The sequence below is a fragment of the Malania oleifera genome, chromosome 6 (assembly GCF_029873635.1).
Source record: "Malania oleifera isolate guangnan ecotype guangnan chromosome 6, ASM2987363v1, whole genome shotgun sequence".
In the NCBI taxonomy this organism is placed as follows: Eukaryota; Viridiplantae; Streptophyta; class Magnoliopsida; order Santalales; family Ximeniaceae; genus Malania; species Malania oleifera.
This window is the reverse complement of record NC_080422.1, coordinates 25,460,149-25,521,096: the sequence shown is the minus strand read 5'-3', so window position 1 is coordinate 25,521,096 and position 60,948 is coordinate 25,460,149. Positions and strand designations below refer to the sequence as shown.

The following is a 60,948-nucleotide window of genomic DNA, read 5'->3' as shown; positions in this document are numbered from 1 at the left end:
TTATCCTAAAAAAAATTGATAAATAATCCTCAAAGATAATATAAAAACTTATAATAATTTGAAAGTCCACACAAATGCACAAGATCTACACTTGGTATAAAAATATGAAGGGCAAAAGCATTTAGGAGGAAATGAAATATAATCCAATAGAGTAGAGTTAACCCAATATATAATATGGAATAAAATAAAAATAGAATGAGTAAATTTGTAAAAAACTAATTTTATTTTATTTCATTTGTCTTCAAGTTACAAATCAAACACTACATTGTTTCACAAGACTGGTTTGCTCAAACGGGTTAGTGTGTTTTCGGATCGGAGCTGACAGGATCCGACCCAGTAAAGTTGCACCGCCATTGGGCCAAAAACGAAGTACCAAAAGGCCTCCAATCCTTACCTACACTCTCATTTCTTTCTCTCTCCCACGTATGGACTGAGACAGAACTGGCTCTGCTCCTGAGCCAGAACCCTAGAAGCTGCCATTTGAATTTCTCCATCTCTCCCGTTCTCTCTGTTCTAATCTCTTCTGCTCTGCAATTGCTGAGTGAACTTTATCTTTTGGTCAGAGTTTTAGGGTTTTGTAGCAACTACAAAATATGTGGAACAACGGGCAGATTGCCCCGCCGGGCACGTCATCCATACCTCCTCCGCCGGCTGCCCAGCCGTCCTACACGGTGCTGCCTTCGCCTGCGGAGGCTGAGGCGATGCTCGAAGAGAAGGCCCGGAAATGGATGCAGCTCAATTCCAAGAGGTATGGTGACAAGAGGAAGTTTGGATTCGTGGAGACTCAGAAGGAGGACATGCCCCCCGAGCACGTGAGGAAGATTATTCGGTGAGTTCTTTGCATTGGTTTCAGCTTAATGGATTCATTTGTTTGGGTTTTTAGTGTTTGTGTACGTGCTACGCCTTCGTGAGATTGGTAAAAGTTTAGTTCCTTTTAAAGGTGAAGCATGAAACATATATAACTAGGATTATGTAGTTGATTGTTATCTTATATAACTCTTCGGGCAATGGATTTTTTTTTTCCCTTAGTATTCTGTGGAATATTAAAGGTGAACTTTTGAGAGGTGGTCGTTTTAGGATTTTGTAGAATACCCCAAAAAACATTGCCTGAATTGCAGATTAATTGATGAAATCCCTGTTCCGGATTATGTTCGTGTGGATATGTTGTTTTTATGCCATTAGATTGTTCTATTGGCATTTAAATTTGTTTGTTTTGCTAAATTTGGTGTTTATTTGGCCTAGGTTGTTTGGAAGTGCAAACTTGAGTGTTGGTGTTTTGGTTGTTTATGTGAGCTAAGATTGTTCAAAGAATGGTGTTACATGAATTTAAGATCTGTTGGTTTATTAGTGTTTTAAGTTCTGGTGGTGCGGAGAATCATTTAAGTTAGTTCCATGTTGCATGGATGGAGATGCATTCAGAGAGAGATTATGCAAGACATCAAAGCCGCTCCATCTTTCTTTACTAACATTAACCTTTGAAGTTGCATTTTTTTTCTTAGTTCTACAAATTTTCAACGCTGTAAGTAATAATGAGGTGGATAATTCTAGAGAAGGCAGGTCCGGATACTGTGACAGATCATGGAAAAATGAAAGGTTGTGGCTTTTATATTTGTGCTGTCTGATACATTTGTTAATTTTTGTTCCCTCTGTTACAGAGACCATGGTGACATGTCCTCAAAAAAATATCGGCATGATAAACGAGTGTATCTCGGTGCTCTTAAATTCATTCCGCATGCTGTTTACAAACTCTTAGAAAATATGCCAATGCCCTGGGAACAGGTTCTCTTCCTCTCTCTCTCACACATGCATGTGTTCAATTCTTGTTTATGTCTAATGTAGACTGCTTCACATCATTTTCTTTATGACACATTGCGACTGCAGGTCCGTGATGTGAAGATTTTATACCATATTACTGGAGCAATCACATTTGTGAATGAAATACCATGGGTGGTTGAACCAATTTATTTAGCTCAGGTATGGCAGTTTATTCTTCCTTCGTCCACCTCAACTCATCTCTTTCTTCATCTATCTTCTGCCTTTGTTTCGCTTGTGTTTCTTAGGGACCTCATATGGCTGGTCAATGATTTGGAAATTAAACTTTTTGTTGGCTTTTACCTTATTTGGTTTATCTGCTACCGTTTCTGTTACTTGTTACATGATGTATGGTAATGATTTAGTTTTTTATTTTTAATTTTTTGAAATTTTACAGTGGGGTACAATGTGGATCATGATGCGAAGAGAGAAGAGGGACCGTCGCCATTTCAAGAGAATGCGATTTCCACCATTTGATGATGAGGAACCTCCATTGGACTATGCTGATAATCTGCTGGATGTGGATCCTCTAGAGCCGATTCAACTAGAGTTGGATGAGGAAGAAGATTCTGCTGTATATACTTGGTTTTATGACCATAAACCTCTTGTGAAGACAAAGCTTATTAATGGACCAAGCTACCGGAAATGGCACCTCTCCCTTCCAATCATGGCAACACTTCATCGGCTTGCAGGACAGCTGCTTTCTGATTTAATAGATCGCAATTATTTCTACCTGTTTGACATGGAATCATTCTTCACAGCTAAAGCATTAAACATGTGCATACCTGGTTTGCCTGCTTCTCCTTCTTCATCTTCTTCTCTTATAATTTCTTAACGTCGTTGCATTATTATTCTACTGCTGTACTGAAGCTTATTTATGTTCTAGGAATTTTATGACATAGGGTTACATTTTTGTTATAAAAAAATAATTTTTTTGAGAAAGAAGGTTGCAGGGTGCGTTGCCAAAAATTTTACTTATCCGCCCGTCCATGTTGGGCATTAGCTGATGAAGCCAAGAAAGATCTTATTGTCAGACTTGTTTAAGTACATACTCTTTGCATACAAATTCGTTATGAGCTTTAATAACTTCCATCTACATCTTATCAAATTTTGGCACAGAATTAAAATCTAATTAGGCGCAACGGTAAGGTTGTCGCCGTGTGACCTGGAGGTCATGGGTTCGAGGTGTGGAAACAGCCTCTTGCGAAAATGCAAGGTAAGGCTGCGTACTATAGACCCCATTGTGGTCCACCCCTTCCCCGGACCCCGCATACACAGGAGCTTTATGCACGGGGCCACCCTTTTTTTATTATAAGGGTTTGTGCTGTACTAGTATGTGAACAATACCAGGTGTTAAAACTGGCTAGACTGGTTTACTAATATCCTAGATTATGGGAGAAATGTCATGCAAGTGGCAATAATGCAAGGTGTTGGAATCTTCTAAACTGTAGATGTCACAATGTGTTAGGTTCTTTTGCCATTATCCATATTTTCTCAAGGTTTGTAAAGCTGAATTTTCTTGATGGCCTTATACTTTTAACGGACTGAAATTATTTATATGTATAATAATATGCATGTGTATATGCAAATTACCTTGTTTGAGCTGTGACTCCGCCCACTTGGGTGTGGGTCTGTTACAGTGACCAAGTTCTGTTAGTTTTACCAGTTCAATAAAGTTGGACCCTAACTTGTGGCTGCACGCGGATTGCCCATGGAGGTGGAAGGAAATTGTAGAAGTCTGAAGTTTGATATTAATGCCTCTACCTGTAATGTGGGATGATGTAGCTTATTGATGAATCTTGGTTATTGTGGAATGCTAATTGACTTGATTTGAGTTCTGAACATGGTTTTGCCACCACAGTTTGTCATGAGTTGATAAAATGTTACGTAGATATAGTATGCTGTATGATATGGATATTTTCTCAATTATTTGTATTTCTTGCAGGTGGTCCTAAGTTTGAGCCTTTGTATCGCGACATGGAAAAAGGAGATGAGGACTGGAATGAATTCAATGACATCAACAAACTAATTATCCGTTCACCTCTTCGGACAGAATACAGGATTGCATTCCCTCACCTTTACAACAATAGGCCTAGAAAAGTAAAGCTTTGTGTATACCATACACCAATGATTATGTATATAAAAACTGAGGATCCAGATTTACCTGCATTCTATTATGATCCTTTAATACACCCCATAACTACCACTAACAAGGAACGTCGCGAGAAGAAAATTCATGAAGATGAAGATGAGGATGATTTTTATTTGCCAGAAGGGGTGGAACCGTTACTATTGGAAACTTCACTTTATACTGACACCACAGCTGCAGGGATTTCTTTACTGTTTGCCCCTCGTCCTTTTAACATGAGATCTGGTCTGATGCGGCGAGCAGAGGATATACCCCTCGTGTCAGAGTGGTACAAGGAGCATTGGTAATATGTTATTTCCTATGCTTTTGCTTTTCATAAGCAACTTTTATCTGGTACTTGTTGAACAATTGATTTAATTTCTGTTGGAATTATGTTGTTGCAGCCCTCCATCATATCCAGTTAAAGTGCGAGTTAGCTACCAGAAATTGTTGAAATGTTTTGTGTTGAATGAGCTGCATCATAGGCCACCCAAGGCACAGAAGAAGAAACACTTGTTCCGGTCTCTACAAGCTACCAAGTTTTTCCAGACTACAGAGCTTGATTGGGCTGAAGCAGGTCTACAAGTTTGCAGGCAGGGGTACAACATGTTAAATCTGTTGATACATAGAAAAAATTTGAATTACCTTCACCTTGATTATAACTTCAATCTGAAGCCTGTGAAAACTCTTACTACAAAGGAGCGGAAGAAATCACGGTTTGGTAATGCTTTCCATCTGTGCCGTGAAATTCTGCGGCTAACAAAGCTTGTAGTTGATGCTAACATCCAGTTCCGCTTGGGGAATGTGGATGCCTTCCAGTTGGCTGATGGCTTGCAATATACATTCTCACATGTTGGCCAATTGACTGGTATGTACCGGTACAAGTACAGACTAATGCGGCAGATCAGAATGTGCAAAGATTTGAAGCATTTGACATATTACCGCTTTAATACTGGGCCAGTGGGGAAAGGACCTGGGTGTGGCTTCTGGGCACCAATGTGGAGGGTATGGTTGTTTTTTCTTCGTGGTATAGTGCCTTTGCTTGAACGGTGGTTGGGAAATTTACTTGCACGTCAGTTTGAAGGGCGTCATTCAAAAGGAGTGGCCAAGACTGTTACTAAACAACGCGTAGAAAGCCACTTTGATTTGGAGCTTCGGGCTGCTGTTATGCATGATGTTCTTGATGCCATGCCAGGTGACCATCTAACCTTAGTTATTTCCTGTTGCAGGCCATTTTTCAATCTATTATGCACCATTAATAATGGATAATATTGCAGAGGGCATTAAGCAGAACAAGGCAAGAACTATTTTGCAGCATCTCAGTGAAGCATGGCGCTGTTGGAAGGCAAATATTCCTTGGAAGGTACCTTATTATCTACTTCCTCTTCCCTGAATCTTGTTTCTTGTGATATTTATCTCACTAATGGAATTTATAGGTGCCTGGTTTGCCTGTTCCAATTGAGAACATGATACTTCGCTATGTCAAGTCCAAGGCAGATTGGTGGACGAATGTTGCTCATTATAATCGTGAACGTATAAGAAGGGGTGCAACAGTTGATAAGACGGTTTGTCGCAAGAATCTAGGAAGATTGACTAGGCTATGGCTTAAGGCAGAACAGGTGTAATTTTAAGCTTTGTTTCATTGGTTATTTATGTCTGCTTATTTAAATAACGGTGTTAATATCTATTCGTAAATATTTGCTGATGCCATTACTTAAGCAGTGTGTCTGATTTGTTCCTTATATACCTACTCTTAAATTTCTTGCTCCATTTTTTTTTCCCCTGCAGGAACGACAACACAATTATTTGAAAGACGGCCCATATGTAACACCAGAAGAAGCAGTGGCTATCTACACGACAACTGTGCATTGGCTGGAGTCAAGAAAGTTCTCACCCATTCCATTCCCTCCGTTGTCATACAAGCATGATACAAAGCTTCTTATACTTGCTCTGGAGAGGTTAAAAGAATCTTATAGTGTGGCTGTGAGATTAAACCAGCTTCAGAGAGAAGAGTTGGGTCTTATTGAACAAGCATATGATAATCCCCATGAGGCTTTGTCACGCATTAAGCGTCACCTGCTTACCCAGCGTGCCTTTAAAGAAGTAAGCTTATATATATATATATATATATATATGTATGTATGTATGTATTTTGTATGTGTGTATACATATTTATAAATGTATAATGAGTGTTGATTTTTGGACTTCACCTCTTTATGGTTGGACTTGACCTGAACATGATTCTTTGCAGGTTGGCATTGAATTCATGGATTTGTATAGCTATCTGATTCCAGTTTATGAGATTGAACCTCTTGAGAAGATTACTGATGCATATCTGGACCAGTATTTGTGGTATGAAGGCGATAAGCGCCATCTTTTTCCGAACTGGATTAAGCCAGCAGATTCTGAGCCACCCCCTCTTCTAGTTTATAAATGGTGCCAAGGTATAAATAATTTACAAGGTATATGGGACACCAGTGAAGGGCAGTGTGTAGTGATGCTTCAGACGAAGTTTGAGAAATTTTTTGAGAAGATTGACTTGACGATGTTAAACAGGTACTCCTAGCTTAGGCCTTAAATCCTTCATAGGTTGAAATATATATTAACATGCGGTTATAACATTTGACATTTCATGTTGTTCTTCTGCAGACTGTTAAGATTGGTTCTTGACCACAACATTGCTGATTATGTCACTGCCAAGAACAATGTTGTGTTGTCGTACAAGGATATGAGTCACACAAACTCATATGGGCTTATACGAGGTCTTCAGTTTGCTTCATTTGTCGTACAGTATTATGGACTGGTGCTGGATCTCTTGCTTCTTGGATTGACTCGAGCCAGTGAAATTGCCGGTCCCCCACAAATGCCCAATGAGTTCATTACATACTGGGACACTAAAGTCGAAACACGGCATCCGATTCGATTGTATTCTCGGTACATTGACAGGGTGCATATATTGTTTCGCTTTACTCATGAAGAGGCGAGGGACCTCATCCAGCGATATCTGACCGAGCATCCTGATCCCAACAATGAAAATATGGTTGGGTATAACAACAAGAAATGTTGGCCTAGAGATGCAAGAATGAGGCTGATGAAACATGATGGTATGCAACTTCTTTATGGATGATACTTCTTGGAGATCTTTACAGGTGCTTTAAGGTACTAGTAATTTGTTGCTGTGCTTTTCAGTCAATCTTGGGAGGAGCGTTTTTTGGGATATGAAGAATCGTCTTCCTCGAAGCATCACAACATTGGAATGGGAAAACAGCTTTGTCTCTGTTTACAGCAAGGACAACCCAAACTTACTTTTCAGCATGTATGTGCATTTTATACAGTCTATACCTCACTGTAATGTCCATATGTATATTTGAGTAGATAGCCAATGCCTTATTATAACTGCCTATAATCTTATATCCTGGTCTGAGTTAGCTTATCTTTGCAATTGAGTTGCTGACCTGGGATATTTGTTAGAAAATTAGCACGGGTATCTTTTCCTTAAATTTATATCATCATTCTTCGCTCTAGTGCTTGATTTTAACTTGTGCAGCTTTGACCTAATACCCATGTAAGTTGGATCCAAGTGAGCCTAATTGGCCTAAAACTGCTTCAAAACCAGTGTTTGTAGATTATTGGAAATTTCAGTGCGGATTTTTTCATGGTATACAGAAAGACATTTAAAGCCCTAATTTTAAATTTGATACAAATACTAGAACTTCCATAGTGTACCACTTGTCCCATGTGGGAAGACCACTGATTCTTGAGTTTAAATACTGTATTTTAATTTTCTATTACATTAAACAAGGTTCATAGAATCTTGTCTACATGCATGCTAGTAAAATTATTCTTGCAAGCTGAATCAATGATGTTACAGGCTTTAATATTGCAAGAAGAAAGATTACTAAGAAGGGCAACATCTTCCAAGTCTCTGCTTTTGGCCTTGTCTTCTACCTTATATTCCTGAAACTTAAATTTAGTGTGACTGATTTGTCTCTCTTCTCATAATTCTCTTAGATGGCTGTTGGGCACAGTTTTGGATTCATTGTTCAAGATTTGAGCTCAATTTTTTGATGTTCTTCCATGCAAGCAGATCAAATTTCCATTGTTCATTAACTTGTAGATATTTGTTGCAGGACAGACTAGGCGTAGTCTGTTCATGTAGGTTTGAGGTGGGTTGAGCTAACATAAATCAGGATTTTAATGATTTATAATTTGAGAATATGAGATGGGGTCAAGGGTGAAACAGGGTTTGATTTGAATGGTAATTAAAAACAAAATAGGCTGCAAGCAATGACACATGTTGCCGGGATCTTTTAGTAGAAAGAAGATTAGGATTACTCTAGGGTTTAACTGTTTAAGGGCTTCTAATTGGGTAATGGGTGGAGTAATCACTAGGATTGCAATGATTTATGGGATTTTTTCATGAACAGCTTTCCGTTTTGAATTCATGATTCTCTTAAAAAAGTTAGAAAAAATCAATGTCGACCCTCCCTTGGCAGATCTTGTGTAGTCAAAGATCAAACCACCTCTTCTGAAAGATAATTATTTTCTACAGCAACCATCACCATATTTTCAAACTATTTAATTCTTGTTATTGTATGTACAATCCTAAACTTGATCGCTGTTGGAAACTCGATGCTACTAGAAACTAATCAGCAGCCCAGAGTTCTAGCCTAAAGATCAGAACTTGATTTGATGCTTTTCCGTTGTGACCTGCAAAAGTTACAAATAAATATTGGTGCAAAGAATTAGAGAATAGGAGTACTTTATATTTATCTGTTTTTCGTTTTTGTGTTTATTTATATATATTTTTGGCTGGAGGGGGGATGTAATTTGGAGGGAGAAAGAAAGAGAACAGTGATAACACTTAATTATAGTGTTTAGAAGGGAGAGAAGAGGTGATGGAAAAGGGAAGACAATAGGAAATAGGTAGAGGACTTTCAATAATTGTGAGTCATTCAAATTGCAACATCGCACATTTAACTGTTCTTTGAGCCTTTAGAGGGGTTATATGCTAATCTTACAATCCTTAGCATAGTGTTTTTTTTAGATAAAAGAAAAAAATATTGAAGATCGAAACAAGTAAAATAATAGGAGGTGTCCTCCAAAAAACAAAGAGCCGCCACCATAGAGATTACAAAAGAGCTGCCGTTCAATCCCTTTTGAGGGTTGGACAGTGATAACCCCCCAAAAGGTCAGAACAAAGGGACCCAAAAGGAAGCCAATAATATAACTCTGTCCATAATAAACTAGGAGAAGTTGCATGATCCTCGAAGGCTCTTGCATTCCTCAATCCAAAAGGTCAACAAGATAATGAAGGCAGCCCCACAGGATGAAGCACAACTTTTTTTACTTGAGCTAAAATCCCATGTCTCATGAGCAATTGGAGGCACTTCCTAAGCTTCACGGAAAAAAGAGAAGATAGCATTCCCAAAGGTGGGTTGTCACTGGACAATGGAGGAAAAGGTGAGCATTTGTTGGACTCGCGGCACATCAAGGACATATCAGGACTAAGGGACTCATAAGGTCTTCTTTCCGTAACAAATCATGCACTCTAATTCTTGTTTTTTTTTTTTTGTAGCAAAAGAAGAGATTTCATTAGAAAGAGAAGAATTTACAAAAAGGAGAATAAGACATCTCCCATCAAAATTCTGGAAACAACCATAAAAAGCAAAAAATCTAAAAACACAAAAAAAATACTGAAGAAAAAATTTTTTTCCTTAAGAAACAACAAGAGCCAATTGACCATAGGGAAGTCAAATAATGAATCTTTTCCTGAACCATCTGCCTGCTCAATTTTATCCCTGAAAAGATCTGTGCATGTTGCTCTAACCTTAAACCCCACAGCACTGCAAATATTCCACACTTCCATAGAGCAGTTATATCCTTTTTCTTTCTGAAACCCTCAAAAGAGATGGTCAACATTCCATCCACCGTTGCTGGACAAACCCAAGCTTCTCCCATCATGCCAAGTAAATTATTCCAGATGCTCCTAGCAAAATCACAGTGTAAGAACAAATGAGAAGCCGACCCGGAATTCAAATAACAAAGCACACAAAATCTGGAGATAATACCTTCAAAGGTATCCTAATTTGCGGTAGATTATTAGTATTGATTCTATTAATTACATTCAGCCAAATGACAGCCTTAAAAATATGTGGGGGAGCTTTGGCCTTCCAAATACATCAAATTGTATTAAGATAGTTCAGATGAAGGTCTGAATCTTCAAAGGAATCTTTGCCTTCCAAATGATGCGGCTCCAAGGGAAAAAATTGGAGAAGGGGTTCTTTAAAGAGGTGTCAGAAAAAAGATGTTGAAGAAAAGATATCGGAAGAATCATCCTCCTAGATGCTCACATTATCCCTATTGAATGGAGCAACGTGATCCAATGTGGTAAGCAAACTTGCAGGAGCTTGCATGAGAAACACTGCTACTTCATCTACTCTAGCTCCCATTTCAATGAAACCCATATTTACTTGTCACCTTGTGCTATGGGGAATTAACTTCTAATAGGAACCTCCACAACCATTTAACATTTAGGGAGATACTTTTTGGAAATCGCATTGCCCAGCCCCAGCCTCCCCTTTAGAAATAAATTCATAGATTTTATGCTCTCTTTTACTGTAATCAAGCTAAAAAAGTTTCTAAAATGTTTTTGGGAAATTTTATATGTGAATTTTCATATAAAAAATTGCAAAATTGAAGAAATTAAAATATGTTTGCTGTTTAGAACAAAAGATAGAGAATCCTGAATTTCTAAAAAGAAAACCCAAAGAAGGCTTCAAAATATCTTAGAGATCCTCTATAGTCCTAGTTATAAATTTTCCCCTAATTAATGTTCCATGTTACATCTCACCTGCTCCCCATTTTTCAAAAACATTGAAGTTAGCTATTGTATTGTTCAATTTTGCTAGAATTTACTCATCTAAAATGGTTGATTGTGTCAACCTGAATTTTATCGAAGTATCTTGCTCTAGCAGGGAGAAACAATATCATCCTTGTGAGGTTTGTCTTTATTCTTGTGTATATAATTGATTTTGTTCCTTTCAGTATTATTATTACCACTTTCTGTATTTTCTGATTGCTCCTGCCAATCTAGTTTCCTCTTGCTTGTGATATGATATCTGCCATGGAACAAATGTGGCATCTGGCATCTGCTTGTAATGCATCTTTTTTCTATGCATAGGTGTGGATTTGAAGTCCGGATATTGCCTAAGATAAGAATGAGTCAGGAGGCATTCAGCAATACTAGAGATGGAGTTTGGAATCTGCAGAATGAACAAACAAAAGAACGCACAGCAGTTGCTTTCTTACGGGTTGATGATGAACACATGAAAGTGTTTGAGAATCGTGTGAGGCAGATTCTTATGTCATCAGGGTCAACAACATTTACAAAAATTGTTAACAAATGGAACACAGCTCTCATAGGTACTGCACTTCCTTTTTTATATACGTGTTACACTTGTACAGGCCCCTGATCAGTACTTGTTCCTGTTGGCTAAATACTTCTGTTTCTTTCTGATAGGCCTTATGACATACTTTCGGGAAGCAACCGTTCATACGCAAGAATTGTTAGATTTGCTGGTCAAATGTGAGAATAAAATTCAAACACGTATCAAGATTGGATTAAATTCAAAAATGCCTAGCAGGTAAGTCTTCATCTCGTGGACTATTATGTTTAATACCTCTTTTGTTTGTGGCATTCTTCTGATTCATGCTTCACTTTTCAGATTTCCTCCTGTCATTTTTTACACACCAAAGGAAATTGGAGGACTTGGCATGTTATCAATGGGTCACATATTGATTCCTCAAAGTGATCTCCGATATAGTCAACAGACGGATGTTGGTGTAACTCATTTTAGAAGTGGAATGAGCCATGAAGAGGATCAGCTGATTCCAAATCTTTACCGCTACATACAGGCACGTTTAATTGATTTTTCTCTCCTATATTATGTTTGTTGAATATATAGCTCAGCATTTTTAATCATTATGCCCTTTTTTGTCCCCCTCTACAGCCATGGGAGAGTGAATTCATAGACTCACAGCGGGTTTGGGCAGAATATGCATTAAAGAGACAGGAAGCGCAGTCACAAAATAGGCGTCTAACACTCGAAGATTTGGAAGTGAGTTTGCTAGTTATAAGTTATTGCATTTCTCAGATTGCAACTGTGTACCAGATGGTGTCATTGAGAAATTTGCTTTGATTTGCAGCCTGAAATATTGAGAATGAATAAGTTTGTATAGGCTATTGCTGGTTGGTTAGACTGACCAAACTGGGGCCTCTGGTGTGTTATGTCTTTGTACATATCACAAAGGGGTTAGCCCCACATCCATTTTTCTTTTATTTAAAAAAAATCCATGAGTTTTAGCTTGTTCCTCTATATTAGCTTATCACCCCTTCCCTTCTCATATTTTTCCAAGAACTAATAAGGAATTTTCATGACACAATTTGTGGATTGGACATTTGCCCCCTTGAGATTTGCATGGTCTCTTATCAATTTTGAGCTTGCACTGTAAACAAATTTATTTTTGATCCATTACTGCATTTCTAACTGTCGTGAAGCTTAACAAACTTTGTGTTTTCACCTGTTGGTCTGGTGTTATTTGAGTTACTTTTCTAGTATCAACATTTGGAATGTTGGAAGTTCAAGCCAACATTTACTAATTTTAGTTTGCTGCGTATGCAATGATTTGTTCTTTTGTTATTTGAAGTATGAACATTTGGGATGCTGGAAGTTTGAGCTACCATTTGCTCATCTTGGCATATGCAAGTTCTGTTGGAATATGTTGATCCTTTATATTATCTACGAATTGATTTTGAGAACTTAAATTTTATGGATTGATTATGTTGGTGCAGTTCAATAAGACTTCTTCATTCTAATGCTTTCTTCATTTCCTTTCACAGGACTCATGGGATAGGGGAATACCTCGAATTAATACATTGTTTCAGAAGGACCGACATACCCTGGCCTATGATAAAGGATGGAGAGTGCGCACTGATTTTAAACAGTATCAAGTTTTGAAACAGAACCCTTTCTGGTGGACACACCAGAGGCATGATGGGAAACTGTGGAACTTGAATAACTATCGAACTGATGTCATCCAAGCACTGGGGGGTGTTGAGGGAATTCTTGAGCATACCCTATTCAAGGGAACATAGTAAGGCTATTAAAATCATTTTCCTTGGTTGTAAAAGCATCATCATTATCTTCTTTTTTTTCGTCGTTATTATTATTGTAGTAGTAGCAGCAGAATCAGCAGCAGCAGTAGTTGTGGTAGTAGCAACTATCATGTGTCGCACTTTGTATCAGCCATCATTTATTGCACTTTGTATATCATTTTCCAATGGTTAATTAATTTTTTGCAACTATCATGTGTTGCACTTTGTATATCATTTTGTATTGGTTAACTCATTTTTCCAGTAATGTGGGGCTTAGGTTAGCACTTCTCTGCAGTTAACTCATGATTTGATTTTTCAGTTTCCCCACTTGGGAAGGTCTCTTCTGGGAAAAGGCATCTGGCTTTGAGGAGTCCATGAAATACAAGAAGTTGACCAATGCACAAAGATCAGGGCTCAACCAAATCCCCAATCGTAGGTTTACCCTTTGGTGGTCACCTACAATAAATCGGGCTAATGTCTATGTTGGTTTCCAAGTTCAGTTGGATTTAACTGGAATATTCATGCATGGGAAAATTCCAACCTTGAAGATCTCGCTGATCCAGATATTCCGTGCTCATTTATGGCAGAAGGTTCATGAGAGTGTTGTCATGGACCTTTGTCAGGTTTTGGATCAAGAACTAGATGCATTGGAAATTGAGACGGTGCAAAAGGAAACTATCCATCCGAGGAAGAGCTACAAAATGAACAGCTCTTGTGCCGACGTTCTTCTCTTTGCTGCCCATAGATGGCCCATGTCAAAGCCTAGTCTAGTAGCCGAGTCAAAGGATGTTTTCGATCAGAAAGCAAGCAATAAATACTGGATAGATGTGCAGCTTCGTTGGGGAGATTATGATTCGCATGATATTGAGCGTTACACTCGGGCCAAATTCATGGATTATACAACGGACAATATGTCTATCTATCCATCTCCAACTGGTATGTCTGTGTATATATATATATTTTCATTTTTTTCCTATAGTTCTTTTGAGTAAACTACTCCACAAGGTCCTGAACTTTTTCTGAATTGCACTTCAATCCTGAGATTTTAATTGTATTAGTTTGTTCCTTGAAGGTTCATATTCAAGCTAGCTAAATGTCCCTGTTTTGGGATCTCATCAAAGCTGAAAGTGGAACTTGAAGGACATAACTGTTACAATTAAAATTTCAAGGATTGAAGTGTAATTTAGAAATTTTATGGATGTCGCTTAATCCTTTTAGATTCTTTTACGTTAAGCTTGAATAATTCATTCATTTCATTGCAGGTGTGATGATTGGGATTGATCTGGCATATAACTTGCATTCTGCATTTGGTAACTGGTTTCCCGGATCAAAGCCACTGCTTGCCCAGGCAATGAATAAGATCATGAAGGTGCTTAAATTTAACTGTTATATTGGGTGTCAAATACCTATGGATTTATTGATAAATTGGTGTTATTTAATATGGACTGACTATTGGTGCCTTTTGCATATGCAGTCAAACCCTGCCTTGTATGTTCTGAGGGAGCGGATAAGAAAAGGTTTGCAGCTTTATTCTTCTGAGCCCACGGAACCATATTTGTCATCTCAAAATTATGGGGAGATATTTAGCAACCAGATAATATGGTTTGTTGATGACACAAATGTTTATCGTGTGACAATTCATAAGACATTTGAAGGAAATCTTACAACAAAGCCCATCAATGGTGCCATCTTTATATTCAATCCCAGGACTGGGCAGCTGTTTTTGAAGGTTTTCCTCTCTTTAATTTCTTGGGATTAGTTTTTTTTAGTAGTGGTTTTGAAGTTTGTTCTATAGAAGGTTTTTGAAGGTTTTTTGCCTTTTCATGTCAAGGAGTTGGTTTTCTTTTAGTTGCCTTTCTAAAGTTAGCGTGATGGGATGCTTTCTTGTAGGTTATCCACACTAGTGTGTGGGCTGGACAGAAGCGTCTTGGTCAGCTGGCCAAGTGGAAAACAGCTGAAGAAGTGGCTGCTCTTGTGAGGTCCTTGCCCGTTGAAGAACAGCCAAAACAAATCATAGTGACTCGTAAAGGAATGCTGGATCCCTTGGAGGTTCACTTACTGGACTTCCCAAACATAGTTATTAAAGGAAGTGAGCTGCAGCTTCCGTTCCAGGCGTGCTTGAAGATTGAGAAATTTGGTGATTTGATTTTGAAGGCTACAGAGCCACAAATGGTTTTGTTCAACATTTATGATGATTGGCTAAAGAGCATATCCTCATATACTGCATTCTCCAGACTCATTCTGATTCTCCGGGCACTTCATGTGAACAATGAGAAGGCAAAAATGTTATTAAAACCTGACAAGACAATTGTCACTGAGCCACATCACATTTGGCCTTCCCTTACTGATGATCAGTGGATGAAGGTAATAATATCGATGTCTTGACATAGCATGTTTGTTCAGTTTTGGCTGTGTATGGCATAGGGCAATTAAATTCTTTTACTCCACAATAGAGAACTGGATCCTTCGAACTCACTTTTGGGGATTAGTCACCTATAACTTATCAATGAACAAACTTGATGCTTTTCTAAGTTAATTAGTAACTCTAAAGTTAAGTCTATCAAGTTTTGTGATAACAATCATAAAATAAAAAGTAAACTGAAATTACCAGTCAATGTTTCCCAAGCTGTTCATGGTTTCTTCTGAAAAAACCAGTGGCTGTAATTATTGTTGGCACCTGAAGATTTATTTGGAATTGTGCAATTTTTCTTCAGCACCTATACAGTGCTCATTTCCTTTCTGGATCTTGTGCCAAATATATTTTTCGTTCAATTCTTTTTATTACTGGTATTACATTGCTGTTCTGGTGGGGATGCTAATTTCTTGATTGGTGCAGGTTGAGGTTGCTTTGAGAGATCTTATCCTCTCTGATTATGCCAAGAAGAACAATGTGAACACATCTGCTCTGACACAATCTGAGATCCGTGATATCATTCTTGGAGCTGAAATAACTCCTCCCTCACAACAAAGACAGCAGATAGCCGAGATTGAGAAACAGGTGTTGTTCTCCACGTTCTTGAGTGCCTGCAAATACTACTCCATCTATCCTCTTGGGGGATTTCTCTTCTTTCTGTTTTATTTTGTTTATGATTCTTGGGGCACTTGACTAATGCTTGGTGGCTGCTGCTTTTCTCCCCTCAGGCCAAAGAAGCAAGTCAGCTGACAGCTGTCACCACAAGAACAACGAACGTGCATGGTGATCCACTCATTGTTACCACCACAAGTCCATACGAGCAAGCTGCGTTCTCATCTAAGACAGATTGGCGTGTGAGAGCAATCTCAGCTACAAATCTTTATCTTCGAGTTAATCATATTTATGTGAACTCAGAGGACATTAAGGTATTGACCCATGTCCATCTTATCCTTGCTTTTGATAACTGAATCAAATCTATAATAATTGTTGACATTAATTAATGATAACAGGAAACGGGCTATACATACATCATGCCCAAGAACATTTTGAAGAAGTTTATTTGTATAGCAGATCTGCGGACACAAATTTCTGGGTACCTCTATGGTATAAGCCCCCCGGATAATCCTCAGGTCAAGGAAATTCGCTGTATTGTCATGCCACCACAGTGGGGGACCCATCAGCAAGTGCATCTCCCATCTGCTCTTCCTGAGCATGATTTCTTAAATGATTTGGAGCCTTTAGGGTGGATGCACACACAACCAAATGAGCTTCCTCAATTGTCACCACAGGTTTGCTTCTTTCATATTGGATACTAAACCAGTGGGGTCACCAATCCTTTTAGCTTGTTGGCAGGATGATTATGATTTACCTTGTCTTCTATTGAACATGGTTTTTCTCTTGCCTTTGCAATTATTATCTTGCAGGATCTCACTGCTCATGCTCGAGTACTAGAGAACAACAAGCAATGGGATGGGGAGAAATGCATTATACTGACTTGCAGTTTTACTCCTGGTTCCTGTTCTTTAACTGCATATAAGCTAACCCCAACTGGTTACGAATGGGGACGAGTCAACAAGGACACTGGAAGTAATCCTCATGGTTACTTGCCAACTCACTATGAGAAGGTCCAGATGCTTCTCAGTGATCGCTTCTTCGGTTTCTACATGGTAAGAATGAGTGGATTTGTTCCCCAGGAAGCTTTTTACCCGCAGTATATGTGCTAAAAGACACCATTTTTATATCTACTAGTTTTGAGCTAACTAATTTATTTTTGTGGTTTCTGTTTTTAAGATTCCGGATAATGGTCCATGGAATTACAACTTTATGGGGGTGAAGCACACTGTAGGCATGAAGTATGGCATCAAACTCGGGACACCTCGCGAATACTATCACGAGGATCATAGACCAACTCATTTCCTTGAGTTCAGCAACTTGGAGGAGGGTGATATTGCTGAGGGAGATCGCGAGGATACATTCTCATAGGTGAGATCACTTTAGGTTCAATAGAAATAGGGTGGTATATTTTTCATACTATCCCCAAGTGCCAGTAGTTCCAAGAGAGTATTGTCGTGTTGTACTAATACAAGTACAAGTGGAGCATGTAGCTTGACATGTTTGTAAGCCATTGTAACAATTGTGTTCCAAATTTGTTGTAAATATATGATTTAGGAAAATAATTTTTGGCTTTGCAAGTTTGAGTTGCACACATGGCATCTTGCTTCGTTGCTGTGTCACTGCTTGTAGTTCATTCTAATTTGCCCCAAACATTTATTTATTGCCTGGTGTGAGGGGGGAACTGGAGAGTTGATGAATGATGCCACGAGCAGGGCTCACGATGGTTCGGTTATGACAATTCATGCTGGTTTATTGTGATGTGGTGCACCTGAAAATGATTTGGGTTGTTGTGTCGTTCTTTTCATTTTTGTTTTGAAAGAGGCTCTTGGGGGACAGATCTTTTGACAATGTTATTTTTATTGCACTGCTATACAGCCGTTCAGACGATTGCTTCCAACAATAATTAACTTCTGCTTTATGGTTTCTTTGTACCTAGGTGTGCCTCAAGTCAAGTTTTGGCTGTTGCCCTCGTCCCATTCAGCTCCATAACTTAACCCTCTCCTGTTTGATGACTCAATCCCAGAGGGCCACTGAGAGACCATGGGACGTTAGTTGGATGGAATATTCAACTCCATGGATCTCCTCTTCAGGAGTCTTGTTTACTCACGAATGGGTGGGGGAAGGGGAATGCCTTGGGAAGAGACGGGAGAAGTTCAAAGGAAAAGCTGTCCATCTGCTGTTTCGTTATTTTTTTCTCTCCTAGATCTTGTTCTCGAATCTCGACTTGGATGTGTTTTAATGGGATCGCGCAATCTCTAATTTAATTTCCCAAAAACATTGAAGGTGACACCAAAAGGCATCTTGATGTAGGACAAGAAGCATGGCCATGGAAGGTTCGTATTGGAGAATATTTCAGAAGAACTTGATTGAGAATTGTTGGTTTAGTTAGTAGTTTATTATAGGTTAGTTTAATTACTACAATAGTATGCATATTCGGGGCTTCTTTATAGTATTTGTGTATTCGAGGGGTGTATTCGAATGTAATGTAGTTTCTAAGGGTATATATGTAATTTCACGTGAAGAGTTTATTTTTTAAAAAAAATAAAAATATGAAAGCATGTTTTGATGTTGAGTTTGAAAAGTGAACGTGAGTTTCCCTTTATCTCCTCTCCTCTCCCTCTTCTCTCCTTCCTCTCTTCAATTTCTTCCAATCTCTCCCATGGTTGCAGAACTCAGATGCTGCCCTTGCATCGTTTGGTACTGGCACCCAACCACAATCTCCGCTCTTCCATTTTAATCCATCGAGTCCCTCTCTCTCTTCTCATCCTCCCTCGCTTTTCACCTTCTCTTTCCTTTCTTTCTATACTAAGTTCTCTTTGTCTACATCCTTGCTTCTCTTCTTTTTCTTTTTCTTCTTCCATCCTCTCCATTAATCACTCTCGTTATCTATTAGTCTTGCGTCTCCTCATCTATGTAATGAAATTTTAGTATTAAACAAATTCAAAAATTCCATTAATGAAAAGCAATTTCTAAACAAATTCAAACCCGCTGCTTTTCCATTCTTCAAACAAAAAGGGTCGTGCAGTATCACTGCCAAAAAATAGAAAAACGAAAAAAACAATTTGTTTAGTTAATTTTTATAAAACTGATGCAAATTAAAAACTTAATTAAAGAATGCTCATTTTCATTTTTAAATCAAATAATATTATAAAAATATAATTAAATAATAAAATTACAAATGATACACATTAAAAATTACTATAATAAAAATAATATTTATTGTAATTATTTTACTTAATTGTTTAACTTTTAGAATTTACTTTACAATAAAAATTTTATTGAACATGACATTTGAAAAATAGTAAGAAGTACTTTGTAATTGACTTTATTATTTTTTAAATTTATATATATTTTTATTTAAATTATATTTAAATTGATTTGATTATTTAATTTTTTTTTAATTTAAAAGTGTATTAAATAAATAATTTAGTCCAAAAAAAACTATTTTTAGATATTAAAATTTTAGTAACAGGTTTCCAAAACAATTGAAAGCCATAAAACCTGATTTTCAGAAATAGAAAACTGATAATATAAACAAATATGTTTTTATAATTGTAAAAATGGAAATGAAAAACACAACAATACCAAATAGTGTAGTGACCCGAAAAATAATAGCATTTTAATAATTAATAGGAAGAGAAAAATAGATACAGAAACAGAAGGAGGCCGTAGATTTCGTCGACGACATTGCATTCTGGGGAATAAAATAATTTAAAGGAAACGGCCAAGCTTTGTCGACGAATACAAGGTTTTATCGACGAAGGTCTGAAGGATTTCGTCGACGAATACAGGGCTTCGTCGACGAGAAAATACCGAGAGACAGTTCGGACTGCTCTGAATTTCGTCGACGAATACAGGGATTCGTTGAAGAAGTGATGTGTCTCGTCGACGAATCTGGCCCTATAAATAGATAAAAACCGGATTTTTATTCATTTTTCGCACCGTTCTCTCTCTCTCCTCTCTCACTCCTACGGATCCTCTCACTTCTCTCTTCGTTTCCGACCCCTCCAGACGCCGGATTGACGATCCGAAGCCACCACGATGTTCCTGGCGAAGTTTTCTTCAAGTTTGCTATTACGGATTGTCGATGGGATCGAGTTAGATTTCATCCCAAATTCAGGGTAAGACCTTTTAACCTATTTTTGGCCTTATGGTAGTTATAAGAAATGTTGTAGACGATGAAATATTGATATTTAGTTCTTGAAAATATTGTTTTCAGGGTATTTTGTAGGAGGCCCTGCGGGTTTTAAGTTAGTATTTTATAGGGACTTTCTAGTAGTCAGATAAGGGAAATATGCTATGCTAGGTATTTTAAAAATGTTATACAGTTTATTTAATTACGAAAATTATGAATTAAAGTATCGTATGGCTTGTGAATATGAATATAGTACGAAAATATGTTTTACGATATTTCAGTATTCTGATTTTATGATATTTCAGTACCATGATTTTATGAACCTCAGTACCATGAATATACAAATATCAATATTATGATCATGCAGTTTCAGTATTGTGATTAAGCAGTTGCATTGTTATGATTATACAGTTCTCAGAATTACAGTATATTTTATGCAACATAACGGTTATTACGATTATTTCAGAATTATGGTAAATCAGATAGTTGTATATAGAAATATATTATATAGTATCAGACCCTGTTGGACTTGCAGCTACAGAGTACGGTACCGTTGCTACAGATACTATGTTACTTTATGAGTGCAACTACCTATTTAAATAATACGTGGTAAGGTCGTTCACCTAGACCCTTGAAGAGGTTAGGCTCCCCATCCAGATATGGGTTGAGGTGGGCAGATCGACCTATGGAGTATAGTGATTTATTCCTAGTTGGCCAGCCAAGGTAAATCCAGCCTATGGGCCGCACAATCCTGTCATGAGGGGGTAAGTTATGACACACAGATAGCCACAAGGAACATTTTCAGTTATTATTACGTATGTATAGATTTGCAGAAACAGGGAACATACTTACTTATACTAGAAGTATTTTGAATAATAAACTCCAATACTGTCATGTTAAGCAATATGGACAGGGGTGGTGAATTTTATTACTTATACTGTACTTACATATTTAGTTATACATGTTTACATAAAAATAGATTCCATGATACATAGTAGCTCATTTGCTACACACTAGTAATAACATATGTCTTCTTACTGAGCGTTGGCTCATTCCAGTGTTGAATTATTTTTTAGGTGATCCAGGTAGGCGCGCAGATCAGACTCGCAAGTAGAGGGGCTTCAGTGGTGCCCTGTCAGAGAGTGAGTACATTTTTGGGAATGATTTTGTTTACCTTAGCTAGTTGAGGGTGCTTTGGGAACAGAGATATGTGGGTATTTTTGGGAAGCATGTAGCACTCTGGTATTGTGTGGTATGGTGTTGTATATGTTTACATATGGATATGTTTACATATGGATATGTTTATTCAGTTTCTACTTTTTGCTGCTTAGGTATATGATTGGTTTTTCCCTGGTATGGTATCAGAACATGTAGAATGTTATAGTATAAAAAGAAAAAAAAAAAACCTAGTTTATTAAGCAGGTTGTTACAAATAGACGTAAAATATTTTTGTGACACCTTCCACACCGACAAAAGTGAAAACCAGTAAAAGGCTTGCCAAAAAATTTTCATTGCCGTTTGACCATGGGTGTGGTCCCATATGCCAGCAGAAGATTGCTTAGCCATTGTCCCTTCGAAATCTCAGGTTTCCTATGTTATTCTTATCGCAATCCAACTACCACTATAATCCCCACCCCTTAATCTACCATTGTTTGATCATCTTCGGAGGTTCACAGGTCGGCAACACGAGGAAACTTCCTAATTACTCTTGTGAGAAATTGGTATCAACTATGGAAGATGTCCAATGAATGTGGTTTCCATAAATGGGGTCACTCGAATCCTTATACCATAGCTTGGGTTGAAAACTCTACTATACATATTTGTGAAAGATGTTTGGTTCCTATCCAAATGACTGAATATTTGACTGATCTTTGGTGTGATATCATATCTATGAAGATTGACCATATTCTCCTTCGTTCTCTTTGGTTGGATGATTTGGGTGTAATTAAAAGGATTTGAGAACACTTGTGTCTTTCACTATAATGGTAAGAAGATCATTTAAGAGTTGACTCTACGAATTAACCAAGACAAGGTGTAACGACCTCAATTTCTTAACTTAAAATGTAACATAATAAATAGAAAAGTCGATCCGAACCCGTGGGTAACGTGGACACCTGTCAATCACAGCAAAAACTTAAGCAGCAATAAGTATAAAAGTCTCAAACATCTAGCCATAAAACATAATACAAAATATTGTTACTATATACAACCTCCAAAAATTCAAAATAACACTAGGATCATATAACAAAAATCTCCCGATCTTAGTTCAACGCTTACCCTTCTAGTAGGGAAGCTCCAATCACTCAACGACGGCCCTGACCTGTCGGTCTCTCTGGGTTTCCTGAAAATCATTTAATGTTCGGGGGTTAGACACTTCTTAGTAAGGGAAAATAAACTAAGTACAACTGTGTGACAACATGAATATTTAATGTAATTATACATATACAGTACATTTCATATATCTGTAGACATTTATCGTAACATACTGAATAATCATATACTTTCATAATTGTTGATAAATCATATTGTACATAAACATCTGTTATACTGCTAATACTAAAAACATACCCAAGATGAATAGCTAACTGATGTCATGTATTACCCCCCTATGACGGGTTGTGTAGCCCGAAGGCAGGACCCGACAATGGCTGACCGACCACTGCAGAGTCAAATATGTCTGTAAGTATGATGAACCCGCCACACCCTGGTCCGGACTGCCAGGTGGACGTCCACACTCTACTGAAAGCCACATCGACTATCCATCTCCCACCCCCTCGTGGGGTGGTTAGCACTAATCTGATCATAAACATCTGATCTATAAGCTACGGTACCGAGCCCCTGAACTGAACTAAACTAACATCCGGGTTTTGATAGCATATAATATATGATCATATATAACATCATTATGGCCTCGTGCCGAACATATCGTAATTACTGCCTCGTGCCGAACATAACATAATTACGGCCTTGTGCCGAATATATCATAATTATGGCCTCGTGCCGAACATATCATAATTACACGGTCTAGCGCTGGAATCATTTCAGGTATATACATTCTGAAAATAAATCAATTATCATGTATTCGTCAAAATCGTCATAACATAACATATCTTTTCATAATACTTGAAAACATACTTTACTCATAAAATACTTTATACCATAATACGTTTCACGTAAAATAATATTCTTACCACACATGCGCTGTATAAAATCATACTTCTTATTTTAAATTCGTAATTTTCTGGCATCTCATACATACATATACATTTCAACATAATAGTAGTATTTCCCAAATGTACATTTCATTCGTAATATACAAATATAACATATGCTCTTCTGAAATTAAATTTACTCATAATTAATAATATTTTGCATGGAAAATAACTGTTTTAGTTTATTCCTTTACCTGACTACTGAGAAAGCCCCTAAAATATCCTGGTCTACCCTCCGTAGGATTTTCTGATCAATACCCTGAAACTAAAAACTCCCAGTATTAAACTTCAGTATTCTACGTGTACATCATTTCTTATAACTACCATAAGACCAAATTTGACTTAAAAAGCCTTACCTCAATTCAGGAATGATTTCCAACTTACTTTCACCAACGATCCGCTCCAGCAGATTTGGAGAGAATTTCCCCAGGAGTGTCGTGATGACTTTAGAACGTCGAACCGACATAAATCCGGCCCAAAATCGAAGAGAGAGAGTGAGAGAGGAACGAAGGGAAGAGAGAGAGGAGAGAGTTAGCTTAATAAAGAAGTTAAAAATTGGATTTTTGATATATATAGAACTGGATTCATCGACGAGTCACGTCATTTGTCGACGAATCCTTCAATAATTTCTTTGACGAAATTCAGTCCTCGTCGATGAAATTCAGTTGGCTCAAAACTCTTTTGGTATTTCTTCGTCGACGAAATTCAGTCTTTGTCGACGAATTCTCTTCTACCCTCGTTGACAAATTCCCTGTATTCGTCAGTGAGTCCTCTGGGTATTTCCTTTCCTCTTTATTATTTAAATTCCAGATTTATTCGGGTTGTCGCACAAGGAATAAGGCACGATTACTTAACTTGAAGACACTACAAGGAAGGAAATGAAAGTGATGTTCATTGATGCCAACTTTTATTAAAGTCTATGATTCTGTAAATGGAACTTGGTTTCTTGTTTCACTCAAATGTTAACTTTTAAGAGTCTAAGTCTAGTTCTTGCTTCTAATCCTCCAACATTTTCAAAATTTAAAGTCTGAATCTTCTTCTAACTGGGGGAGGGTTGATGCAGGGCAAGAAGCAAAGCTTTGGGAAGATCCGTGCTATAGAATAGTTAAGAAGAATTGGGTCGATTTAGTTAGTAGTTTATCATGTGTTTAGTTTAATTAGTATAGTATTATGTTTATTTGAGGGGGCTTATCAGTAGTATTCTTGTTTTCCAGGGGTATGCTTTTTAATGTAATATAGTTCTAGGGATATATGTATAATTTCATGTAAAGATGTTTTCTTATAGATAATGTGTGAAAGCCATGTTGTAGAAAGTTGATGTTGAATTTAAATTTGAGAAGTGAACGTGAGTTGCCCCACGTATTGCTTCTCTCTTCACTTCCTCACTTCAATTTCTTTTAATCTTTGCTAGGGCTACAAAACCTTAATATTTACATAAAATAAAGATATCTCTATACGATGGTAGGTGGAATAAATAAATTCTATCCAATCGACTTTCCATAAGTTGGTTATCGACTTATGGAAAGTCAGTTTTTGTTCAAAAAATTCAAATGGTCACTAATCGTTCATCCCTGTGTCTCAATAGAGTCAGTGTTGGGTCGTTTTGATGTTAGGGAAAACCAAATTTCCATAAGTCGGTTCTATGCACAGAAATCGACTTATAGAAAGTCGGTTTCTTCTTCTTTCCTACTTGTCGGTTCCCTTCTTTCTTCCTCCTCAACGCGAGCCTTCCCTCCTTCTCCTTCCTTCCTCCTCCGCCCTACCTCCTCCATACTGTCGCCTCCTCACTTTCTCCTTCAATGACTCTCCTCTAATGGTCATTGAGCACTATCAATGAATGATTTTACTGAGAAGAAGAAGCATCACCTGTATAAATTTCCCTCAAATTGTCAAATCAGGTCATACAAAAAAATCCTCTCCTCTCTCAATTTGAAGTTCAAGTTCTCTTTAATTTTGTGTTAAGTGTTATACTAGAAGCAAACATTTGGAATTTGGGTTTTGATTTCTTATCTTTGTTTCATTTGCATTATTTGATTATACGTGAAATTATTTGTTTCAACTTTGGTAATAGATCATTGTGAAAATAATAGTTTTATATGACTTCAAAATTATTTTTCTTTGAAATTTTGTTAGAAATAAAGTCAATTTAATATTTGTTGAAAATTTTTTATTGAGGTATTTGTTTTGAACATAAGTTAATATTTGCTGAAAATTTTTTATTGAGGTATTTTTTTTGAATAGAAGTTAATATTTGTTGAAAATTTTTCATGGGGGTATTTGTTTTGTTAGAAAATTAATTTTTATTAAAAATAATTATTTTATAAAAAATAATTATTAAGTTGTAGTTAAAATCTGTTTTTGTAAGAAAGTAATAATTACATTAGTTTAGTTGAAATTTAGAATAATAATAATTTGATTTGAACTAGTTATTTAGTGAAATATATTCAGTTTAAAAACTAGTCGTTTGTGAGAAATTATTATGTTGTCAAATTGAAATAATATTTAAGTTGTTATTAACTTTTTGTTTTTTTGAGAAAAAAATATTTACATTAGTTGAGTTAAAGATTTAAATATCTTAGTTCGTTTTTAAATTATGCAGGTAAAATTGTTGATTTAAGTTACGTAAAATATAGTTTATATTATTAGTAATATATTAAATAGTGACTTTGTTACTTAGTAATTACTTATTATAATTTAGTTTTAGCGATAGTTATTTAGTGTTTATAATCAAGAATAATATTAGTGAGTAATATTTATGTTTGGTTAGATTAAATATTAGGTGATTTGGATAAATTAGAAGTAAAACTAACAATTTTGGCACTTGGTAATTAATGACTATAATTTGGTTTTAGTGATAGTATTTAGTGTTTATAATTTGAAAATTGTATTAGTGAGAAATATTTATGTTTGGTTAGATTAAGTATCAGGGTATTTTAGGAAATAAGAATTAAAATTAGTCTCGTTATTTCAAGGTTAAGTTTATTTACGTAAAATATAGTCAATAATCATTATCATTCATTTAGAAGAGTGCATATATTAAATAGTGATATTCAAATTAATTACTAGCAAGTATAATTAAGTTTTAGTGATAATGATTATTATTTCTATTGGATGGGTTATTTTGAAAAGATTATTAATGAGTATTATGGTTACAAAGTTATAACTCATTAAAATTTAGAAATTAGAGTAGGAATATATATTTTTATCATTAGGATAGTAAATCAATAAATAAGGATTTCGAATAGAAGAATCTATTATGTATAATTGAAAATTGACTGAGATTTGATATTGAAATCTTAGAATGATATCAAGTTTGTCTACTAAGAAAATTTTGATTTTATTATACATTGATGGAAAAATTATACATAGGTCAACCGACAATGAGTACAGTACTGGGCCAATGAATGCGATTCAAGTTAGAAGTAGGATGAAGTGAAAAAATATTAAAGGGAAAATATATGAAAGATTTATGCATCAATTAGAATGAATACAAATTAGATTAATTTCGAGATATTTGCAATGAGGGGGTGGTGGAGTCTAGTGTATGTTGATGTACTGATAAAATATGATTCAAATGTTCCAATTGCATTGGACCTACAAAGTTTTTGTTCTGACATGTATATAGTGGAAATTTTTGTAAAACACATCCCTTAAAGTAGGAGTAGAAGTATGGGAGGAGGTTCAACTGTAAAGAGAGAGACATTTTTTCAGCATCAATCATATAATGATTTTGATACTATAGAGATAGATTGGTTATACGATGACCTTTTACAAGTGACAGTAACTCTAGATTTGAATGGCGTGCCCCATATGTCATTTTATCCAGAATTTTTGTCAATGAAGTTTACACCTGATGAGATAGATTTGCATGGGTATAATGTTGGTCATAATTTTCATGACAAACTGGGAACATCAACTGAATATAGATGTGGCTAAAGTTCAGGCACAACTATGCCTATACCATACTTTCAAATGGTTTTATCAATTGTAATGGATGAGAGAGGGGCGCACACGGTGGAGCCAATGCGACCCGATATTGCAAGTGACCCTAAATTAGAGGAAAAATATGATTTGGAGGGGGACTTTGAAGAAGTAGAAGATGTGGTAAAAGAAGTAGGTGAATTAGACGATTATGCAGTTGAGAGTGAAGAAGTTGTCATGCTTGCTGAGAACATAGTTGAGGGAGAGATACGGGTGCGCGACATGCCACAATTAGCATACATGATCGGCGTTGGAGCTAGTGATATCATAACCCAATTTAAGAGTTCTCTTGAGGGCACTTGATGGGACGGTGTTTCAGAATTTTGTAAGGGTATGATTTTTGACACAAATGATGATTTGATACACTATGCGCATGCACCATGCCTAAACACACCACGACTTCAAGGTCATCCAATTGAGCCCAACAACATGGATTTTTAGGTGCAATGCAGAAGAGAGCTGCGCTAAGAGGTTGCAAACTTACCAATAGGAACCATGGGCTATTTTGAAATTACACAGTATAGAGGCCCCCATACCTACGTCAATAAGACTCTTTTGCAGAACCACCCACAATTGAAGTCGTCCTTAGTTGCGGATGAGATAACAAAAATTATCAAGTGTGATGTTGGTGCTTAAATTGCTGCTTTAAAGGCACACATGAGGTTGAAGTATAAATATTATTGTAAGGAATTTTGGGGGTTGACATCTTTCATATCAAATACCGCTGAAGTGGATGCATGCTATGTGTGAGTCAAATACTAGGACAAAGGTGAAGTCGATCCTGATGCTAATAACTTAGTAGTGTTGACATGTGTTTTTTGGTCGTTTTCAGCATCAATTAAGGGATTTCGTAATTGTCCTCTAGTTCTTTATATAGATGGAATGCACTTATATGAGAAGTACGAAGGAAAATTACTAATCACAAGGGTCCCTAATCCAAACTAGAAAATATTTATTATAGCATTTGCAATGGTTTAAAAGGAGAGTCTCCCGACATGGTTCTAGTTTCTTCAGTGCAATTGAGATGAAGTGACTAATCCCAATGATTTATGTCTCATATCAGACAGGCACCCCGGTATTATTGGTGCAGTTTGTCGCAATTTCGACTAGCAAATGCCTTGTGCATACAATAGATTTTGCGTGTAGCACGTCGTTAGTAGCTTTAATAAAAGGGTGCAAAATACCGCGTTGAAGTGGTTGGTTGAAATAGCTTGAAGGGAACACCAAGTAAGAAAATTTAATAATTTGATGAAAAGGATGCTAAGTGAAAGCAAGCCACCTGTGAAATATTTTTTTTGAGGAGATCCCCCTTCACATGTGGAGGCATGACTATTAATATCGTTGAATGCTTTAATGTCATCTTTAAAGGAACTTGTAGTTTACCAACAACTGCCACTATACAGATGGTGTTTTACTGCATTGCACAGTATTTCAGTGCCTGATGGGAGGCATCTCGACAAGCGATGGAGTTGGGGAATGGTTATACTCTATATAAGAAGGGGAATAATGTATGTTGGGTATGACATTATAAATTTTAATATTGAAAGGGGATTGTTTAATATTTGAACTACATCGCGCTAGTCAAGTAAGGGTTGAAATGTTCAAACTGTTGATATAAAGGAGCAACGCTATGCATGTAATGACCCAGAAATTAAATAATTAGAAAATATAATGAATAAAATGGATTAAAGGAAAATAAGGGGAAGAAAGGAAGAATTTTTAAAAAAGTAATATGCCTCGTCGACGAATGTTCAGTATTCGTCGATGAGTGTCCTACTAAGCTCATCAACGAACTCGATTTCTCGTCGACGAAGGAATATTGAGAGAATATATTTCGAACTCTAAATTTCGTCGACGAAGTATTTATAGCGCCTTGTCGACGAATCGACGTATCTCGTCAACGAAGCCCTGCCTATAAATAGGGAGTTCTTCATTTCCAGCGTGAATTTTTGTGAACTCTCTCTCTCTAATAATAACCTCCAGACTTTTCTCTTCGATTTCGGGCTGGATTTGACCCGGTTTGACGATTTGGAACCGCCACGAGGTTCGTGGGATCATTCTCTTCAAGGCTATAGGAGCTGATCGTTGGGTTGTGAGGTTTGGGAAACATCCCAAAATTAGGGTAAGTTAGTTATTCTGGGATTGTCTTAAAGAATATTGTTATTTGGAGTCTAGGAAATAGTAAATAAATATTTTCTTTAAGATTTAAGTTAATTAAAATTTATTTTAATTTAGGATTTTTGGATTCAAGGTCCAAGTGACCGCTGTGGGTATCAGTTCGGATATCCTACAAGCGTAGTTTGAAAGTCAGGTAAGGGGAAAATTTGTATATTAAATCAGGTTTTTCATGAATTAAAATAGATAATGTGTTATTTATGTATATATGTTTATATGTGGGTTTAAAATGCCAGCTAGGAAATTTATGTTTTCTAAGCCTAGGATTGTTTATATAGTTATGTATATGTGAAAGTAAACGAATGAAAGTGAAAAGGAATTTTCTAAGGAAGTAAGTAAGGAAGGAAATGTATTTTCAGTATATAAATGTTAAATGTTGGTTGACTTATTTTTTTAAGGAATGTATATGAATTTTACTATTAAATTGTGTGACATGATATTCTGTGTGAATATATGTTAACTATACGAGATGGTTAAGTAAGTAAAGTTTTATGAATAAAAATGATATGGACAATGTTGCTTGTGTATGTTAAATGCAACCATGTCAATGTAAAACAGCTGAAAGACAACCATGTTAGCAGATTCTAGCGCATTTCTATGTGAAAACTAACTGTAGCAGATTCTAACGCATTTCTATGTGAAAACTAACAAATGATGGCTAAAGACCAGTTGTAGTACGAAAGAATGAAATGAAAATGTTATGCGATGAAATGACAGTGTAATGAAATGAAATGTGAAACGTGAACGATATAAATGAGAAAGAGTCACTTAAAGTGAAACGAAATGCAAAGTTAAACTATGAAATGAAGAAGGATCCAAAAGAACAGAACTATCCACCTGCAAGGCAGGGCTGTAGCATAAAAGAGTTTATGAGAATGAACCCTCCAGCCTTTACAGGAGGACCTGATCCATTGGCAGTAGAGAATTGGGTATAGGAGATAGACGAGATCATAGTTGTACTCGACTGCACGGACGAGCAGAAGGTCCGTTATGTTGCTTTCAAAATGACAGGAGAAGCGAAGTGCTGGTGGCTTTCTGCGAAGCTGCTGGAGGATCAGAGGGTCGCAAAGATAGCTCTTACCTAGGAGAGGTTCAATGAGCTTTTCTTTGACAGGTATTTTCCTTCATTTGTCAGAGAGGAGAAGATTGAAGAGTTCACCAATCTGACCTTGGGAGACATGACAGTTATGGAATATGTGGCTAAATTTGTGGAGTTGTCGCGTTTTGCTCCATTTCTGGTCCCAAATGAAGTAAGAAAGGCCAGAAAATTTGAGAAAGACCTGAGGCACAGGATCTACGAGCTGGTAGTCGGGTTTTAGGTCTAGAGTTTTTCAGAAATAGTTGATAAGAACTCAGTGTTAGAGAAGTGTATCCGGGGTAGCAGTGAACCTTCAGAGCAGAAGAAGAGACCTGCACCATTTGGTTTTCAATCTGAGGCCAGTCAAGGATCAGCGAAGAAAGGGAAAGAAGCAATGGGCTCTATATGCCCGAAGTGTGATAAGAGGCATAGGGGCGAATGTTGGTATAACACTCCGAATTGCTATAGGTGCGGTAAGCCAGGGCACCACGGGAAAGATTGCTGAGAACGCTTGCCTATGGTAGCTGCTCAGAATCAGGATAAGGGAAAGCAGCAGATACCACTTGGAAGAGGTAGTCAGCCTCGGCTATATACACTTCGAGCTGAGGAGGATGCTATCAGAGAAGCAGGTATGATAATTTTATTTAATGGAAAATGATTGAATGATTTATATGATGATATGCATCTTGAGTTCTTATAATAGTAGTTAGCAAATGAATGTAAAATAATGTGACAGCATGATTAGTTGGTAAAATTTCGAGGACAAAATTTCTTAAGGAGAGGAGAATGTAGTGACCTTGAAATTCAATAATTAGAAAATATAATGAATAAAATGGATTAAAGGAAAATAAGGGGAAGAAAGGAAGCATTTTTAAGAAAGTAACAGGCCTCGTCGACGAATGTTCTGTATTTGTCGACGAGTGTCCTACTAAGCTCGTCGATGAGCTCGCTTTCTTGCCAACGAAGGAATCCCAAGAGAGTATATTTGGAACTCTGAATTTCGTCAACGAAGGTATCTTCCTGTCAACGAATCGACGTGTCTCGTTGACGAAGCCCTACTTAGAAATAGAGAGTTCTTCATTTCTAGCGTGAATTTTCACGAATTCTCTTTAAAACGAACCTTCAGCCTTCTCTCTTTGATTTCGGGCCAGATTTGACCCGGTTTGAAGATCCGAAACTGCCACGAGGTTCATGGGATCATTCTCTTCAAGGCTATAGGAGCTGATCGTTGGGTTGTGAGGTTTGGGAAACATACCAGAATTAGGGTAAGTTAGTTATTTTGGGATTGTCTTAAGGAATATTGTCATTTGGAGCCTAGGAAATAGTAAATAAGTATTTTCTTTAAGATTTAAGTTAATTGGAATTTATTTTAATTAAGTTAGGATTTTTGGATTTAGGGTCTAGGTGAACGCTGTGGGTATCAGTTTGGGGATCCTACAGGCGTAATTTGAAAGTCAGGTAAGGGGGAAATTTATATATTAAATCAGGTTTTTCATAAATTAAAATAGATTATATGTTATTTATGTATATATGTTTATATGTGGGTTTAAAATGCCAATCAGGAAATTTATGCTTTTTGAGCCTAGGATTGCTTATATATTTATGTATATGTGAAAGTAAACGAATGAAAGTGAAAATGAATTTTCTAAGGAAGTAAGTAAGGAAGGAAATGTATTTTCAGTATATAAATGTTAAATATTGATTGACTTATTTTTTTAAGGAATGTATACGAATTTTACTGTTAAATTGTGTTGCATGAGATTCTGTGTGAATATATGTTAACTATACGAGCAGGTTAAGTAAGTAAAGCTTTATGAATAAAAATGATATGGACAATGTTGCTTGTGTATGTTAAATGCAACCATGTAAATGTAAGACAGCTGAAAGACAACCATGTTAGCAGATTTTAGCGCATTTCTATGTGGAAACTAACAAATGATGACTAAAGACCAGTTGTAGTACGAAGGAATGAAATGAAAATGTTATGCAATGAAATGACAATGCAATGAAATGAAATGTGAAACATGAATGATATAAATGGGAAAGAGTCACTTAAAGTGAAACGAAATGTAAAGTTAAGTTATGAACATGAATGAATGTGTATGAATGAATAATGATAGAAAGAATGATATATTATAATATTAGAAGTATGTATGTACGTAGAACATGTTATGATTGGGTGAGGCAAACTCTTTGCCTGAGGGCTTGCTGAGTAAGGCGAGTGCACTAGTAGCTTTAGATGTGGCAGTAGTTACATAACGTACTAGGGCAAATGGAACCTACTTGTAAGGGCGGCTAGATTTCCCTATCCTTAGGGCCTTTGCCGATAAACTATTGTTGAATGTGTGAGTACGAGATTAATCTAGCACTTGAGGACTTATTGAGTAAGGTGAGTGCCCTGGTATGCTTTAGTTGTGACCTTAGGGTTACCTAAGTATCAGAGTAGAAGGGTGCAACTTGTATAGGCCGGTAATCACCCATATACTTGGGTAATCTCGTGGGTTAAATATTTGCATATGATTGTGTAGGTTCAGAAAATGATTTCAATGTTACGTGATGATTTGCAAATGAAATTAAAATGATGTCTATTTACCTCATGTTAGTCACACGCTGTTTTAATATGTTTGTTTCTTCCCTTACTGAAATGTGTCTCACCCGAATATGAATGTTTCTTTTTTAGGACATCCTCGTGGTCGGGCTTAGGAGCTCGAGGGTATTTTTAGCATTTTTGGAGGACTATATAAAGAAACAGGGTATATGTTGATAATATTTTGGGGATGTATATGTTATGTTATAAGTCTTTATGTTTTAAGTCTGTGGAGAAAAGAATGCTTGTGGACATACTGGAATGTTATGAAATTATGTATTTATGGAAATGCAAGCGATGGTTGGATTTTATGGATTTGTAGTTAGGATATAGTAAACTCTGGTATTATGTAATGTTGGTATTATAAAACTATGTTTATGAAGATTATGTTTATATTTTCCGCTGCGTATGTTATGAATTATGATTTATCACGATATTATCAGGTATAACACACCAGAGTCGGGTTTATGGGTTCGGAGCGTTACGATGCATATGGGAGGTGGCAAAATCCACAATATTACCCTTGTTCAAATTTGTTAGCTATGTGTGGGTCAAGGAGAGTGGGGTATGGTCGCCATTTCGATTCTTATTTCACAATGATAGAGCATCACACTACATATGCATATGCAATGGACTTCATCCCAGTCCTCCATGAAGAATATTGGACAAATCTAGTAACACCAACACTGTACGATAACCAACATTTAATTAGGTAGAAGAACATCCAAAGAGCTCGAGACTGCATAACGAAATGGATATGCAAGAGGGCAGGAGAAAGATGAGGTGTGGCTTTCGCCCTGAAGAAGGTCACAACGACAATTCGTGTTTAAGAAGGATTGTATGTCACAATGGAGTCGGACCATTCCATTAATGTTAACTTAATATGTTTATTATTTATATATATTTTTTTGTTTATCTCTATATATATCATTATCATAATATTTGTCTTTCATTTGTAATACTTATATTTGTGATGTATCTCCTTGATGTACTATTTTTCAATAGTGAAACAATGTCCCCTCTTTTGTGGATGTAGGCTTTATAGCTGAACCACATAAATTTATGTGTCTTCTTTAAATTTCTTTTCCTTGTTATGTTTATTGTTGGAATCATACAGATGGATGATGCAAATATTGATTCATTTTGATTGAAATATTAAATTTTGTAATAATGAATATCGAACCCCAAATGAAAGGTGATGAAATTCTCTAATGGAAATGTGACACAAAATTTATTATTTATGAGGAATTGTTTATCACAAAGCTAATAAAACCACATAAAATATCTAATTTCTATTTCTAATGCTTGTAGTACAAGCAACTTTTGCATGAAAATTACTAACCGCCATAAAATATGCTATAATTTTTCAAGGAAAGTTTATATGTGCGTCAAACAATTTGAGACGGACCATAATATTATTTATTCAACTATTTATACTACTTCTGCCATAGAAGGAAATAAATGAAACAAATAGAAAGGTGTAATTCCAAAGCTTTTAACTTATTTCAATGTCCACCTACTTGTCAAAGGTCCAAAATAAGAGAAGACCTACATGTTAATGAACCTTAACTCTTTATGTTTGTCTCATATAGTGGGTACTAATACCACTATTAGGTCAAAAGAAAGGTGATGCAAGTAAAGGCAAGGGCAAGTGTTTTTTTTCTATATTATTTATTTGATTATTAGCGGCCCATATTTGAAACTGTTGTATGCATACAATAAGCTTCTTGAATGTCATATTATTGATCGATACTTCTTTAGACATCTAAATGTGAACAAACCATTTACATATTTGTTAAACTTGATAGATGTCTTACTAGTTGTATATTAATTCTCCTATATCTTTTGACGGTATGGATCCTTGATTGATCTAGGGGTGACAAAACAGATTGAAACCCCACAAGTGATTCGTAACCCACCTGTTTAAATTGGGTTTGGGTCAATGTAAGCTAACCCATTTATAAACAGGTGAACCTGAACCCGACCTGTTTATTAAACGGATTATGCGAGTTCGGGCCAGGTTACCTCGCATATATATCTATACTTTATATTCTTATTTGCTGAAAGCATTTGAAAAATTGAAATTAAACCTAACCTAGCAGCCGTGCCGGTGCAACACCAGCGCCACCCTCCTCTCCGTTTCTTGCCGGCTCGCCGCTGCTCTCTACTCTGCAAGTCTCTCGCGGTCTCGCCTCTCAACTCTTGCTCTTGCAGTCCAGCAGTCCCAGCCTCGCAGTAGGCGTGACGTCGCAGTCGCAGACTTGCAGCTCTGCATCTCGCCCATCTCGCAGCTCTCGTCATCGCCGTCTGTATCAGATCTGCAGATCAGATCTGGTCTTGATCTCTCGTCTCCATCTCCTTCTCACAGTCTCACTCTCACTCTCTCTAGCTCTCACTCTCAGTCTCAACTCTCAGTCTCCCTCTCAGAGCTCTCACCCTCAGTCTCCGTCTCCCTCTCACTCTCAGCCTCCCTCTCGGCTCTCACTCTCAGAGAGTCTACGTGCAAATAATTTTTTTTTTTTTTTTTTACATTTTATGTTTTTTTAAAGATTTAATAAATAAAACAAGGTATTTTTTTCTTTTTAAAAAAGAAAAAATAAAAATTAAAATAAATAAATTATATTTTTTAAATGGGTAACTCGTTTATAACCTGTTTATTAAACGGACGGGTTAAGGTTTGCCTAGTAGTGATCCGTTAATAAACGGGTCAACTTGAACTCGAACCTGTTTAATCCCGACCCATTTACGACCTGCCTGAACCCGGCTCGTGAACCTGTTTTGCCACCCCTAGATTGATCCTATGATTTTGACATTGGGGGTCAGTTTATCCCTCTCACAGGGTGTGGGAGGATGATCTTTCTAATGTCTTTAAAAAGCGTTAGTGTGGCTAGATATTAGAAAAGAAATGAGATGTTGATCCTAGGATCATTTTGTGGATTTGCGATTAGATTTCTCCACACTTTACTAGATTCGGTAACCTCCTTCTTATTAGCGTACTAATGGAGCATTGGAGGCTAGAGATTCACATGTCACTTCCCTTACGATGAGACCACTGTGATGCTATAGAATGTCACAATGATTACAAGACTACTAGTTGATGAGGATACAGTTACGACCACCATACACTAGGAGTGGCCTCGACTCTTCCAAACGCTCCTTGGATGTGATCCCTTGTCGAGTCGGAGTCGATGGTCTAGCTCCTTGTTGTCGATGACATGGTGGACAACGAGTTACCAAGCCTTGGTTGTAATAACCCAAAGAATAATGATATTTAAATAATAAAGAGAGAGGAAAATGGAACTAGTAAAAGAGGGCGGCAACCGACTTCGTCGACGACGTGACATTTTGGGCTTGTCAACGAGGGTGTGTCTCGTCGACAAGAAGATACCGAGAGGATGTTTTGGGCGACTCTGAATTTCGTCCATGAAAGGTGAGAGTTCGTTGAAGAATTGACTTCTTGACCTCGTCGACAAAGTCCAGTGTATAAATAGCCCAAACTTTATTTTTAAGCTGAAATTCGATGCACCAAACCCTCCCTCTCTCCTCCCTTCGTCTCTCCACCCTTCTCTCTAAGTTTTTGGGCCAAATTTGCGCCGGTTCAACGATCTGAAGCCACCACGACACTCCTAGGAAAGTTCTCTGCATATCTGCTGGAGTGGATCGTCGGTGTGTCTAGTTTGAAATTCATCCCTGATCCAAGGTAAAACTATTTATTCAGAATTTGATCTTTCCATAGTTATAGAAAATGCTATTCATGGAAAAATACTGAAATTTAGTTATGAGAGTTGTCATTTTCAGGGTATAGAATGGGGAACCCTGCGGAGGCAGGACCAGTATACTTTAGGGGACTTTTCAGAAATCAGGTAAGGGAATAAACTAAAGTAGTCATTTTTCCATGAAAATTATTATTGAGTTATTAATAGAATTATGTTCAGGAAAGTATGTGATATTTTGAATATTATTGAGAAAATGCCTGTTTGAGAAAATACTGCTATTATATTGAAATATATGTATTAGTAGGAAATGCCAGAAAATATGATTTCAAAATTAAATATATGATTTATTCAGCATTGTGTGGCATGAAAATTATTTTAGATGAAAAATATTATGTTATGGCAATTTCATGAATAAAGTATGTTTTAAAGATTATGAAATAATGCAGTACATTATGGTTTCAAAATACATGATAAACATATTATTTATTCAGAATAATATGTATGAAATTTTTGGCGCAAGGTCGTGATTGATAGCTGGCGTAAGGCTATGTATTATGTATGATTTCGGAACAAGACCGTATTTATGAAATGTTTGGCGCAAGGCCGCAGATATGTAAGAAATTGGCACAAGGCCGTATGTATGTATGTTTTTACAAAAAATGCTATCAATCTATTTACTTTAAACGGTATATTATCATGTATTATATGTTATCAAAACCCGGATGATAGTCAGTTCAGTTATAGGAGCACGATACCATAGCTATACAGATCAGATTATGATTTCAGACTTGTGTTAACTGCCCCTGCTAGTAGAGGGGGTGGGAGATGGATAGTCGATGTGACTTTTAGTGTAGAGTTGTAGACGTCCACCTAGTAGTCCGGACTAGGGTGTGGCTGGCCCATCGTACTTACAGACATTCTTGACTCGACAGTGGTCGGCCAGCCATTGTCGAGTCTCGCCTTTGGGCTACACAATCCATCATGGGGGGTAATACATGACATCAACTAGTTATGCATCCTGGGTAAATTACACTATTATCAGTTATATCAGACATTTCATGATCAGTATGAATTATTAGAAATTATGAAAGTATATGATTATCCAGTATGTTATGATGAATGTTTTCTAGTATGCAAAAATGTACTGTATATATATTATAGCACTAAATGTTCATGTTGCCACACAACTATATTTAGTTTATTTTCCCTTATTGAGAGGTGTCTCACTCCCAACATTAAATCATTTTCAGGAAACCCAAAAAGACTGGCGGATCGAGCTCACCGTTGAGATAGTATTATATTACCCTGCTAGGAGGGTAAATTTTAATCTAGGAACAGGAGATTTACGTTATGGGTTCCTAGATATGTATATATTTTTGGTATTTTTGGAGATTGTATATAAACACAGTATTTTGGAATGTAGTTTATTTTGGTATTATGCATCTTATGGTCTGAAGTATGTGATTTATATTTACTGCTGCTTAAGTTTCCGCTGTAAATGTCAGACGTGTCCCCGTTACCCACGGGTTTGGGTTGACTTTATTCTTAAATATGTTTTATTATATGATATGATAAACAGGTCGTTACATTGGTGATGATCCATTAAAAGAACAGGTGATACAATATGCTCGAGTGTACATATTGCGCCTCATATATGGCTTGTTTTTTGTGAACAATTCACAATACTATGCCTCCTTGATGTTCCTGTCTCTCCTCATGGACTTGGACAAGACATACAAGTATATTTGCGGTAGCATCGCATTTGGTTGGCTATACAAAGAGATGTGCTAATTTGGCAAGGGAAGACTCACTCATTTGGAGGACCGTTGTTTCTTTTGAAGGTTAGGTCATGGGAGCAGATACCCTTTATTGCTCGATTCAACTCAGCCGACCACATCTTCTTGCTGATGTGGGCGATGGACCATACCCACTTGCCATTAGGTTAGTTTCTATTTTAATTATTATACATTTAAAATTAAATTGTCTTTGCATATAGCCATATAACCATAAATTATGTGCAATTTTATGTGAATTATATGTTATAGGTGGCAATATGCATTTCACACTCCACATGTTTGCATGCATACATTATAGTCCTACCAATATGATATAGACATGATGGGTACGGATAAGGTAAGCTAACTATATTTAACATTTTTATCATATGATGTGATTAGTTAATATCGAGTATCATTTTTACATGTATCATTCTTGTGCAGTTTATATGGATGTCATACATGTCGGAGATTTGCGCGACGTTACCACGTATTTGTTTTCATGGGGTACGTGCCTAGTTCGTTCGCACTCAAGATGTGCTTCCAGATTCTCGAGTGGCACTTGAAGTACAAAGTGTTGCGATGGTTTGACTTGAGGCAGTTGATTCCCTATCCACCTCACATGAGGAATTACAAATATGGTCATTTTGTAGATTTGCACGACCTTGATCAACATGACCACAATAACACTAGCTAGCCCACATACTACCAACGTTCATTGCAAGTGAAGGAGTGGCAATTGGACCATTCTGTACACATATTGATAGATAATCTCATCCCTAAGCCTACCCCTTTGAGGGATGTGGATGGATACAGTTAGTGGTATCAATCCATCACTGTTCTATCATTAGCAAGTCCCCCAGTTTGCATATAATAGTAGTGAGTGAACAAGTTATGCAATTGCTTTGTTTAACATACAATTGTTTTCAATAATTGATTAATTTTTCTTATAACTTCTTCTTATAGGAGGAGATTATGGGAGACATTTTGTAACGCCCCATCCTGAATCTGCCAATGAGCACTGTGTCTCTCCTTCTCCACCTGGACCAGACAACAGAGGGCAGGTATTATCAGACTAATGAATGGCCCCACCGATCAACACGTGCCCTTTTCAGTATGTTTTGTCCTTACTCACACACTTCCTAAGAAAACTTCTCAGAAGATCACCTATACTAAGATTACTCCAAGTCAAGCACACTTAACTATGGAATTCTTATGGGAAGACTCTCGAAAAGAAAGGTGCACCTTGTTTTTATATGTGTAGTAATATCAAATCCTTTTTAAGACTTTCTTCCATGGGGTACCACATTAGAGTCTGTTGACCCTATGGGTCATACCTTATTTTGATTATGACAAATATTCAGTTATTTAATGTTTGCCGAGTTGATGTGCAGATTTATCTTGGCAGTATCATAAGATGGCACTCGGAGACCCAGAGGAAAATGAAGACCCTGAAGACCCTAGTTATAATTTATTTGTTGTAATTTCTATTTGGGTCTGTAATATTTAAGTAGGAAAGGTCTGCAATAATCTACATTTCATGCATGTAGGAACTACAAGCTCAAAGACCTTAGAACGACTCTAGGTCCTTACACAAAATCATGACCCTAGAAAGACCTTAGGGAACACCCTTCATTCGACCGAAGGTCGACCAACGCTTGATTTTTTCGGTGTCCTTAAAATGAAAAATATCTCGAAATGACCCTAGGACACTCACTCATGCATACATATGATTGATCATTTGAATAAGGTGATTGTTGGCTGAAACAGGACCAAAATGCATTAAATGTGTACACTCGGTCGACCGGCATTCCAAGTACAATTTGCCCCCGATCGACAGACCAAGGATTGGGTCAACAAGTTGACCACAACTCGGTCGACCGAACTCTTGCAGTTCATTTGACCCCGATCGACCGAACTCCCTAGGAGTCAACTTTATTGACTTTCTAGTTGATCGAGAATAGAACACATTGCAACACCTTGGTTGACCGAGTTCCCACGTACGGGAACTCAGTGGTCTGGTCGACCGATCGACTCGGTTCAAAATGGTCCCGATCGATCGAACCTCGCAAAAATGAGAAAATCACCTTGGACTTACAAGTCCAGTCAACCGAAGCTCACAGTTCATTTAATGCCCAGTCGACCGAACCTCAAGAACTTCGGTCAATCGAACTTGTCCTAGTCGACCAGTGCTCTCGAGTTGCTTCGAATTTTTTTTATCGCGGTTAACGTTTTAAACAGGGTTAATTATTCTTAAATGTTTTAAAGCAATCTTAATAATACCCTTAATGTCCCTAACGGTCATAATTCTTCCCATGTTTATATATATGAGATCATTTGCTAAAATTAAGACAAGGTTAGGGAGTTAGATTAAGAAAATTCTCTCTGAATTTTTGAATGCCCTTTCTTCATACACATCTTATATACTCATTCTTTTATCATTCCCTTGCCAAATCTTTCTGAGTGAGTACATTTTGAGTGATCCTACAAAGCTATAACTTTGACGTCCTACTTAATTTATCATATAATAATACGAATTTAATAAATAAGTCAACCCGAACCCATGGGTAACAGGGACACCTGTCATTTACAGCAGAACCGAGGCAGCAGTAAATGGAAAACATCATCATCATAACCACAAAAGATATAATACCAGAGTTAGCTATAATCCATAAATATGGTGTTTATATACATCTCCCAAAATACAAAACATATATGCATATCTATGAACCCACAACTCAAATCTACTGTTCCGAGACAAAACTTACCCTCCTGATAGGATAGCAACAAACTAACTCAACGGCGGCCTCGATCCACCGATTTTTCTGGATTTCCTGAAAATCACTTAATGTTCGGGGGTGAGACACTTCTCAGTAAGGGAAAATAAACTAAATACAGTTATGTGACAACATGAACATTTAATGCAATTATACATATACAATACATTTTATACACCTGAAACATTGATCATAACATATGAAATAATCATATAATTTCGTATTTTCTAATAAATCATATAGTTCATAAAATGTCTGGTATAGCCGATAATACTGAAAACATACCCAAGATGAATAGCTAGCTGGTGTCATGTATTACCCCCTATGATGAGTTGTGTAGCTCGAAGGCGGGACTCGACAATGGCTGGTCGACCACTGCCGAGTCAAAAATGTCTGTAAGTACGATGGGCTCGCCACACCCTGGTCTGGATTGCCAGGTGGACGTCTACAACTCTACACTGAAAGACACATCGACTATCCATCTCTCACCTCCTCGTGGGGCGGTTAGCATAAATTTGAACATAGATATCTGATCTATATAGCTACGGTACCGTGCTCCTGAACTGAACTAAACTAACATCCGGGTTCTGATAACATATAGTACATGATAATATAGCATTTAACATAAATGGAATCAACATATACTGCATTATTTCATAATTCCTGAAAACATGCTTATTTGTAAAATTGCCATAATATAATACATATCATGTAAAAATAATATTCATGCCACACAATGCAGTGTAAAATCATACCTTTCATTCTGAAATTACATTTCCTGTATAACATCAGTATTTTCCCAAATATGCATTTTCTCAATAATATTCAAAAATAAAACATGCTTTCGTGAAAATTAATTTACTGATAAATAATACTCATTTGCATGAAAAAATAACAGTTTTAATTTATTCCCTTAACTAGTACTTAAAAGAAACCCCCTAATTTCCTCGTCCTGCACCCGCAGGGTTCCCCGTTTAACACCCTGAATTCAACAATTCTCAGAACTAAACTTTAGTATTTTTACGTGAATATCATTTTTTATAAGTATGAAAAGATCAAATTTGGCATAAAAAGTTTTACCTCAACTTAGGGATGAATTTCAACTTGCTTCCACCAACGATCCGCTCCGGCAGATTTGGAGAGAACTTCCCTAGGAGCGTCGTGGTGGCCTTAGATCGTTGATCCAGCGAATGACGGAGCCGAAATCGAAGAGAGAGGAGAGAGAAACTGTAGGGAGAGAGAGAGAGGGAGTGATTTTCTGATTTTTCGGCGTAAAAACTAATTTTTAGGCTATTTATACAAAGGGCTTCGTCGAAGAGCCACGTGACCTCGTTGACGAGGTCAAGAGAAAATTCAATGACGAACTCTCCCCTTCGTCGACGAAATTCAGAGTCGCCCAAAACAATCTCTCGGTATTTTCTCGTCGACGAGCCTATACTGCCACGTTGTCGATGAACGCTCTTCTATTTGATTTCCATTTTCCTCTCTTTTCTTTTATATTTAAAATACCATTATTCCTCGGGTCTTTACATTCTCCCCTCCTTATAAAATTTCGTCCTCGAAATTTACTATTCATACAACTCATCATCCCTTAAAGGCAAAACGATCTACTTATTTTATTACTTATCCTCACTTATGGTGGAGGAATACCGTGGTTACATTCCAAGTCCTGGGAGATTAGATAAATCAAAAGAAAATTTCCCCCAAAACTAAAATACCACTTACTAACTAAAGCATTACATGTACCTGGAAAAGAAATATTACATATTTACTCACATTTCTTAATCACATCTAGACTTCTTGGAATAATTGTGGGTATTTCTATCTGATCTGTTCCTCGAACTCCCAAGAAGCCTCTTCTACTGTGTGATTCCTCCATAGAACTTTTACTAGAGGAATCTTCTTATTACGTAGTTCCTGTTCTCTTCTGTCCAAAATTTGCACGAGTATCTCCTCATAGACTAGTGAGTCACTGAACTTCAACTCACCATAACTGATAATATGAGAAGGATCTAGGATGTATTTCCTCAACATAGATACGTGGAATACATCGTGCATCTAAGATAACGCAGGTGGTAAAGCTAACCTATAGGCAACCGGCCCCACCTTCTCTAGAATCTCAAACGGACCAATAAACTTAGGGTTAAGTTTACCCTTCCTTCCAAACCTCACAACCCATTTAACGGAGCTATCTTCAGAAATACATGATCCCCAATATCAAATTCTAACTTCTTGCGACAATTATCGGCATAACTCTTCTGTTGGCTCTGAGCTGCACTGATTCTATCTCTGATGAGGCAAACCTTATCGTATGCCTGCTGCACAAGTTCTGGTCCCACAACTCACCGCTCCCCCTTCTTGTCCCAATACAAAGGAGATCGACATCTCTTACCATATAAAGCCTCAAACAGTGCCATGCCAATGTTAGCCTAATAACTGTTATTATACACAAACTCTACCAGTGGCATGAACTGAATCCATCTACCCCCAAAATCCAATACGCACGCTTGAAGCATATCCTCTAATATCTGTATCGTCTTCTCAGTCTGCCCATCTGACTGAGGATGGACTGTCATGCTAAACGATAACTGAGACCCTAAAGCTTCCTACAAGCTTATCCAGAAACGTGATGTGAAACGCGGGTCTAGATCTAACATTATAGATATTGGCACTCCATGAGAACGAACTATCTCCTGAACATAAATCTCCACTAAACAGCTAAGGGAATAGCTGATATTGATAGGGAGGAAATGGGCGGTCTTAGTCAATCGATCTACTATCATCCATATTGCATTCTGGCCATGCGACGCCGATGGTAGCCGTGAAACAAAGTCCATGGATATATGATCCCACTTCCACTTTGGGATAAATAACGGCTGCAACTGACCCACTGGCCTTTGGTGCTCAACTTTTACCTGCTGGCACGTCAAGCACTGGGTTATATACTCGACAATCTCTCTTTTCATACCACTCCACCAATAAAACTCTCGCATCATTTTCGTACTTTCAGGATGAACTGTATACAAGGATTTGTGAGTCTCCTCCAAAATAGTCTTCCTGATCCTAGCATCAGCAAGAACACACAGTTTAGAAAGGAACCGTAAAGCCCCGTCATCTGAAATGCAGAATTCCTCTCTCTGATCAGTCTGTAATCTTTTTATCAACTCTGCTAATTGTAGATCTTCCTTCTAAGTGGCTTTAATTCTTTTCTGCAGAGTAGGATGTACCACTAGGCTGGCGATATATACTGAAAGATTACTCTTAATCAATTCAATGCCAAGTCTCTCTAGATCCATTATGATCGGATGTTGGATTTCCATAGCCGTCAATGCTGATTCTCCAGACTTCCTGTTCAGTGCATCAGCTACCACGTTTACTTTCCCTAGGTGGCTTTGAACTGACCGGCCTATGATCATTTAGGGGGAATTATTATATGTAGCTAGTGCGCTTGTTTACGTCCAATCCGAGGGTGATGACCGCCGGAAGGAAGGAGCTAAAGGCAAAAAAGAAAAGTATACACTGGGGGTGGTAACTGATAGTACAATCAAAATCCTTAATCAATTCTAACCACCTTCTCTGTCTCATATTCAATCCTTATGGGTGAAGAAATACTTAAACTCTTATATTTAGAGAAAATCTCGCACTGCTCTCCGTATAGGTAATGCCTCCAAATCTTCAATGCATGTACCACTGCAACCAATTTTAGATCATGGGTAGGGTAGTTCTTTTCGTATTCTTTCAATTATCTGGACGCATACGCCACCACCCTGCCATGCTGCATCAATACACAACCAAATCCTTTCAAGGACACATCATTGTAGATAGTATAACCCTCACCCCCTGACGTGATGATCAGTACTGGTGCTGTGACTAACCTCTGCTTCAATTTTTGAAAAATCTGCTCACAGCTATTGTCCTATTCAAATATGGAATTCTTCCTAGTCAATCGTGCTAGAGGCCTTGATAAAGCTGAGAATTCCTGAACAAAACGACCATAATATCCATCTAACCCCAAGAAACTCCTGATCTCCTAGACGTTCCTCGGTCTAACCCAATTCACTATCGCCTCAATCTTACTAGGATCCACAGAAATTCTGTCTCCTAAGATAACATGCCTAAAGAACACAACTTTCTCGAGCCAGAAGTCACACTTACTGAACTTGGCATACAACTTCTTCTCCTTGAGCATTTGCAAAACCTGCCTCAAATGTATCTCATGCTCCTCATAACTCCTCGAATAGACCAGTACATCATCAATAAAAACAACAACAAACTGATCTAAATATGGATGAAAAATCCTATTCATCAAATCCATAAATATCATAGGAGCATTCGTCAAACCAAATGGTATAATAAGAAATTCGTAATGCCCATTCCTGGTCTTAAAAGCCGTCTTCGATACATCTTCTGCTCTTACCTTTACTTGATGGTAGCCTGATCTGAGGTCGATCTTAGAATACACCCGTGTACCATGGAGCTGATCGAACAAGTCATCAATACGAGGTAGAGGATACTTGTTCTTGATTGTCACTTTATTAATCTCCCTGTAATCTATGCACATCTTCATATATCAGTCATTCTTCTTCACAAATAGTACTAGAGCTCCCCACAGAGATACACTAGGTCGTATAAAACCCTTATCAAGTAAATCCTATAATTGATCTTTCAATTCTGCCAATTCTGTTGGCGCCATTCGGTACGGTGCTTTAGAGATCAGCGCTGTACCCGGAAGTAGATTAATGGTAAAATCTACCTTACGATTAGGTGGCAGACCTGATAATTCATCTAGAAACACATCTTTAAATTCTTTCACCACTGGCATATTAAAAAGCTTTAATTTATTCTCCGACATTTCCTTCACAAAAGTCACAAATCCCTGACAACCACTCAGGAGTAGTCTCCTCGCCTGAATAGTTGAGATCAGTTGAGGTAAAGAATGCACTCGTGACCTTATAAATATGAATTCTGGTCTTCCTGGTGGTCTAAAAATTACTTCTTTCGTATGATAGTCTATATTGGCAAAATTTGCTGCTACCCAATCCATGCCGAAAATAATATCAAACCCATGCATGTCCAGCACCACCAAATTAGCAGATAAAAACCTCCCCTGCATATCAACTGGACAACCTCGGGGCATCCTACTACACCTCACTGCTGACCCGATCAGTGTAGCCACTATTAATTTAACATCTAGTAATTGTGTTTCAACCCCACATAATTTAACACACCCCAAAGATACGAACGAGTGTGTGACACCTGGATCAAATAGTGTAATGACTTTAAATGAAAACACATTAATCGTACCTGTCACTACGTTGCCGGCTGTCTCAGCATCACCCGGCGTCAGAGCAAAAATCCTGGCTGGGGCCATATTTCACTGCTGGCCTCCACGTGGCATCTGGTAGCCTCCTTGAGCAGGTATAGGAGCAAAAGCAATGCCAATCTGAGCCTGACAGTCCCTCATCATATGCCCTGACTCCCCACACCATTAGTAGAAACCTCGCGCGACACGACACTCCCCCAAGTGTCTCTTCGGGCAAGTCGGGCAAGCTGGAGATGGTTGCACACCCGAAAAACCTTGATTCCCGGTCTCCTGCCTCCGATCCCTGTAGTAACCACCTCTCTTCCACGACCCACGACCAACTCCCTGTTGGGAACCGGAAGGTGCGGATCTCTTCTTCTGCCTCTGCTCCTCAGCCTCCAACCGCTCCCCAACCTCTGCTATAGTGGCCCTATCCACCAATTCAGTAAAATCCTATAACTTCAATATCGATACCTACTTATGTATTTCTCTCCTCAGGCCTCTCTCAAACTGCCATACCTTCTTTACTTCATTTGGTATGATGTACGGGGCGAAGCGAGACAATTCGATGAACCTCGCCGCGTACTGCTATACGGTCTGCTGTCCCTACTTCAGATTCAGGAACTCCTCTATCTTAACTTCCCTGGACGAGCCTGGGAAATACCTGTCGAAGAATGTCTCCATAAACCACTCCCATGTCATCTCCACAGGTACTATCCTCTGCTGCTCTAAGAGTTTCACGGCCGACCACCATCTCTTGGCCTCTCCGGTCAGTCTGTAGGTAACAAATAACACCCTCTACTCCTCTGAATACTACAATACTGCAAATATTTTCTCGATCTCTTGCTCCCAATTTTCAACGACTGCATGATCTGTTCCTCCTAAGAAAGTTGAAGGATTCATCTTAATGAATTTCTCTATTGAGTTACCGTGACCTTTCGACAGACCACCTTGTTCCCTTGAACTCTTGGCAATTTCTACCATAACTTGCTGTGCCACACTGCGTAAGACGACATTTGAATCACCACTCGCAATGTCTGAGGGTCCAACACCCTCATTCTCACTGGCATGGGCACTACTGCCACCAGGGTCCATCCTGAAAAATGAATAACTTAACTCAGAACCCCTTCACTATACATATCACCCAACCAATATAGTATATACTCCTAATTAATTCATCTCTCCTGATCTTAATTCAAGGTTTGATTCTGCAACCTAGATACCCAACCTGACGATAGTTTATCATGACTTTCCTGAAATCGTCACCCCAGGAAAATCACACAAAACACCACAGAAGTCCTGCATCTAGACTATAAAACCAGACCTCAAATTCCCTTATCATATACTTTGGTATTATTACTGCTGCATTGTAAAGTCTACAGAACCTAACATCTTAGACTGTGATACCAAATTGTGACATCCTTGTTTAATATATCATATAATAATACGAATTTAATAAATAAGTCAACTCGAACGCATAGGTATAGTTCATACTAAAATGTCTAGTATAACCGATAATACTGAAAATATACCCAGGATGAATAGTTAGCTAGTGTCATGTATTACCCCCCATGACGGGTTGTGCAGCCTAAAGGCAGGACCCGACAATGGTTGGCCGACCACTGCTGAGTCAAAAATGTCTGTAAGTACGATGGGCCCGCCACACCTTGATCTAGACTGCCAGGTAGATGTCTACAACTCTACACTGAAAGGCACATCGACTATCCATCTCTCACCCCCTCGTGGGGCGGTTAGCACAAATCTGAACATAGATATCTGATCTATATAGCTACGGTACCGTGCTCCTGAACTGAACTAAACTAACATCTGAGTTTTGATAACATATAATTCATGATAATATAACATTTAACATAAATGGATTGATAGCATTTCTATATTTTCATAAATACAGCATTGTGCTGAACATTTTGTAAATACGGCCTCATGCCAAATATTTCATAAACATGGCCTTACGCCGGAAACATATAACATATACGACCTTGCGCTGGCTATCAATCATGGCATTGCGTCGAAAATCTCATACATATTATTCTGAGTAAATAATTCTTTTATCATGTACTTCAAAATCAACATATACTGCATTATTTCATAATTCATGAAAACATGCTTATTCGTAAAATTGCCATAATATAATACGTGTCATGTAAAAATAATATTCATGCCACACAATGCTGTGTAAAATCATACTTTTCATTCTAAAATTACATTTCCTGTATAACATCAGTATTTCCCCAAATATGTATTTTCTCAATAATATTCAAATATAAAACATGCTTTCGTGAAAATTAATTTGTTGATAAATAATACTAATTTGCATGAAAAAATAACTGCTTTAGTTTATTCACTTACCTGGTACTGAAAAGAAACCCCCTAATTTCACTCGTCTTGCACCCGCAGGGATCCCCGTTCAACACCCTGAATTCAACAATTCTCAGAACTAAACTTCAGTATTTTTACGTGAATATCAATTTCTATAATTATGAAAAGATCAAATTTGGCATAAAAAGTCTTACCTTAACTCAGGGATGAATTTCAACTCGCTTCCACCAACGATCCGCTCCTGTAGATTTGGAGAGAACTTCCCCAAGAGCGTTGTGGTGGCCTCAGATTGTTGATCCGGCGAATGACGAAGCCGAAATCGAAGAGAGAGGAGAGAGAAACCATAGGGAGAGAGAGAGAGGGGGTGATTTTCTGATTTTTCAGCGTAAAAACTAAGTTTTTGGCTATTTATACTAGGAGCTTCGTCGACGAGCCACGTCACCTCGTCGACGAGGTCAAGAGAAAATTCGTCGACAAACTCTCCCCTTCGTCGATGAAATTCAGAGTTGCCCAAAACAACCTCTCGATATCTTCTCGTCGACGAGGCACACCTTCGTCGACGAGCCTATACTGCCACGTTGTCGATGAACGCTCTTCTGTTTGAGTTCCATTTTTTTCTATTTTCTTTATTATTTAAAATACCATTATTCCTCGGGTCTTTACAATAACTCTCATTACATTTGTTGATATTTGATTTTCATATTGAGAGTTAAGCAAAAATTTTCCCACATATTTAACTTGATAAATCTTGTGCTGGGAAAACTCTTTAGCTTGAGGATCTTTGCATTGTCATTGCAAGGTTCCTTGAGTAATTATTTTTGTGTGCAAAATATTTTTCAAAGCTTGTTTTCAAACAACTCTTGTGCTTGATACAATTTGAGAAAAATTTTTGAGTTCGTTTGAATAATATTGCTAGCATCTTTGAAACACTAAGCTGATTTTGAAATTTCATATACTTTGCTTTCAAAGATTAGCTTGCTTGAACACTTTTGTGTTTGATTAGATAAAGTCATTATATTGAGTGTAGATTGCACATATACACCACTGAGCTTATAGTTTTTACATGTTTGGTGTAAATTAATTATTATTTGCTTGTATTGGGTACATATCTACTTTACATGAAAGCACAATCAATGTACCAACTTGACTGAGAAAAATACTATTGTATTTCCAGGCACAGGCCTGAAAAGGGAGACTAGCCCTGTGAAATAGTCCCGAATTGGCTTAGACCCAGTTAAGAAAGTTAGGTGCACCATCTTGGTAAGGTATAGGTTAAGGTCAACCCCGCTAATTGACCTGGTTGTAAGGGTTGAGGTCAGCCCTATGCTAATTGACCTGATTGTAACCGGTGCTGCTCCACCCTTTAAGTGAGCATTAGTAGAATCCTCGGACTTGTGAGCAAGAGGCGGGGACGTAGGCAGAGTTGGCCAAACCTTGATAACATATCGTGTGTTTGTTTATATTTTCGCACTTTATATTTACCGCACATGTATGTTATTGTGTGAATGATGCGCATGATTTAAATTCTGCATATTATACTCATCTGCGCATTTGGGAAGACAGACCTAGGTTGTGAATGTATTGTTGCCGAACTAGTTGAACCTAGGGGAGAAATTTTTTAAATACCCAATTCACCCCCCTTTTGGGAATACACAAATTCTAACAAAGTCAGCACCCCAACCTGGGTCTTCTAGGGAGCACTGCATCTCTCCTCCTTCACTTGGATCAGACAAAAAGGGGCGAGCCTTATCAGACTAATGACTGTCCCCACAGACCAACACATGTCATTTTCAATGTGTGTTGTCCTCACTCACACACTTCCTGAGAAAACTTCTCAGAAGGTCGCCCATCCAAGATTACTCCAAGCCAAGCACGCTTAACCATGGAGTTCTTATAGAAAGGCTTTCGAAAATAAAGGTGTACCTTGTTGATATGTGTAGTAACATCTAATCATTTTTAAGCCTTTCTTCCATGGGGTATCACATTCTCCCCCACTTACAGAACGCAACATCCTTGTTGGGAATCCACACTTCCATACCCAAGTGATGCGAATCTCATTACACTTCTGGTTGGGTAATTGCTTTAATGCTATTTTGTTAACGCCCCAACCTGGGTCTGTAAGGGAGCACTGCATCTCTCCTCTTCCACCTGGACCAGACAACAGGGGGCGGGACTTATTGGGCTAATGACTGGACCCACAGACCAACACGTGTCCTTTTCAGTGTGTTTTGTTCTCAGTCACACACTTCATGAGAAAACTTTTCAGAAGGTCACCTATCCCAATATTACTCCAAGCCAAGCACGCTTAATCGTGGAGTTCTTATGGGAAGACTTTTGAAAAGAAAGGTGCACCTTGTTGATATGGGTAGTAACATCTAATTATTTTTAAGCATTTCTTCTACAGGGTATCACATTTTGTAACGCCCCAACCTAGGTCTGCTAGGGAGCACCGCGTCTCTCCTCCTCCACCTAGGGTAGATAATAGGGGGTGGGCCTTATCGGACTAATGACTGACCCCATAAACCAACACGTGCCCTTTTCATTGTGTTTTGTCCTCACTCACACACTTCCTAAGAAAATTTCCTAGAAGGTCACCCATGTCAAAATTACTCCAAGTCAAGCATGCTTAACCGTGGAGTTTTTATGGGAAGACTCTCGAAAAGAAAGGTGCACCTTGTTTTTATATGGGTAGTAACATCAAATCCCTTTTAAGCCTTTTTTCCACGGGGTATCACATTCTCCCCCACTTACAGAACGCAACGTCCTCGTTGCGAACCTACATTTCCAAACCTAGGTGATGTGAATCTCATCACACTTCCGGCTAGGTAATTGCTCTAATACCATTTTTTAACGCTCCAACCTGGGTCTGCTAGGGAGCATTGCGTCTCTCCTCCTCCCCCTGGACCAGACAATGGTGGGGCGGGCCTTATCGGACTAATGACTGGCCCCATAGACTAACACGTGTCCTTTTCAGTGCGTTTTGTCCTCACTTACACACTTTCTGAGAAAAGTTCCCAGAAGGTCACCCATCCCAAGATTATTCCAAGCCAAGCACGCTTAACCGTGAAGTTCTTATGGGAAGCCTCCCGTAAAGAGAGGTGCATCTTGTTTTTATATATATAGTAATATCAAATCTTTTTTAAGCATTTCTTCCATGGGGTATCACACATTTAGTTATCTGATTGCGTCTAGGAGTGTTCAGTCAGACCGAGGGTAGAGTCTTGCATGTAGATCATGGAAGACAAGGCCTAGGGCTCAATCTACAGGATTGCCTCTGTATAGTTGTCACGAGTGGATGATGATGATGGAGATGATGTTGTAGCCGATGATGTCGCAATTGTTGAGCATGCATCACATAGTAGAGGTTGTGCTCAACCTCAATGAAGGTGAAGGGATCACGTTGGAGGACATGGGGAAGCTTTGGTCCACAATTCCAATAGGAGGATGACCCAGTATAGGTGGCAGAGTAGGTTATACTGGCACGTACCTCCTCTTGACACGCTAAGGCTTCTACTTCGCAGTCGCAAGGCCATATATTCTAATGTAGGCATTTCAAGATCCATATAGGGCACCTAGTAGTACACCGTATGTACCAGAGCCATCACACTCTATTCCCTCATACCCACCTCCGATCTACCATAAAAATAATCGATATTAGCTATTCTTAGTTTCATTACTGATCTCATTCGATTCGTTTAGTGAGATAAAGGTAGATGATGCTTTCCTATAGGAGGACATCCTAGAGAAATTCCATGTTGACGAGGATACATATCGAGGTAGAATACTAGTGCTAATGATGTGGCTACAGATGCAATTGATCCCCATGTCCCTAAACAATAGCAACAACATGTGTGACCATAGAGACAGAGGAGATGCCCACCTTGTAGGACAAACATGATTGTATTTTTTTCTTTGTTTATAGTAATTATGTAGTTTATTTCCAGATTAACAAAAAGCAATCAACATTTTTTTTTTTATTTCTTCATTTTAACTTTGTTATGTATACTTGTAAGCATTCAACAAACCTATATTTCTACTAAATAATGTGAACTTATCGATCCATTTAATACAACAAAAGTATAATGAAAACATCAAAACTTACCTTTATACTTGGGATACAGACATATAATAACAAAACATGGAAAAAATTATAGAAACAATGCATCCACTAAGTTGTAACACTAATCCTCATCAAACATTAATGTGTCTAATTTTTAGGACGAATCATTAGAAATGCAAGCAACAACTTCCTCCCAGCTACCACATGTCATAGAAGTCATAATGGAGTATATCCTCTTGAACTGATTGATATGAACACACGTACGATTGTTCTCCTCTCATTTCATGTTCAACGCTTGTCTTTTCGATAAGTAATCATCCCATCGAATAGAACGTGCCTTGCATTTAGGGATGACAACATTCAAGAACCGTAGCTGCTCTACCAAGTACTTTGCCTTTTGTAGTTGATATTCCCACTTTGTGTCCATAGTTGACACAATACGTACAAACTCAGATTTATGATTTAATAAATAATAAAAATGGCCTCCTAAGTTGCAATATCTCCCCATCGAAGAAAATAAGCTATTATGAGTGTATGAAACTACGAAAAAGTGATGACAAATTGACATGTTGCAACGCAAAGAACTTATACTGTAACCGTAAATATGGTTAGAAGAAGTTCAATTATGGCCATAATTTAGATGAACTCTTAAGTAGCTCATATCATAAACTTTACACGTAGATTGGATGTGACAAATCTACCATGCAAAGTATGTAGAACAACCCTATTGTGACTGACAACTCAAGCATGGGCATGCTTTGAAGAACGCGTAACAATTCATTTTTCTTATTCCTGATACTTAGTGAGCATGCATGATATTACAAAACAACAAAATCAATTATTTAACTTTACATGTAGATCTGACGTGACAACTCTACCATGTGAAGTAGACATGACAACCCTATCTTGACTTACAAGTCAAGCATGGGCATGCTTTAAAGAATGTGTAATAATTTGTTTTGCTTATTCCACATACTCAGCGAGCATGCATGATATTGACAGAACAAAAAAATCAATTACTGAACTTTACATATAGACTAAGCATGGCAAATCTACCATGCGAAGCATGCGTGATATTGACACAACAACAAAATCAATTATTGGGCTTTACAAATTGACTGGATGTGACAACTCTATTGTCTGAAGCAAATATGAAAACCTTATTGTCATTAACAACTAAACCATAGGCATGCTTGATATTGACTTTGCATAAAGATTTGATGTCAACTTATAAAGAAGTATATAGCAAAATTATACCTTCGAACCAATGGTTGCATGACATTGGGTTAGTGATAATGATGAGAACTTGGATAAGGATCATGAATATGGGTATGACCATCGGTGGTTGGTTTTGTGAAGGCAATGGGTCGATGGAATTACTTTGCAAGCTTCTCTAGTGCAATAGTTATGAACATTGATGACACTAGTACCTAAACTCTTTGCATAGTACATGTGACGTAGGGAGTTCTTTAGAGATATTAATGAAATCCACAATGCATTTTAACATTTCTATCTAAGAATAATAGAATGTTGTTATTTCGAGTACGATACTCTCTCTATAAGCTCACTACAAAGTACGTGCTTGACAACACCTAGGATACATCTAACCATCCAGAGGTACAAAAGACAGTTGAGCATTCAGTATACCTATCAGACTTAGATATGTTCAACGAGTCTGACAATGAGGATAACGACAAGTGAAATATTAAGCACTCATTTCATTTATTCATAATGATTCATCCATAGATCTCTCTCTCTCTCTCTCTCTCTCTCTCTCTCTCTCTCTCTCTCTCTGCAGTGCATGTATAGTAAAGCAATTCAATTTTGGGTGTTTGTACGTATGTGTGTACTTCATTTGATTAATTGATGAGTTTTTCTCTCGTACTATCTATCCACGAAGAATATATTAAAAAGCAACATATTGCTAAATGAGGGGTGAGATAACATTTAATATAACCAGAAAAACACAAAGACAAAAAATAGTGCAAAAACATAACTCAACTATGCAAACTAAAATTAGCTTGCTTCAACTTTGTCCAAAAATATTTATTGCGGTCATACTTTGAAGAATTTGAATTCTCATTCCTTTTTCTTAATCCCAAAAAATATTTACGAGTCATATCATTGGGCAAATAGGTAGATCTTCAACCACATGCTATGAAAAATTTGTAAACTTAAAAAAAAAAAAAAAAAACTCTTGCAGTAAGGTTGAGTAAGCCCAACGCTTCTAAGGTTACGAGTGATCACTCCTAAAAAAATCATAGAGCTTTGTTTTATTGATCATGGTCAGTTTCCTCTTTGTATTTACTTCTTGCATATAAAATTTCACATGAAATATAAAGCAACTTTCCATATTATAGTAGTTGAGGTGCCCCGGGAGGGCAAATGAAAATGATAAGTTTGATTTTCAGGAAAAACTGGAATTTGGAGTCGCCACTAACCTTTTTGCTTAGTGTGGTTAGAACACCTCATTACTACTCAATTAAGAATGATATCGGTCTGCATATACTAGGTTCGGGATCGAGAGTTCGGTTATGCGAGGGGAAGGTACTAGCACCCTCTACACGTTCGTTCTACGAACAGTACCTAAATAATTAAAAATTATCCCAAATTAAATTTCAATAGCCTTTTATTTTACTCCTTTTAAACAAACACATTGCCTAAGTATATACAATTAAATAAGTAAACAAACATGTACAACTTTATGGAATATATTTAAAATAGGGTGTGATTTAGGAATTGTCTAATAAGACCCCTAGAAGTGGGGATCTCGTTAGAAAAACCCCACTCAGAGCTAACACAGGTGAGACTTGAAAGGCCCATTATTCGTTTTGAAATCATAGGGAACACCCCTTTTAAAAATCAAGAAAATATTTTAAGAAAATAGCTTTCAGATTTATGTCAAAAACTTTGTAGAAATTTTCCAAATATTTTATAATGTTTTCACAACTTTTAGGAGGTTTTTGAAGCCTTTTCCCCATTTTCCCAAGTGAACAAAGGCCTAAAATATTTTTCTGACCTCAAAAATATTTTTTTCAAAATTTTTATGATTTTCCTAATTTTTTATGATTTTTTCTACTATTTTCCAATTTTTAAATTAAATAAATAACATAATTTACAAAATAATTTTTAAAAATAAGGAACTGGTTCAAACCGGTTCGAACTGGGTCAACCGGTTCGAGAAAAGGGGAGTGGGTCAATGGGTAGGGCCACGTGTCATCATCGAGCAAAGACACATGGCCTAGCAAATATTTATATCAGTATTTAATAGAGGGGCAAGGTAGTGGCGTCACAATGTTGTCACAGGGCCACATGTTGATAGTCAGATGAATGGGAATGTATGGGCATTGATCAGTGACATGACGCGATCTAAACCGTCCTAAGAAAGCACAGATCGGACGACCAAGGAGTGACCACGTCAAAAGAAGCGGAGGAGGGTTTGCCTGGTGTCACCCATCGGTGGTGACGTGTGGCCTCAGTGGTACTTCATATAAAAGCCAAAATTTTCCTTTTTTGCTTCATTTTTTCATTACCTTTCTTTCTCTTCTCCTGAATAGTCTCTCTTCTCTCTCTTTCTCTATCTCTCTCTACCTCCGCGAACTCTCTGCTCTCTCTCTCTCTCTCTCTCTCTCTCTCTCCTTTGAAACCCTAACTTCTCATGGTTTAGATTTGAAACCCTAACTTCTTTCGATCTCCCTCACTCTCAGATCCCTATCTAACTCTCTAGATTTCTCTCCTTCTCTCTTTCTCTCTGCTCTAATCCTCACTTTCTCTACTGCTACGATCTACTAAGATCCCAACTGAAACCCTAAGCCCCCTTTTGAAGTCTCTCACTTAACCAACACTCATTCACCCTTTGCGAATACCCATGAGGTGTTCTGATATGGATGAGGGGCTCATCTTGAGACCCAGGAGTGTCTGACCAAGGTTTTGAGATAGGATTACCCCTTTTGGGGTTTGCGCGTGATGATCATAGAAGATAAGTAACCCCCCTTTTGTTCTTCCTTTTTGTTTTGCTTTTGTGACTTGTGACTGTGTGTGCTTTGACTGATTGTGATTCTAGTGCTGGATTGTGCTTATGATTCTTGTGATTTGAATGTTGTAGTTTAGTATTTGGTGGTTTTATGGTTTTGGAGTTGGTTGAACAACCACTGGGTTCATGGATGAGTTAACTCGTTCGAACCCCATCGAGTCTCTCTTGGGTTGACTCGAACGAGTCAACCCTTGGGTCCGTATGGGCTCAAATGTGTTCTCGGTTGGGTTTGGGCTTTTGGCTTGTTTTAAAATGATTTTGGGCTAGGGTTCGTTTTAAAACGGTTGGGCTTGGGTTTGTTTTAAAAATGATTTTGGACCTGGGTCTGTTTTAAAATGAATTTGGGTCTAAGTTTAAAAGGTGTTAGGCATAGGTTTTAAAAATAGGTTTAGGCCCCAGGCTGCTTTAAAATGATTTTGGGTCTGAGTTTAAATGGTGTTGGGCCTAGGTTTAAAAAATTGGGTTTGGGCCCTAGGCTTTTGAAAACGGTTTTGGGCTTGGTTTGTTTGAAAATGGTTGTTGGGCCTTGGTTTGTTTTAAATGAGGTAAGGCCTGAGTCTGTTTTAAATGATATGAGGCCTGGGTCTGTTTTAAGATGGATTGGGTTTGGGTTGCAGGTTCAGGTTTGCGATTTGGGTTCGCAATTCATGGTCTGGGTTTCTAGTTCATGGTTTAGGTTGCTGGTTCGAGTTTAGGTTGCTGGCTCAGGTTTAGGTTCAAACTTAGGTTCAAGTCTAGGTTCTTGCTTTCTAAACACAATTGCACCCATAGTTCAATACTAAAGACTTATAATAGAGAAGGAAAAGCCAATATTACCTGCAGTCTCTATTTGACTCGGGAAGTGGTGTAAAGAGTTAAGGACTTAATCTAAACGAACACCCCCACACTTAGATCAAGAATTGAACTCATTTGACTCGGGACTCTCACTTGTTCAAAATGGATGATTTGGCCTCATGTATTTCAACGATTAGAGAGACCTGGTAAAAATTAGGGTGTCTACATCTCTGTACGTACTTCTTGCATATAAAATTTCTTGCGAAATATAATGCAACTTTCCATATTATAGTAGTTGAAGTGGGCCTTTGCATAAAAAAGATAACCCCCTTTTAATTATCATTATACACTGTCATATATATATTTCTCAAATCTAGGGGATTGGGTGAAATTTTTTTACACGAAGTCAATGAAGGTTCAATTAAAATTTGCATGCAAAGGTTCTTACAATTATTCACAAAAATATAAGCCAACTTTTGAAAACTTAGTCTAAGACAAATTTTGCATGAGCTGAATCTTTACTTATAGAAAACTACAAGCAGTCCATTTGGTTTTTATAAACCGACTTTGTAAAAGTGGTTAAAGCTTGCACAAATTTTACAAGGGACTTTGCAAAAGCCATTAGAATAAGTTAAAAATAGATAAGGCGCCTTTTGCCAATTTTTCACTAGAAAAATTGCCTAGCCTAGCTTAGCCACCGAGCTAAATGCACCTTAAAATTATAAGTAAAGAAATATACACTATGATATATATATATATAAGGTGCCTTTCACTAAACTTTCACTAAAAATTTATCTTCCAACATTTCATTTATTTTCCACAAGGCGATTCTACCTAATTTACAAAACAAACTTATGAAAAGTCAGTTTTTATTGTAAGAATAGACTTTCCATAAGTTGATTTTGCTCCCCATGCATGGAATATATTTATGTAAGGTGAAACAGATTTACGGAAATTCGGTTTTCATTGTAAGAACCGACGTTCCATAATTTGGTTTTGCTCCCCATGCATGCAATGTGCTAGAATTTAAGTAAGGTGAAAACGACTTGTGGAAAGTCAGTTCTTACAATGAAAATTGACTTTCCATAAGTTGGTTTTGCTTATGCCATAACGACTTGTCATTTCAGATATAATCGACTTATGGAAAGTTGATTATATGGGCAAGGAGAGAACATGCATTACAATGATATCTTTTGACTATGATTATGTGATTTGACACATCTTTCCTAACTTAGGAATAAAATATTGTTCTTTTTCATAGGAAAACTAGTGAAAAAAAATAAAGAAGAATGAAACTTTCTATATTATTTAAGCTCAATGTAATGGAGCTTGTTGTTCTCGTTGCCTCGCTATTGTTGACATAACAAAGCTTGTCATATCAATGGAGCAAGGCTAAATCGTATCACCATAGCTATAAAGGAACTTGATGGTGCCATTATCTTTCCTCAAGTTTGTAATTGTAACCATTCTACTTCACTTGTGTGTCTCTCTATGAGAGAGAGAGAGAGAGAGAGAGAGAGAGAGAGAGAGATTTGGGGTTGAGGTCTCAAATGTATAAGCAAAGTAAGTGGTTGGTGGGATGGGGAAGATGAGCAGGAAATCCTTCCTTATTTCTTACTTGGCCTATGCTAGTTGATGAGGGAGAACTCAAAAGTCTTATCCTACACAAAAGGGCTAACCCTCCCTCACCCATCCTCTTGGCCAATCTAATCCTCTTAGTGTGTAGCATCAAAAATAGGCTAAGGACCCTTTGAGTAGCCTAGCCTAGCCACCAAACTAAATGCACCCTAAAAGTATAAGTTTGGGAACATACACTAATATATATATATATGGTGTCTTTCGCTAATTTTCACTAGAAATTTATCTTCCAACATTTCATTGTAAAGTGCTACCTATAAATAGGTGCTACCTAATTTACAAAACAAACTTATGGAAAGTCAATTTTCATTGTAAGAATAGATTTTCCATAAGTCGGTTTTGCTCTTGATGCATGCATTGTATTTACATAAGGTGAAACAAACTTATAGAAAGTTGTTTTTTATTGTAAAAACCGATTTTCCACAAGTCAGTTTTGCTCCCTATGCATGCAACATGTTAGAATTTATGCAAGGTGAAAGTGACTTGTGAAAAGTCGATCCTTACAATGAAAATTGACTTTCCATTAGTTGATTTTTCATACACCATAACGACTTGTCATTTTAGATAAACTGGCTTATGGAAATTCGGTTTCATTGTGACAACCGACTTTCCATAAATGGGTTTCACTTTAGCACAATTCTATAAATAATTTCCCTACTGTCATATAATTATTATTATTATTTAAATATTAATATTTATGTAAAAAACTTGATGCCCTCCTTGCATCACATCTATAAGCTATTTTCATTGCCTGAAGTTCCAGCTTCCATGACGTAGCCCTAAAATACCTATATTTGTAAACATTTAGGAATAAGCAAGAAAATAGTAGAAACATTAATTGAGGTCTTGGAATGATTAGAAATTGAGAAAAATATTAATCTTAATGATATATATATATATTGGTAAGGCAAAGGGGAGGAATCTAGCAAACATAAATCACCAACACACTCACACAGCAAACACAAGGAAATTACGTGGTTCGACTAAACTCTGCCTACATCCACGGAAGAGAGTGTAAGATCAATAAGAGAGATACAAGAAAGGAGGAGTAACACAGCTCAACTCAACTCTCCAAACTAACCTCTCTACCTCACACACAACTTACTCTTCTTCTTCTGAACTCTATAAATTATTCACACACTCACCCTTTACCAAGTAGTGTACAAATAAATATATCAGAGGGGAACATTGAGATGGAGCAGCAATAAAGACAAACTACATGCTCGAGGTTACGCATGCT

The 60,948-nt window shown here is 37.4% G+C and overlaps 1 protein-coding gene across 2 annotated transcripts; it reads left to right on the top strand.

Annotated features, from left to right (window-relative positions):
* The first annotated feature begins 385 nt into the window (after nt 1-385).
* LOC131157263 (pre-mRNA-processing-splicing factor 8A) lies at nt 386-18,706 on the top strand. Of its 2 annotated transcripts, XM_058111264.1 has the most exons (27): nt 401-829; nt 1,656-1,779; nt 1,882-1,974; nt 2,210-2,600; nt 3,758-4,244; nt 4,345-5,135; nt 5,218-5,303; nt 5,377-5,559; nt 5,729-6,043; nt 6,192-6,496; nt 6,590-7,044; nt 7,130-7,256; nt 11,124-11,365; nt 11,463-11,586; nt 11,668-11,857; nt 11,953-12,060; nt 12,843-13,096; nt 13,417-14,033; nt 14,360-14,466; nt 14,572-14,826; nt 14,988-15,461; nt 15,934-16,095; nt 16,239-16,436; nt 16,521-16,799; nt 16,935-17,177; nt 17,302-17,493; nt 18,062-18,706. In XM_058111264.1, exons 1-26 carry the CDS (start codon nt 594-596, stop codon nt 17,491-17,493), a joined length of 7,038 nt encoding a protein of 2,345 aa, XP_057967247.1. In that variant the 5' UTR covers nt 401-593; the 3' UTR covers nt 18,062-18,706. The 2 variants fall into 2 exon arrangements, with proteins under 2 accessions (XP_057967248.1, XP_057967247.1); XM_058111265.1 differs by having other exon boundaries at nt 386-829; nt 17,302-18,706.
* Nucleotides 18,707-60,948: the final 42,242 nt, after the last annotated feature.

What these genes read in the sequence shown, in the direction of transcription:
- LOC131157263 (XM_058111265.1), top strand. Translation starts at nt 594, where the DNA reads ATGTGGAACAACGGGCAGATTGCCCCGCCGGGCACGTCATCCATACCT. An exon ending in ATTAAACATGTGCATACCTG is followed by an intron (nt 2,601 to 3,757) that starts GTTTGCCTGCTT and finishes TATTTCTTGCAG; the next exon opens with GTGGTCCTAAGTTTGAGCCT. An exon ending in CTGATGATCAGTGGATGAAG is followed by an intron (nt 15,462 to 15,933) that starts GTAATAATATCG and finishes TGATTGGTGCAG; the next exon opens with GTTGAGGTTGCTTTGAGAGA.